Here is a 72,089-nt window from a genome sequence, read left to right as displayed (position 1 = left end):
AATAACCAAACATCCGCAAGTCACATATCAGTTAAAAAAGTCAATATATATGACAAAAGCTGTTTAAAAAGATACACTCATAGTCGTGTTATACTGATTATCTTTTAGTCATTACTGATCCCCAGGGCATAAGTGCTAGAGAACTAGGGGGGAGCAATATCATGCCCCATAGTGCTCATCTAGCAGCGCTTGTGCTCCAGGCAAAGCTGCACTTTAATCTTGTGCCGGAAATCTGGTGCATTAAGCAGAGCAAAGCATCAGGAGGTGCAGGCTGGTTTAGGAATAGGGACAGGGCCCAATAGGAGCCTGAGTCTCCTGCTGCATTCAAACATGCATGTTAGGGGACCGCAGGGGGGACACCTTCACAGGGTCGGACTGTGGGATTCAGAGACCATTGGGGCTTCTGCCTCAGGACCATTGGGGCTTCTGCCCCTGCACCCCCCAAATGGCCCCACCGCTTTCTCACCCCCACCCCCCACTGGAGACCCCAACACCTTCTGACCCTCTCCCCCGAGCGTGCCTAAATGAAACTCACCTGCATTGCGTCAGGGGAGGGAGACCAGCTAACCTGGGTGGTTCCGGTCTGGGGCATGGGGCCCACCGGGTTTTTAACCCAGTGCCCCAAAGGCCCAGTCCAATGCTGCACCTTCATGTCTCCGCAGTCCCCACTCCTGCTCCTCACGAGTAGCCGACCCAAAGCCAGTGCTGTATTAGCTGAGAAAATCATAGGTCTTGGAAATGGCCTGCAACAATTTGCACAGAGCAGAATGCAGAGTACAAAAAAGGGACAATTGCGGTTTTTTTTGCACTTAGCACACTGCATTCACCTTTGCAAAATGACCCCCTTTGTATGCTAAGGAATACATACCCTGGTTATGTATAAACATATCCAGGTACTCTCCAAACTATGCCCAATCTCTCATGTTTTGTTTAAATGATTTCCTATTCTGAAAATGCAATCTGGGCCAATAAACCTGCCACCAAAAGAACAGACTAGTTTGAGTGAGGTTTTATTTCTATTTAACGCTTTTTCTTTTACGCCTTTCCATTTTTATAAGTGTTAGACTTACTCTATGCTAGGGTATTTAACCCTTACAACCAAATACCAGCTTGAAGTGTGAGAGCTGCAAAACAAAAAAGTAGATAAAAATAATGTGAAGACAAAATAAGTTACTAATCTTAGAATTCTGCTATCTACACCATGCTAGAAGTTACACTAGGGGGCACATTTACTAATCCACGAATGTCCGAAAAGCGTCCGAATGCACTTTTTTCGTAATAATCGATTTTTTGCGATTTTTTCGTAAATTGCCACGAATTTTTGGTAGCGTTACGACTTGCGCGAATTGTCGCAACTTTTTCGTAGCCATCGCACCGAGTACGAAAGTTTCGGATTCATTCAAGCTTCAGTATCGTAACTTTCCTTGGGCCAGGTTGGAGCTGCAGAGTGCCATTGAGCCCTATGGGAGACTTTCCTTGGGCCGGGTTGGAGCTGCAGAGTGCCATTGAGCCCTATGGGAGACTTTCCTTGGGCCAGGTTGGAGCTGCAGAGTGCCATTGAGCCCTATGGGAGACTTTCCTTGGGCCAGGTTGGAGCTGCAGAGTGCCATTGAGCCCTATGGGAGACTTTCCTTGGGCCAGGTTGGAGCTGCAGAGTGCCATTGAGCCCTATGGGAGACTTTCCTTGGGCCAGGTTGGAGCTGCAGAGTGCCATTGAGCCCTATGCTATGGGAGACTTTCCTTGGGCCGGGTTGGAGCTGCAGAGTGCCATTGAGCCCTATGGGAGACTTTCCTTGGGCCGGGTTGGAGCTGCAGAGTGCCATTGAGCCCTATGGGAGACTTTCCTTGGGCCGGGTTGGAGCTGCAGAGTGCCATTGAGCCCTATGGGAGACTTTCCTTGGGCCGGGTTGGAGCTGCAGAGTGCCATTGAGCCCTATGGGAGACTTTCCTTGGGCCAGGTTGGAGCTGCAGAGTGCCATTGAGCCCTATGGGAGACTTTCCTTGGGCCGGGTTGGAGCTGCAGAGTGCCATTGAGCCCTATGGGAGACTTTCCTTGGGCCGGGTTGGAGCTGCAGAGTGCCATTGAGCCCTATGGGAGGCTTTCCTTGGGCCGGGTTGGAGCTGCAGAGTGCCATTGAGCCCTATGGGAGACTTTCCTTGGGCCAGGTTGGAGCTGCAGAGTGCCATTGAGCCCTATGGGAGACTTTCCTTGGGCCAGGTTGGAGCTGCAGAGTGCCATTGAGCCCTATGGGAGACTTTCCTTGGGCCGGGTTGGAGCTGCAGAGTGCCATTGAGTCCTATGGGAGGCTTCCAAAATCATGCAAAGTTTGAAAGTTTTGCCCGCTGTTTACGAGCGCTCAATACGAAAAAGTCGCGACAATATACGAGCAAATTGTAAAGGCTACGAAAAAGTTGCGACAATTCGCGCAAGTCGTAACGGCTACGAAAAAGTCGCACCAGCGACAAAAAAATCGCAAAAAATACAAAAAAGTCGCAAAATGTTCGTTTCCAATCCAAATTTTTCCCATTCGGATTTGTGGATTAGTAAATGTGCCCCTAGAAGTTTTAGGTCAACAACCCCTTGGTTCCTCAGTATTATTTAAAAAATAGGGGAATCCATGGCACTTTCTGATGTACTTTTTCAGTGTTTCATCCATGTAAAACAGTACAAAGGAAATGCATATGTTTAAAAACCAACCAACCGACAGACCCAGTACAAATGTTCTGTATAAACACCAATGTTACAAATAAATTACTCAATGTGCGGTTCTGGATGTGTTCCTGATGTAGTAATAGTAAAAGGCTTTACATAACACATGATATTGAGAAACATGTTACAAAATATCTGATCCCCTTCAAACCAAAGCACAAACATTCTGCGTTATTCACCAGAAACAAATTTCCCTTGCATAATGTTACCAACTGCATCAGATACTGCTCCTTCTGTCATCTGGAATGGAAATGCTGTTTTATATGTGCTCATAAATGATAGCTGATTTTTCATGACATGTCTTGCTGGTGGCAGAGCAATGACTGCTGAGAATTGTCAAGGTTCAACAGGTTAAACATACTGGTTTTAAACAGAATCTGACATCTTCAGAATCTGTCATTCAATAGGAAAAAAAAGAATAGGGTAGGTCTGACAAATGCTCCTTGCCATTGTGTCATGTTTAGAACAGCACTATTATTTTGCATTTGTTTGTGATTTTCAGAGAAAGAATGACATATGGCAATACTGTACAATAGTGATAGGAGCCAGTTTACCCAGTTGCCATCCAATCATTTCACATGGGCCAGGGAGTAGCACTTCTGCCCTGCAGCCCTCTGCTCAATCTCAGCCAGGGCAGTATCTGCAAGGGTTTTGTATGTTCTTCTCGTGCCTGCGTGGGTTTCCTCTGGGTACTCTGGTTTCCCCCCACACTCCAAAAACATACCGGCAGGTTAATTGACTTCTGACCAAACTGACCATAGTGTGTGAATATGATAGGGACCTTAGATTGTAATCTCCTCTGTGACTGTAAATGATAAATAATCTCTGTAAAGTGCTGTGGAAATGTGTCGGTGCTATATCAATAACAGGAAATAAATGAATAGTAAAAAAAGTCCCTTATACTATGTAACTGGCCAAAATCTAATTAAAAAAACATGTTTTCTTGAAGGTGCAATAAACTGAAATACAAACCTTTCCATTTAGATATAAAGCTCGCTAACAATGCCAGAATTCGAACAGATCCCACCTACAAATGTTTGTCTTGTTGTGTCCTGTCAGTATAGTGTAGCGTGTGTTATCAGCAAATGTGAACCAAGGGGTTGGTTCAACCCCAAACATGTTTATCTACCCCCTGAGATACTCATTTAAAGGGACAGTATACTCCCTTATTCATTAGTGCTTTGGAAACTTCCCATCCTTCATAAGGCCTTTCAATGATCTGTGTTAGAAAAGAGTGAAAAGATAAAGAATATTTGGCAAGACCCAAACCTCTGTTGTCTAATGAACCTTTTGGGGGTTGCTTTCCATAAGACATTTGTTTGAGGTACTTCCCAAACTGTTGGAAGGGGAGCTAAGTCCAAATGCCAGTTAGGGAAAGGTTTGGGGTGAATGCCTATAAGCTCTCTTCAATATACCTGAATAATGGCCCTGACCTGGTCTTCCAACAGTGGTTTAAACTGGATAAGTTCAATAACCACTGCCCTATTGAATAAGCAGGTAGCTAAATGGGATCTTAGGACGTTCAGCAGCATGCAACATATATTAAATAACAAAAAAAGTTATTTTAGCAGCTAAAAAAATAAAAGTTATCAATGTTCTGGTGGATCTATTAATATTTGGTACTTTTTTGTTCAATAAAGCTGTTTGGATATGCTTTCTTAAGTTTATTTGTGTGACATTATATATTCTTGTCCAAAATTGCTGTACCTTTGGGCATGTCGACTAGATATGTAGCATTTCCTGAAGCAGTCTTCGCTATATTGATTATTTATTTATGTAACCATGATGGAACCATGTACCAATGCATAAGAAACTTATAGGAAGTTTCCATAAGAGAAATATTTCTGGAACAGTGTGTGGTAGATTTCCTCTGTTATGTTAGTCTTTGTTCCATGCTATAGTATAAGAGAAGGGAGTTTTATTACCTATTTCAAGAAGTTGTTTGCATTGATAGTACCCCCTTTGAGAAAGGATATTTAATGCTAATTGATTCAAAATAAGTCAAAGTGAAAAATATTTCTATTTATAGATTGTAAAAAATGGGTCAGTTGTTGGAATATCAGAAGATTTCCTGATGTGGTGAGTTATGCTTTTCTTGAAACCAAGCCCAAGGTTTTAGGCCCGCTATGGAATAGAAATCGGGTCTGGGCCACCAGGGCCCACCGGGTTTTTTCCCGGTGTCCTGGCGGCCCAGTCTGACCCTGGTTGGCACGCTCATTAACTCAGCACATTGTTTACAGGTGATCTTTGACTCTTCTCTCCTTCTCTGACCTGACAGCTAGGATGCTTATGCATGCTCTTATCCTATCCTAATTAGACTACTGTAACCTGCTACTAGCTGGCCTCCCTAACTCCCATCTATGCCCCCCTAGAGTCTGTCTTCCATACTGCTGGGAGAATTCTCCTCCTCTGAGAGCTCAGGCCCTTCTGCTGCTAAAGTCCGTATCATGGCTTCCCATAAAAGCAAAAATAACTTAAAAAGTCCATCTCTTAACCTTCAAAGCCCTTCATTCTTCTGCTCTCACTACAACTACTACGCTCCTCTTGTGTCTCCGTACGTTCCTGGCTGACTCCTCTGCTCCTCTTAGAGCAACCGCTTAGTTGAACCCCCCCACTACCCCTGCTGTTTCCTGTCTTAAAGGGGTTGTTCGCCTTTGAGTTAATTTTTAGTATGATGTTGAAAGTGCCATTCTGAGACAATTTGCAATTGGTCTTCATTTTTTATTAGTAGTAGTTTTTTAAGTATTTAACTTTTTTGTTATGCAGTTCTCCAATTTGGAATATCAGCAGTTATCTGGTTGCTAGGGTGCAATTTTCCTTTGTAACCAGGGAGTGGTTTGAGAGATGGGCTAATATATGAATAGCAGAGGGGCTGAATAGAAAGATAAGTAATAAAAAGTAACAATAACATTGTAAACTTACACAGCAATAGTTTTTAGCTGCTGGGGTCAGTGATCCCCATTTGAAAGCTGGAAGAGGCAGAAGAAGAAGGCAAAACATTAAAAAACCATACAAAAAAAAAAGTTCTTTAACCTGCAGCACTAAATACAATTTATTATTTATATTATTTATAAAAATACATACATACATAATGTATCACACTCCAAAAACATACAGTTAGGTTAACTGAACCTTGATATAATGTAAAAGGGACCCTAGAGTGTAAGCTCCTTTGGGCTGGGAATGATGTGAATGATTTATGGAGCACGGCAGATAACAGGGGGTCATTTAATAAATAATAATAGGGATGCACCCAATCCAGGATCGATTCAGCCTATTTCAGAAATCGCGTGACTTTTCATCCCATAAACACGAAAGTCGACAATTTTAAAGTGCTCGCTGCGTGCACATTTCTCTTTGACCCTTCCGTATCCTAATTTGCACATCCAGTTCCGTGTTTGGCCGAATCTTTCAGACTCAAAAAAGTGCCTGGCTAAAGCTGTTTCTTTTTTCTCTTTCCCTTGTTCTTTAGCAAATTACTTGGGGGTTTATAATTCCGGATTGGAAATTTGTGCTCATTCCATCGCACACGCACTGCTCGGCACATTTTTATTCAGTTTTTGGATTTATTATATAATGAATATGTTGTAATTACTTATGTTATGTAATTGGGTGACTATATAATTACCTACATTGCACTGGTTTGTATGCCTGATGAAGGGGTACGCCCCCGAAACGTTGCTGCTACACTTTTAATAAACAAGCCACGCTTGCATTATACTCGTGGTGCCAGTCATCACCTTTTTTGTTCCTGTGAGGGTGCAGACCCTCTGAGTTTATGATCGGAGGAGGTATGCGTGTGCTGGTGAAAGTTTACCTTAATCGGAGATCCCCAACCTTTTTTACTCGTGAGCCACACTCAGATATATAAAGTGTTGGGGAGTCACAAAAGCATGAATAAGTTCCTTAAGGATGCAAAATAAGGACTGTGATTGGCTATTTGGTAGCCCCATGTGGACTTCTAGCTTTAGGGAGGCTCTACTTGGAGTAAAACTGTGTCTCTGTGCTTCTAACACTTGTCTAGGAGCCAGCCAGAGATTTTAAAATAGGCACCTATTTCCAACATCAAAATGGCTGGTAAGCAACATGTTGCTCATGAGCCACTGGTCAACGATCACTGGTTGGGGGCACAGACAGCTCCCACTAACATGAAAATTTAATATGTGTGTATTACCTCTTTAAATGATATGATTAAAACGCATAGTAGTGGATTCAAAAAGCTAGCTAGGAAAATTAAGTGATATAAAAGCAAACGATTGGATTCAATCCAAGTTCCAAGGATTCAGAATCATGCACGAAACAGTCGGTCATCTGGCCAAATCTTTGACCAACTCGGATGTGAATCATAGTTATTAATGTGCAGAGCAATTTCTAGTAAAAGAAACCATATTTGTGAATGTCTACAAAACTTCTCCTTTTTTATGTTAATATAAAAAAGGGAATAGGAAAGAGAAAAAGTATTTAATTTACCCTTTGCCCTGTATATTACTCAATGTTGCTGAGCAATGGGGATTACCAGAAATTCCCCTTCTTGCCTTTCTCTCACCCACTCACTTTCAGTCATGTGACAGCAAGTTTTGCAAAGGCAGATTTCAATGGCAGGTCCAATTCTCTGTCTTTATTCCAGTGGATGGTGTGGCTTCATGCCCTTTATGTTTCTTTTGTTCTTTTCAATAACCTTTTTCGTATTTGTCCTCTTAAAATAGTGCAGTAAGGTTAGAACTGGAGTCCACCAGTGACCACTAGTGAACCTAACAATACTGGTATTCCATAGTAAAAGATGCAACCTTCATAGGTAACTGCATAGTGTAGCTATGAGCTTTTTTTGTTTTGATCAGTCTACTACCAATTAGAAGAGGCGCAGCTCCCACTAATATAAATGGATTGGACAAAACAGATATTTTTTTACAGAATAACCAATGTCAATATTTTTTTTTACAAACTTTAATTAGGTGATAGATAGACTGAGACTGAGACCACGAAGTACAAAGACAGACTCAGGACTAATCACAGCTTTATGTGGTTGCTTCTCCCTCTAAATTGTAAGCTCTTATGAGCAAGATGCTCCAATCCTATATTTATTCTATATCCTGCATTTGTTAAATTATTAACACTGTCACTGTGTAATTTGCTGGCTTTATATACTGTAAATAGATGATGATGATGATGATGATGATGATGATGATTATGATGATGAAATGTGTACACAGTACAGATTTGGTGCAGTACTTTCGGTGCAAGCTATTGCTCCTACCTACACTCGACTGTTGAAATCCCAAAAATTGCGACAGGCATGGACTGGGATTCAGAATAGACCCTGGCACTTCAACTACACAGAGGCCCAAACAGTGTCCCATCGGCCACTCAATAGTGACTGTCTATGGCATCTTACATCAGCCCCTCTGGCATTTGCCAGAATCCACAGATTGCCAGTCTGTGCCTGATTGCCACCATGTTTAGGCTTGCAGTAGCTCCAGGGTTCCACACCAACCACAGACATGCTTGAATGTTATTCAGCAGAAGAGGCAAGACGGACACAATGGCACTTGGTGCACCTATGCATAAAGGGGCCCCGGAATTAAACGAGGCAGGAGTTAGGGCACGGGGCCATGATAAGGCTAGGAAAAGGCCCAGGGAGATATGTGTTTAAGGGGCAAAGCATTGTGGGAATTGTAGTCCCCAAGGGGATTGGATGAGAGGCGGAAGGAAGAGGCAAAAAGGGGTCTGCGCAAGCCAAAGGAACCATTTTGGTTTAGCAGCTCCCACCCTCCCTCCCTTAGTTAAAAAGGGGGGATAAGGGTTATAGGGAATAGACGCCTAGAAGGGTCTTAGTCGCAGCCGGGGTGGACTTAGCTCAAGGTTCAGGGCAGAAGGTTAGACGGAGGCTAGGGAGTACAGCCATAGGTTGGTGGGAAATGGGGGCTGTGGTGGCTAGAGAAAGGGGGTTCCTAACCTCAGGAAAATGATTACGGTGGGGGGGCAGAGACAGCTTCCACAAAGCAGCCTTCAATGAGACTGTTTTGTTATGTTATTTATTTACATTAATATGTTATTGTTTAACAAATTTATAATGTTGTAAATAAACAGGCTGCAGCCTTTTCTATCCACAAGAGGTTGTCGTGTGTATATTTTGTTAGGGGGGGTGAGGTAAGCGAGAGGGTGAGGGGTAGTTTGGGAGGGCCACAAAATAGACGCTGCACTTATCAGTGCAAGGAGCAAGGTTGGTGCAAGAACCTTTACTGAATAATGTCAAGTGCAAAGGTTTTGTCCATCTGTTATCCCCATATTTTGCAACAGTGGGTACATTAGTTATTATAATACACAATTTTCATTGAGTCATGTGGCACAAACAACATCACTTTATACTGATATATAAAAGTCACAATACAAGGCTGATTAGTAATGAATTCACATGCAGTGTCACTCGCACACCTTTGAAGGCATGGATTATTTCTATTTCATAAACATTCTGAAACTTTAGCCTTATGCAGTGATTTCAATATATAAAATATGGCATTTCTACCAATGTTTGTTTTTACGGTTCTCCTTTAAGGCATTACTAGAATGTCATCACCTGGCAGGGCATTCCCCAACTCACCACCTAACCATGAAGAATCACCTTCACTGCTTCATTTGAAAAGTCAGTTTTGCAAGTCTAAAGCCGTCTTTTCCTGGAGCCGCGAACTAACTAACTTTCTTTCGTAAAATGCAAAGGTTATAGCAATACCTGAGAATTCCACACTTTTTTTTTATTTTGGAAAAAAATTGCAATATTGTTGGGGATAAACCAAAACAAAAGGTAGAAACTGGAAAGAACAGGAAAGAGTTAATGCTGTGTGCTCCAGGAAAAGGGAAGGGCCCAACCAGCCTAGAGGTGGCCATACACGTAGCAATTCTGATCTTTTGTGCGACTATTGGTTGCACAAAAGGTCTGAATCATCAGATATGGATGTAAAAACAATAAAAATTCTACCTTCTTTTGCCGATTTAGTCCTGAACGTAGATTTTGCTCGGGCGCCTTCACTGTGGGATATGACTTGAGGGAAGTTCAGGATATGTTGGAAAAGTGTGAAATTTTGCACCTGTTTTTTGCTGTGTACCTCATGCTCTGCATTAGACTTAGGGAATCAGATGATAAAAAATGATCAAATGTCCTAAAAAGAGAAACTCCATGCAGGCTTGGAATGTAGACTGGTATCTGGTTGTGAAGGTTTTATTATCCTAGCAGGCAGGATACAGTTTTGAAATCTAAAAATGGAAGATATGTAGCAGAGGACCAAAAAAAGAAAAACAAACAATAAAAAACACAAATAATAAAAGCAAAACCTGTTTTCCAATTGCTACGGTCAGTGACCTGTGTCAATGACAACCAGGGGATGTACTGTGTATATATATATATATATATATATATATATATATATACACACATGCACATTTATAAACGGCACTCACGTCATAAAGTCCATCCATGAAACCTTTATTGATACTCCACATAGATATGGAGTTTCAATAAAGGTTTCATGGATGGACTTTATGCCGTGAGTGCCGTTTATAAATGTGCATATGAGAATTGATGTGCACCCGGCTTTAAATTTGTGCTTTGGTGAGTGCTGATAACTGGACTTTATCTATCTATCTATCTATCTATCTATATATATATATATATACACAGGTATAAGATCTTTTATCTGGAAACCCAGCATCCAGAAAGCTCAAAATTATGGAAAGGTTGTCTCCCATAGACTCCATTATAATCAAATAATTCACATTTTTAACAAAAATTATCGCCTTTATCTCTGTAATAATAAAACAGTACTTAATCTAAGATATAATTAATCCTTATTGAAGGCAAAACAATTGGGTTTATTTAATGTTTAAATTATTTTTTAGTGGACAATGTATGGTGATGCAAATTACGGAATAATCCCCCTTATCCAGAAAACCCCCAGGTCCCAAGCATTATGGATAACAGGTCCCATACCTATATATATATATATAGACAAATACTCCATTGAGGATGAAATCACACTTTTCATGGGTCTTTTAAGATTTATTTTGTATGATAATTATTTCCAATTATTTCCAATTTTCAGATAACTATTATATACAGTTGCAGGGTACCGCTATGGGCTCCAAATTTTGCGCCCTCTTATGTGAATGCATATATGTGTTTGAGGACAGACACGTTTATCCTAATGTACTTTTCACCAGACATTGTTTGGCCTGGTGGAGGTACATCGATGACTTGTTTGTCCTATGGGTGGGTGGGGGGGGAGCGACATGGAGTCCTTGTTACAAATAGTTCACACTCTTAATGAGTGCAATAAGCTCATAAAGTTTACTTTACAAGCTTGTCAGAGTGAAGTGACATTCCTGGATGTCCTTGTAATTAACGATAATGGGAGACTAACGACTGACATTTATATGAAAGAAACTGATCGTAATTTGTTACTACTTTTCTCTAGTTACCATCCTGAGCATGTTAAGAAATCTATTCCACGCAGTCAGTTTGCACGCGTTGGTAGGATTGTCTGTGATGGTGGCTTACAGGAAAGGAGATGTAACGAATTCCAAAAACGATTGGAATTGGGGGGTTACCCGTCTAAATTGTGCACTGATGAAAAAGGGAAAATACTTGAGAGACAAAAAGGTCACACTACAATATATAATAAGAAATGTATTGATGCTAGACTGGCCTATGTTTCTAATTACAACGGAGCTAGTCAGGTTATAGTTCGATCTATTAGGAAACATTGGCATTTAATCAAGAGGGCATATCCACAAATTCCTGAATTCCAATCCATTCCATTTGTTTCATATAAAAGACCTTGCACATTAAGAAATAAATTGTTGCGAGCGGCTGTTCCACCATCTAAACAAGTGAGGTTCGCATTGTTGTTACCCCCGAAACTGGGCATGTCCAAATGTGGATCCTGTACCCAATGTAAATTTGTAAAAGTGTCAAACATTGTAGTTAACGAAGTTAATGTCGATTTACGTAGACATTTCACATGCAACATGGACTTTTGTGTTTATCTCCTACAGTGCCCTTGTGGCTTTTGGTATGTGGGGGGAGAGAACACAAAAAGTCAGTGATCGCATTTCACAACACAGATCCAATATATAATGTAAATACACCACTTTACCGGTACCAAGACATTATTCCGAGTGTAGACACAATGATGTACGATTTGTAGTTTTGGAACAGGTGAGGAATTCGGCTTTGGGGGAGATTGTGTTAATAGACTTAAAAGTAGGGAAGTATGCTGGATTCAAAAATTGAGGACTTTGCAATCTATTGGACTTAACAAAGATCAAAATATAAATAAAATTTGGTTTTTTTTTAATTTATTTTTTGATATATGGAATTCTAAATAGGTGCAATATGTATTTTTCAACTACACTGTGATTTTCGACGTACTGTGTATGTGCTAGGAAGGTCCTCACAAATGTGTCTTGTTCCATAGACCGTAATGGTTTTAATTTTTCTGCCTTATTAGATAGGGTTTGTGACGAGATCATGTGATCTATGATGTTCTATTAAAACCCAGGTGGGTTATTTAGGGACTTTATGCTTGACAAAGGGAGTGGGTGCTGTTTGTGATAACCATCTGGGAGCTGTATGTCACATTACAGAGCAATGCAAAGGGCGATGGGAGTACTATGTTCAGTCAACTGCATATATATATATAGATATATATATATATATATCTTGCATCAGGAGAGAGCCGGCACTCACGTCAATCGGGTCACAATAGCCTGGGTGCAGGTCCAAGTGAAGAATTAGATACAGCAGTGAAGAGATCCGCACTCACAGGTCTTATAGAATGAATCTGGTGTTTATTGAGAAGACTACTCTAGAAGAAGACTAGTCTTCTCAAAAAACACCAGATTTATTCTATAAGACCTGTGAGTGCGGATCTCTTCCCTGCTGTATATATATATCTTTATATTTTTTACCCACAGGCTGCTGCTGCACAATGCAGGCTGCATTACTCATACACTGATTAGTAGAAGAGGGGATGGACGAGGAGGAGAAATGTAAACACTCATACATCCCTATCACTTATTCTGCATCCAGAACCTCTGAATGAATAGCACATATACAGCCTCACAATTTGGAGCCATAGATCTGAACTTACAATTTAATATATAAAATGAGGGCTCCATTCCCATCTGATGGAAAACATCTAGTCCCCCAACCATGGGATCATGCATGGATGGCATCTCCAATAATACCAGACTGGATTCGGCACACTTCTGCAGAACAGTGAGTACAAACTAATAGAAAAGACTGGGCTGGGTTATCTCAAGCATTTTCTGGAGATGGAGCACACAAAAGATCCACCACACGAGGGAACACATGAGCTAAGAGTTGTGAGTAACAGCATTTGCTCCTGCTTACTGTTTTGTTTTATCTTTCCTATTTTTTTTTCTCAAAGTTTTTTTATTTTCCAAAGAAAAGGCAAACATAAAATTGCTAATGTTACACTGATTGTGACAATAGATAACTACTTTAAAGGGGTAGATTGTCTTCCAATTAACTTAGTATGTAATAGAATAAGCAATTCTTAGCAACTTTTCAATTGGTCTTATAGGTATTTGTCTTCCTCTTCCAGCTTTTAAATGACTATTGCTCTGTGAGCCTACAATTGTATTATATTCTACTACTTATCATTCTATTCGTATCCCAATGTCTCACTTATACCACTGCTTGGTTGCTAGGGTAATTTGAATCCTAGCAACTAGATAGCTGCTAAAATTCCAACTGGAGAGCTGTTAAAAAGATAAATAGTTCAAAAACCATAAATAATAGACATTTAAGAGCAATAGCAAATTGTCTCAGAATAACTCTCTCTCTACATCATACTAAACCTTTGTATATTATATTGAAGGTGAAAAACCCCCTTAAGGCAGAAATGTGTTTCCTAACATTCTCTTAATATTTTCAGGTCAGTGTGTGTGTGTTTTGGCAATACTAGCACTGCTGTACACAATTAATCTGTGTGGGATGTGTGACAGCTGAAAGTTTATATTTACATTAAGTTTTTATAAATTTCTTCATTAATGGAACAAAAGCTGGTTTTCCCCTATCTTTAAGCCGTTTTGTTTGTACTGTGGGATTTGCGATCTGAAGGCGAAAGGGCTAGTCTCTACAAGTCTGCATGCAATTTCAAAAACAGTAACAAAAAAGGGCCCTAAGACCTAGGGGTTCCTATAGGCACCAAAAATATTAACAGACTTAAAAAGATGTGAAGGTGACAATAGCAAAGGCAGATGATTAGAGAAACCCTGTCTTTGGGATTGAAAAATGTAAAGATCCTTCTACCAGTTTTTCGCCGGCGCCCATGGCATTACATGTCAAACTGTCAGTAAAGCAAATACCCGTGACTCAGCAAAGCAAAAACCTGTGGCACAGCCAATACAATGTAATGGTAACCTTGTTGGAATTTGGATTAAATGTGAGACCTTCTCCATGGACAGGAAATCCCTTCCTACGCTTGAAGGAAACACCCATAATCCTTGGCACCATGAATTGATGTTAGATATTTAAACAATGGCTTATTTGCACAGGGAAAATATGAGGAATTATGAAACACATGGATAGATGAAGATAGGTGACATTCGTCAAAAAGTAAAAAGAACATTCTGCAAAGAATACTAAAATCAATGCACTGGTAGATGTTTATGGCCAGCCCTTGTGAAAAGACAACAATATTCAGGACCACAGGGGCACAGATCCGTAGGGGAAGAGAAAAACAACCCTACTTTAAACAAGTAAACATGGATTTGTGCATATATATATATGGCGGATTGATTGAATTTCTCTCTGATGAAATTAGGGACTGATACCCAAAGTCTCCAACATGTCTGCCCCAGCCGACTGTAAACAATAGGCAAATAATCCAGTTACCCTGGCACCTATACGTCTCCCCACCCCTGCATAATAACAATAGGAACTTGCTGAGAGGCTGGGCCAACAGGGACATAAAAAGAGCCCCAAAGAGAGCTTGGAAGTCAGTCTTCAGAGAGAGGGAAGAACTGCATATTGGATCAATGACTTCACTACCCTTCGGCCATTATTCACTTGGAGTTTTATTTGGACTGTGTATAGACTTTTGTGGGACTTCAGAACTATGTTTTGTTATCCATAGAGGGATTTGTCGTTGGTTTGTACAAAATAAAAGGTAAACTACCACGTGATTTTCTCTTCAGTATTCGGCCATGCTTTTGTTACAACAGCCCCAGCGCTGTTCTTCTGTATTGTTTATGTTGTTTCTTAGCTCAGTCCAATGGGTAAAACAACTGTTTATGGTGGGCACCTTACGTCTCTCTCTCTCTCTCGCTCTCTCTCTCTATTTATATATACACTGTATATAAAATAGGTAAATTATACAGTGAGTTATTGCCACTTTAAGCTATATAAATGCAACCCTGGGTTTGATTTGGGTTGTTGATTGCATTTGTTACTAAAGAGGTCATTTACAAAAGACACGCATAAAAGCTATGCAAGCGGACAGGCGCAAATACACTTAATACTTGTGCCTAGTTCAAGTGCAAGACACAAAAGTGAAGTCGTGTACTTACAATAATGCCTGCCCTAAGCAGTCGAAGCAGCAACTGAGTGTTTTGCTTCCTGTGGTGCTACCGTGACATTGTATATTTGGCATGTGAGTCAGAAGCCTATTGGCCTGTGTACTGTGTAATGGTAAACAAGAAACTGGTTATAATGATAAGAAAAATATTCTAAATGTATATATAAATTGTGTGTATTGAGAGGGTAAATATTATCCATTAAGCATGGACTGGGTGCACGTAGTGCTGATGGCTAGGAGCTGAACTTTGCTTGCTTATGCAAAGGGATTTATGACTTTCTTATCTGAATTAACCCTGAATAAATATAAGTGCCCTTTTTACTGGCTTGACGGTCCTTTTCATAATCACAGACCGACTATTATTGAATTGAGTCCAAGGAATGATGCAATATAATAAAAAGCACAAACGTTTGCCTGGGCCTAGTAATCGTCAGCAACATCAACAGAGCTGGGCTGAGTATCATTTGTGGCCCCAAGGTGATTCCACTGGGGGGAGGCGTAAGCGTTTATGCTTCTACAGAAACACAGAAGTATCTCAGGCCGGTGCCAGTTTCAGCGAACAGGATCCCTGTGTCTCAGATAAGTGATTATTATCACTTGGAACTGCCTAACATTTGGGACCCCTCAGAGATTATACCTTTCAGCACCAACTAATACAGAGGGCTCATTTACCATTGCATCTGCAGTGTATGAAGTGAAATCTTCCAACACAAAGTGCCATGTTTTTTACCCACAATACAGCATTTTTTTCCCCAGAATTCCAGTGCCATTGCAGCCACCTGGGGAGTTGCACCTGATTCTATTGCAGCCGATACATCAAAATTACACATTTGTGCTTGGACTTCTACACGAATCAGACACAATTGCACTGAAAATAAGCACCGAATGCTACTATTATGGAAATGCAAGTTGTGCATGTTGATACACAAAAGAAGTTGTTCACCTTTTAGTATGATGTAGAGAGTGATCCGAGACAATTTGCAATTGGTCTTCATTTTTTATAATTTTAGTTTTTTAATGATATCAATAATTGTTGATATTCAGCAACTCTCTCAGTTTGGAGTTATAACAGCTATCTGGTTACTAGGGTCCAAATTACCTTAGCAACCAGGGAGTGGCTTGAATGAGAAACTGATGCATGAATAGGAGAGGGACTGAATAGAAAAATAAGTAATATAAAGTAACAATAGCAATAAAACTGTAGCCTCACAGAGCAATAGCTTTTGGCTGCTGGGGTCAGTGACCCCCATTTGAAAGTTACAACGAGTTTAAAGGCAAATACTTAAAAAATCTATAAGAAATAGATAATGAAGACCAACTGAAAAGTTGCTTAGAACAGTTCAAACTATAACATACTAAAAGTTAAATTAAAGGTGTAAAACCCCAGTCGTTAGGCTAAAGTCCCATGGAGTGAGTTAGTCGCCCACAATAGATCTTTGCTTATTACTGCAGACAACTTTGCACGACTTCAGAAAGTGATGTGTAGGCCCTTCCACCGGTAACTCCTATTATTGCCAGTGGAAAGGCATTTTGAAGCGCTTAGCCGCCCATGGTAGCAGAGATCTATCGCAAGACGACTTGCTCCGTGGGACATTAGCCTAATGACTGGGGTTTTACAAGCTTCTAACTTTGGGGAAACCTGTTCTAACCCAACTGCACTTGAATCGTGCAAAAAATCAAGGAAGCAACAACAGCCCACAGGGTTTTAGAAGACACTCAGGCTCATTTATGAAGTAAAGGGCATGTATTAACATTGAGATTCTATTCAGCGCTGCCCACAATTGTACCTTGCACTCCCCCCTTAATGGAACAGATACAAGTGCTCTGTGTATGAGCCCTGAGGTGTGCCATTTTGCACATTTTGAACATTTCATTAGTCTCTACCAATAGCAAGTAAACCTGTGGAGCACAGACATTGTGTATTAAACTGTATGTCTGAACTTAATCATAGTTTGTCTTTTGGAGGATGGTTTGGTTGATTAATAAAATACCAAGAACAACACGTCTGTATCTATTTTTAGTGGAGGGCAAAATGGAACTTGTATAAATTTTGGTGAGCAAAGGGTGTCTTTATGTTTGGAGGTGGATTGCCGCCTTTTTCTAAAAAAAAAAAAACAACAACACGGGCCTTCCCCTATCTTTATCTTTCTTCCCTAATTACATTGGCAACAAGAATCATTTTTTACTGCACAGGTTGGTAAAATGCCAACCAGCTTGGAAACCTCTGACGTAAAGCACCTAATACCATGAATGTTTTGCTCTAGAGTTGGCACTTGGCACTGCCTGCATACATCTACACAGATTTGGACTTTGAGATTTCTTAAGAAAATCCCTAATAAATAGGGGCTTCAAGGTCTTTGGTACAAGGCTTCACAAGTTAGCCCATGCCTCTAGTAATATGCAATGAAAATGCCAGGTTTTCTCTGGTTGTTGAGTGTAACATGGAGAACTATTCTTTTATATTGCTTGTTAAAAGTGAGATTATTATTTCCACCCTCCTCCATAGTTTCATTCTCCTTTGTACTTTAAGAAGCAACACAAGGTTTCAGTTACTTCATCCAGAACCGAATAAAGGTTTCGTCTTCATTTCATGAGAAAACACAAAAGTACAGACATGTATTTCCTGTTTCTCTTTTAGCATCTAACTTTAGTATCCTTTGCTTGCTGACTTATGTAGCATGACATTTCCATCTGTAGGAGGTCACATGAACAATCGGTAGATTCCCTAATACTTTCTGATTTACAGATTAAGGGGCAGGTTGAAAAAATTAAAAATAAACAAAACTGTTAGAAACCCCAAGGATAATGGCACAGATGGAGATTACTCGCCAGTGATAAATCTACTCTACAGCGGGTGATTAATCTCCTACACATGCTTTTCCATCGGCAATAATGTAAATTGCCATTGCTTAGGTTTTCTGAAATTGTAGTATATTTTCCCACCTGCGATTCTGGGCAAGCATTTTCAGATTAGTCATCCACGGTAGAGCAGATTCATTGCAAGCAACTAATCTCTATATTAGTGATCCCCAACCAGTGGCTTGAGAGCAACATGTTGCTCCCCAACCCCTTGGATGTTGCTCCCAGTGGCCTCAAAGCAAATGCTTAGTTTTGAGTTCCTGGTAAGGAGGCAAGTTTTGGTTGCATAAAAACCAAGTATAATGCAAAACAGAGCCTTCTATAGGCTGCCAGTCCACATAGGGGCTATTAAGTAGCCAATTATTGCTCTTATTGGCCCCCCCCAGGAACCTATTTCATGATTGTGTTGCTCCCCAACACTTTTTCCATTTAAATGTGGCTCACGGGTATAAAAGGTTGGGGGACACGCACCCTTGGCAAGCAAAAAACTGGCGAGGTTCAATAGAAGTCAATTACAATTGTCTCTAATAAGTATTTATGTCACGATCTCCCTGAGGAGACGCCATGGAGTACCAGGAAGTTGGGAGCCTGAAGACTGGGTAACCCAGAGTGTAACCATATACCACAGAACTGGTGTCAGAGGCCATGATGATAATGAAGAACTTTAATACTAGTGACGTAACAGTGCACACAATGGATAAACACACTGCATATATAACACGGCAGGCAGGGGCAGAATCCAAAACAGGCAAAAGGTCAGGGCAAGCGGCAGTCAAGCGAAGTCAAGGACAGGCCAAGGTCAAAACCGGGAAATCAAGGCAGAACTAGGTAGGGCACAGGAACAAGGCAGAAGGCAGGATCAGGACACGGAACTGGAGCTTGGAACCAGCGAGAACAAGAATAGACACAGGAACAGGGAACACAGAGGCAGGGTCACGAGAAACAATTAATGACCAAGCAAGGGGCAATGGTCAGGGAAAGGCTTATAAAGGGTGAAGATTAGGAGATGGGAAACACATGAGGTTAATGAGGTGGGCGGAGGAAAGGGAGCGGACAGAAAGTAGGAGACAAGAGAAGAAACAGACAGAGCCCAAAATGCCTCCAGTGGCTATAGAGGCAAATGCATGCCGCCAGGAACACCCCAAGTGGGGTTCAAATCCCGGCTGATCCTAACAATTTATTTACTTACCCAGTTATTAAAAAATTATTTTTTTACCTCATTGAAAATGAAAGGAACAATGTTATTGTTGCCAGTGTGCAAAGTACGTAGGAATATTGTCACATTTTTTTCTTAAATAAGCATTCGAGAAGAAAAGTCACGGCAGTTTTGTTGCGGTTTTTCACATACAGTATGCATTTTTTCCATGAACTCAAATTTTAATAAATCTGCTCATAAGTGTCTTGCTCCTTCCTACCAGGCAATCTGAATCTGACAATGTTTGTAAAGTTATATATAATATATATATATTGCAGTACAGGTATGGGATCCATTATCCGGAAACCCGTTATCTAGAAAGCTCTGAATTACAGAAAGCCTGTCTCCCATAGATTTTAATCAAATAATTCAGAATTTTAAAATTGATTTCCTTTTTCTCTGTAATAATAAAACAGTACCTTGTAATTGATCCCAATTAAGATATAATTAATCCTTATTGGATACAAAACAATCCTATTGGGGTTAATTCAAGTTCTATTGATTTTTTAGTAGACTATAGTTATGGAGATCCAAATTACAGAAAGACCCCTTATCCCGAATACCCTTGGTCCTGAGCATTCTGGCTAACGGGTCCCATACCTGTATTGTATACATGCTGCTGTACAATTTTACAGTGAATTAAAGGTATTGTATACAGTGTAATAGCTGTTTTTACTATTGAGGACCCTCACTTTCCTAGCACACTCTTATCAAGCTAAAGGAACAAAACTTTCTTAGGGGCAGATTTACTAATTGTATTTTTTCCAGGATTCATGTTGTTGCATTAAAAGTTATTTTTTGTGTAAAGAATAAACCAAATTTTTTGCCATTTATTATGCGTCAAAACCACTAAAAACACTAAGAATACACCATCTAAAAGCTGTCAAGGTCACGTAGAAGTCGATGGGAGTTGTCCTAGGCGAATTGTAATAATATTGATTCAATTTGTGGTTTTAAAGGTGCACGAAAATTCTTAGGAAAACGAAAAATTTGAGGTTTTTATTTTCTTTTCGTTCCGCATTTTAATTTATTTGTGCTTTTCATATTCAAGTCTTTTAATAAATGACTAGACATTTGTGGTTTTCACGGAAATGAGTTTATTTGTGGTTTTAAAAACCATTTATGTTGGTAAATGAACCTCTTAGACTTTATACCTCATGGCAGAACATTCTTAGTGGTGCTAAGGGGTGGTTCACCTTCAGTGTAATTTTAAGTATGTTATAGAATGGCCTATTCTCAGCAAATTTTTAGTTGGTCTTCATTTTTTTATAGTTTTTTTTAAAAACTATTGCTCTGTGAGGCTACAATTTCATTGGTATTATTACTTTTTATTACTTATCTTTCAATCTACAATGCAGCATTTTTCCCCCTAGAATTCCAGGATTGTTTCAGATGCCAAAAAGCAATTGTGGCATTTATATTCACACAGCTGAACAAAAGGAGTCTAGTAGATAACATTTCTTTTGATGCATCTGTGCTGCACCTATTGACGCAGGGTTCTGTGGGAACCCCAGGGCTACTGCCTCATTCAGGTGGAGTTGCCAGTAGCTCCCCTGAGTCAACAGGTGCAGCAGTGTTTGATTTAGAACAGGGGGTGGGAAGAAAATTCATATTAATGCGAACACCATTAATAAATGGGTTTTTCATGCAATTGAGGCAAGAGAAATGTTAAAATCACATCAAATAACCACAGCGTGGCTGTTCTTTAGCTAGAAGAGTTCCTGTTGTAATGATTGATATCTTATTTAAAAAATAACCAAGTCCCTTTCTACACAGAAGAGTTTAAAAAAAAATAAAAAAGTAATCAATAACTGACTGCAAAAATCCAGAGTTTGGAAAGTGCAAATGCAGAAACACTTGGCTGGGGGTATGGAGTTTATCAAAGGACATAGACATTGTTAGGCACCAACTATTGTCTATGAACCCATGTGTTCATTAGGCAATGAAGATTGGAACAATTGAAAGCAGGGAAAAGAGAGGTAATTTTCCGAGTCCTTCATGACAAAATCTGTAGGAAATAACCCTTTTTCTAAGTTTTCTGTATTTTCTCCCAAGACTTGAAGCTCTGCTTTGAGCTCATTAGATGAGGCAGAGACCCTTTATTTTGTAAAGGTTCAAACAAAACACAAACTCGATTAGGCATTACTATAACATTATAGCATGGGTCCCGCGACCAGACATTATCCAATCAGAGACAGCATTTTAAAGAAATATTCACACATAATTACAAACACACTAGATTATAGTGACTATAAAGACTATTTAACAGCTTCTTTCCAAGAGCAATCAGACAAATTGCAAGCAAGCCCAGGCGACAGGATATATATACAGTAATCACTATCCTCATATTTGCTCATTGGAGAAGGAAAGGCTAAGTCACTTGGGGGTGCCAAAATGTTAGGCACCCCCCCAGTGACTTAGCCTTTCCTTCTCCTTTAACCCTCTGTACTGTTCACATATTCTGATACATATCTGTGCTCACTGTACTCTAGTATTATTAACGTATAAATGTGCTCTGTATCTTTGTAGCACACACAGGACTTTACCATTATATTTGTAATTACTGTATGTGTCATAGTGTAATTGTGTAATACATGGTATAATTAAAATGTGTCTTACTGCCCTATGCTGCACAATAATTCCTATGTACTTTTTAGGGTACTTTTTAGTAGGGTACATGTATCATAAATTGATCATGGCTGCCTATGTGTTTATTAAAGAGGCTTATATGGAAGGGTCTGCCTTAGGACAAGCTTCCAACCAAGGTGCCCATACTTGATCAAACTTTAGGGACAGTGCCCAGAGTGGAACGTTAGTTTTATTAACCAATTCCACCCATATTTTTATCTACTGTGGGAGATAATGGAATCTTAATAGCCACTGACTTTTTGGCATAGACCATTAATGCTTTCAATGGGGATCTGGTTTTATCTCACTGAGCCAGGTTAGTGACCATTTATTTTAAGTGGAAATATACTGTGTTTAGTTCTGAGAGTAGCAATATTATTAAAGTTTCTTCCACTTTACATCCAAGTCCATACAAAGCCCGTGAGTCACAATCAAGCTCCTATAATCCTTATGACATTGCCTAAACTTGTGCCGTAAACTTTTTCCTTCCTGTAAGAAATCCTTTGATTTTTCAGACATGTCTAACAATCCTCCAATCAGTTAGTCTTATTAGATGGACATAATTGCTCTTAAATAGTTTTTTGTGTATAGTTTCTTAGAATATTTTGCATCAACAGAATGATTAAACAATATACTGAGAAATTTAATTTACAGATGTATGTAGCATGGAGAGCAGATGTTATATGTGGTACTATTTAATGTGGCTGCTTTGGCATTTTCCTCTTTGGGATATATGCAGCTCTAGGGACTAGATTATTGGCTAGAACAAAAATACAAATAGAAATGAATTCATAAAGGCTTTGGAAAATGGAAAATAACCTTTATAGGTTGTAATACTTGTTCCAACAAGCTTTGAATCATGAAAGCAGGTTCAGAATGCGGTCTCTGCATGTTCCACACGTTGAAACAGCTCCATAGACGTACTGTACATAAGGTATCATAAAGGGACAGGAAAAGGAAAGGTCTAATATTCAGTCATTCCCTCGGATGCCAAGTATTTGTTGAATATGGTAGTCTTTGGAACAAATGATGTTGCTGCAAACTTATGTTCAATAAAACATTTCTTGGTACCATTAAAAGATTACTTTTATTATACTAGGTTATAAGGAAATACCCATAGTGAAGCAAATGGTTATAAATAAATGTGATGAAATAATGATGTAGTATTATTCTAAAATTACTGCTTCTAAATAAACTTCTCTTGGGGGGCAGTAGTAAGGTGTTTATACCTTTTGTCAAACCACCCACTTCCAGTAAAAGTGATAGGTGCCACACTCTCTTTCCAGTGTATTCTGTCCAAACCCCTCCTCCTTTTGGCTCTAGCCACGCCTCTTATGAAGTCATCTGGTCTGTGCCCCACTCTCCCCTTATGCGTCCAGTCCCATGGATAAGCGCAGGCTGACAATATGCCAGTATGCTTAAAAAACTCTTCCCATTCTGTCTGCACATAGAAGCACTGAATCTGCCTGGGTGCAGGCACACGTAGCCGATATCCACCAACAAATGTCAAATCTTAAAGGCACAATGAGAAAATTTTGTGTATGAGCATATTGTCAGTCTGTGCTAATCCAAAGGCTGGCAATACATCTGTGTGACCTTACTCTTAGGGGCACATTTACTAATCCACGAACGTCCGAAAAGCGTCCGAATGCGTTTTTTTCGTAATGATCGGTATTTTGCGGCTTTTTCACGAATTGTCGCAAATTTTTCGAGCGCTCAATACGAAAAAGTCGCGACAATTCGCGAAAGTCATAATGGCTATGCAAAAGTCGCGACAATTCACGAAAGTGATAATGGCTATGAAAAAGTCGAGCCAATTCGCGCAAGTCGTAACGGCTACGAAAAAGTCGCGACGGTGACGAAAAAATCGCAAAAAATACGAAAAAGACGCAAAATGTTCGTTTACAATCCGAATTTTTCCCATTCGGGATTCGGATTCGTGGATTAGTAAATGAGCCCCTTAGCGTAAAACACTGTTCTATAAATAATATAATCTTGAGTAAATGGGCTGTGTTATTATATCTAGATAAGCCAAAAAACCTTATGTGAGAACCAGTGTAGCCCAAAGCATATCACGCTTCATTTTAGAACTGGTGGATTTCTGGTAATGTAATAAAAAGTGCTGTCTGATACTAGTGTATTAACCCATAGCAAGCAGGTTGCATTTACTATACAGGAATCTGATTGGTACAGATTGGTACTTTGAATCAGTAACCACAAGATTTTTACCTTCTTATACTACTTCTCTGTTAACAAGCATTGTGCAAATGTACAGCCATGACCACATGGATGGATGACCAACATTCAACTCATAACAGTGATAGTAAATACTGTATATATTGTGACATGCTGTCTGCCTGTACACGTAATTTTTGGGGGGAATTAGCTATGGTAGGCAGGTAGGCAGAGGATCTGGAGAATAGAGACAGGGGCACCACATGTGACATCATCCTTTTCTCTCAAAAACATAACTTTATTTGGGGCACATTCTTCCCAACATAAACATAACAGTCAGTTCATAAACAGTTCATAATATGGTTATGATTTGTCTCTGCTTCAGGGCTCTCACCTTCCAGGGTAACTCTCAAACTCTGGAACCTTTTCCTGGGGCTTCTCCACTGACCCCAATGACCATCACATATCCACGGTGACTCGAACACTCGGGCTACTCTCTCAGCCCTGCTGTCTCTCCCCTCCTGGGATACCAGCTTACCAACTTCTGGCACACTTAGGCTTCTCACTAAGCCTTGCTGACTCTTCTCAGCACTCATACACTTGGTCACTACTCCCTTTGCTCCTTGCAGTGGCAGGCAGCACCCCAGCCCCTCTGGGAGTCAAAATATGTAAATACTTATAAACAGGACCAGCACACCATTTCACAGCAATTCTTCTATTTATTCATGCGTAGGAACGCACGGTGAATGAATAAAAAGAAGAATTGCAGTGAAATGATGTGCTGGTCCTATTTATACTGTATATAGACCAATAATTATGCTCCTAAGACCGCATATAGACAGATAAAACAATGTGCACGAAACCCTTATGATACATTTCTGTTGTGAATAACGATGGACAATGACAGTCCAAATATAACTTTGACAACGGTCTCATGGAACAGGCGCAGTCAGGCACATTATAATCATTTAAGGGATACGGTCAGGATTTTGATGGGGTACTTTTTTTTTTCTACATTACACTGTCTACATAGCAAATTATTTACTCTACCAATTCCAACTTTATTCTTGAACCAACAAATGTATTTTTAGCTGTAACATTGGTGTGTAGGCGCCATCTCAGTGCATTGTGCCTGAGTCTGAGCTTTCAGAAGGAGCCAGCGCTACACATTGGAACTGCTTTCAGGTAACCTATTGTTTCTCCTACTCCCATGTAACTGGAGGAGTCCCAAGCCAGACTTGGATTTCTTACTATTAAGGGCTATTCTGATATCTACTGGGAGCTGCTGTCTTAAATTATCCTTTATATATTAAATATAAAAACATCTGTTTGTGTTTTTGAAAAAATTATTTCAATGCAGGATTCTGCTGGAGAAGCTCTAGGCACAGGTTACATTGCAGATAACAGATAAGTTCTGTAGAATACAATAGTATTTTATCTGTTATCTGCTATATGCCTGTGCCTTTTCTCCTTTGAATGTCTGCCTCCATGGCTACATAGCAGCTTATTTATATAAATTATAGTAGACTTTCTGAAGTAAACACACAACTTTTACCAGTGCAGGGCAGCAGCACATTATATTTTAGTTACTTTTATACACTTTCATTTTTTGGTGTTACTGTTCCTTTAACACATGCCTTTTTTAAACAAAGCATGTTTTCCCATTACACGGTATTCCTTTAAGGGAGACAACTGCACATACTGTATCTGAAGTGAGGACAGACATATGGGGTCATGTACTTTACCCTGTGATGCAAGTGCTATAGGGCTAAGGGGCACAAAAATAAACCCCGTAGGATCATTTTTACTAACATTGGATATATTTATAGCAACCAATAAGAGCTTTGCTTTTGTTTTCTAATTGCTGATTGGTTGCTATGGGCAACATCTCTGGTGATATTTATCTCCAGTGTTAGTAAAGACACCCCTTTTTGCTCATTGAATCTGCTAAAGGGCTGCATTGCTCCTCATGCTGAATAGAAAATCCAGAGCGAGGAGCAGAGTGTCAGGAAGTGCGGGTAAGTCCTGGGGACAGGTAGGGGCACAAATAGGTGCATCCACACTCCTACCCCTCACCAATAATGTGCTAACACAATCATCACTGTGTTGTCTTTAGGATCAATGTTTTGTTGGTTTCATATTGACATCTAGAATTTGCTGATATTTAGTGGAATCCAGTTTTTTCCTTCTATTTGTGCAATGTCTCCTGTGCCACTAGCTGCCATATAATGAATTAATCGATGCATAATGAATCCATTCATCAAAAGCTGCTGTTTTTCTCTTCTTCAAACCTTGGTGACTGTAGCCAAAGCTGTACATTTCTTAGTCATCATTCCTATTGCCTAGGTGGTGTTTTGCATACTTCACCCATTGACATTTGTGATGAGGGTGCAGGTGAGGCTTCCTCCTGATGAGGCTTACATACAGATAATGTTTGTGCAAGCAATATATCCTGCAGGCATATTTTGAAAGACCTGTTGCCAAATGCTGTCTCTGGGCCTGAAAACCTAAATAGCATGCTGCACCTCTGAAAAAGAAGTAAGGTTGTCTCTGAGGCAAATTGGAGAGGCTTTAGATGGGATGGAATATAAATTAACAACTGACACCTACAGACAAAAAAAAAAAGTGTAATGTTAAAATTGCAGGCATAATTGCCTTGGCAAAGGGGTAGAAATGCCCAATACTGCAGACTGGAGATTAATCCCAGGGAAGGAAGAAGCAGCAAGAAAGAAATGCAGCAAGAATGCACTCTAAGCATAAGCAAAGGGAGTCAGGCAGCAGGGGGAGCTGCAATAGCTAATAAGCAAGTGCTCGTATAAACACTCAAACCAAGCGTTTATGAAGAGATTCCTGCAAGTGTGAGCCGAGCCCCTCGCAAAGTTCTTTTTGCAGGGCTGGCACAATGTAGGTATGACACTACTTACGGTATAAAATACTTGGGTGACACCCTTTTATGTTGCAGAAAGTTTTCAGTTCAGAGGGTTTTCTGGGAACAGGAAAATGATGATGGAATTCCCTGACAAAAGATATTGTGATACTCGGGTCAGCTAATGCTCTCTCGGAAGGCTTAGACATCCCTTAGGATAAATAAAATATCCCAAATTATTATAAATTACAAAGACCGGTAGAACTCCCATTAACTGAACAACTCACACTAAAGATTGTTTCCAAGAAAGTGGTAGATGAAGTTAGGGCTAAGGATACCAAAGAAGAGGCCAACACTGCTATTAGTTACCAAAGCTGCTCCAGGCATGAATTCCAGTCCAATGGGGACACAGCTTATCTTGTAAATGGGAAATTACTGTAGGATGAAAGGAAATACTATTAGCAGTGGGGTAGATAACATAGATGGGAATGACATGTAAGGTTGCTTGAAGGGAAAGTACTAGGATTCGGGAAAGTGCTCTATCCATAGAAAGGGAATGCTTAGAGCAAAATATAATGAGAAATGGAGGTTAAACATTTAAAAAGATGGGTTTGAATTGCAGAGATTAGCAACATAAACCATATACAGGTATGGGACAAGTTATCCAGAATGCTCAGGACCTGGGGCTTTCCGGATAAGGGATCTTTCCATAATTTGGATCTCCATACCTCCATAGTATCTCCATACTATAAAATCATTTAAACATGATTAAAACCCAATAGGATTGGTTTTCTCCAATAAGTATTAATTATATCTTAGTTGGGATCAAGTACAAGGTTCTGTTTTATTATCATAGAGAAAAAGGAAATCATTTTTAAAAATTAGAATTATTTGCTTATAATGGAGTCTATGGGAGATGGCCTCTCCGTAATTTGGAACTTTCTGGATAAGGGATCCTATACTAGCACTAATGCAAACATTAAAGGCTTCAAGTGTATGCAAATTTCTTCCAAGGACTTCTTCCTAACCAGCATATATCTATATAAAGGAAAAGTGAAATTCATAGCATGCCAGCTTTTGGCTATTTATATATATAGATATTTATCTCATAGACTGACTGCACCACACCTTGATAAAGGAGGCCCGTTGTTTGAGCTGCTTGGATGGTGCACAAAGCACATAAATGCCCACAGTTTCACCTAGATAAAAATATTGTACCATATGAACTAACACGTTGTGTACCTACTTCAACAAAGCCACTACTGTGAATAATGTGCAAAGCTATTGATTCAACACATGGCTCTGACCGAAAAAAAAAAGCCTGCAACATGCCCATATGATACCCACATTGTAATTTTGGTGGCAGTATGAATGTATATCTTGTGTATAGCAGTACCTGCTAGCAGGGGCGGGCCAAGCCGACCGGGCGCCCTAGGCAACCTGGTCGGCAAACTCCGCCCACCTCCCCGCCCCCCCGAAAGGCACATGCGCGCCAAAGCACAGGAGGAGGTGCAGGAGGGGTGGTGCCATTAGATCGCTCATTGCCTCCGCCGCTAATGACAAGCGGCGGAGGCATTGACAAAGTAGCACTAGGGGTAGGCAGGAGAGGCTCCTGTCTGGCGCCCCCCAATTGTTGCGCCCTAGGCAGCTGCCTCTTCTGCCTACCCCTAGTTCCGGCCCTGCCTACTAGGTTACTTGTTACTAACTAAGCTGTATGAATCCATATTGGTGGTAAAACAATCTTATTAAGTTCATTTAATGTTTAAATGATTTTAGCAGACTTGAGGTATGGAGATCCAAATTATGGAAATACACCTTATGCTCAAGCCTCCGGTCCCAAGCATTCCAGATAACAGATACCTGTAGAAAATTTTAAGTAGCCATTGTTTTCAAGCTTAAATGCTGCGTGTGTACACATAAACACATATACACAATAGTGACAAACTATGGTAGTTTTCCTGTGACAAATCGGAAATGGGAAAACCATTGTTGACGTGACTTGTACATTTGCTTCGTCGCGGAAAGGAAAGATTGACTGCAGAGCTACAAATAAACTTGCAATGGAAAAAAAACCTAATGAGAAAGGTTTTTGTACCTATCACCAGCACCTTGATCATTGCACAGCTCCTTACAATGGTCAGCCACATCCTGTTGCACGCCCACTAGCTGTAAACAAAGACTCATACTTTTGCTTTTATGTGAACATTAGATCAAATTCAGTTGCATAGGTGTAACTTTTGGTATAACTTCAGATTATGTTGTTTCTTATTTTTAGAATTCAAGAAGATAATGAGAAGCTACAGTATTCAGTACAACTCGGTAAGAATAAACATTAAGGTACATAAAATATTTATGACAATCAAGATCCACTTTTTAATACTTGTTTTAAAAATCTCCATCCCTACAACTCAGTTCTGACTGGTGCTTCCAATTGCCTAAGGGTTAAACTTGGGTTAAACTTGTACAGGGAATACCTGTAATATTGGTATTCCCTGCAGGCCCCAGAGGTAACAGGTCTAGGTTTAGTTACGCCCCCTGCCCCCTACAGCAGTTATGTCACCAGTTAAACATATATCACAATTGTGTCACAAACATCAAACACTTATTTGGTAATCTGGAGGTGGTCATTTATAAGGATCATAGATAGAAGTGCTAGAGCACTAAGGGGTACTCATTCAATAAGCACATATGTTTGGGGCACTGCTGCGTTCTCATACTGGGGCCTTTGTAAATGGCCCCCTGTAAATTATTCAATGGACCCAACAAGTTTATACCAGGATCCAAAGTATGACTTCTTGCTTTCCCTATCTGTATTATAACCAGAATAAAACATTGCTTCTTCTTTTGCCAAATATACAATTTCTTTCCCAGCCAGCTTCTAAATCTGTTATACATTTCCTTATGAAATACTGTAATCTTACGTACTTACTGATCTTGGAGCTTCTCATATTTCCTTCTGTGGGCCAAATAGTTACTGAAACTTTTGCATTCTGCCCAAACTCTGAACCTGCCTCTTTACGTTCTTTTCCTTTGTTGATTACCATCAAACAACAGAAATAATAAGCAAATGTTACTATTTCTCAGCACTCACCATAATGTAAGAATTAAACGCAACTTTTTATGCAGTTTTATGACGCTTATCTGTGGGTTGTCAGGAAGTCATGGGAACCCACCGTGGAATACGTAAGAAAGTTACTGCTCAATATATTGCATAAGTTGTATGTGTTCATCCAGCACCTACCAAATAATCTATTTATTAGCAACAGATGCCTCATTTTAACACAAACAGGGTTTTTATTCTCTAGTCCTTAAAAGGTGATGGCACATTAGACTCTTCGTCACCCATAGAAAATTGTGTTCCCTGTGGGCAACAAAGTGTCCTTTACATAGCAGTGAATGTGATTAGCCCTGGGTAAAATATACGCACCTTATACTTACGCCAAAATGCCTTCATGGCTAAATGATTTAAATGTTATACCCACTGTGATCAGGGGCTTTTTAGGGCTCAGCGCTGCCCTGAAGCAGCCAAGTCAATGTAACCCCCATGTTTCCCACGTTGGTGCGGATTGAGGGGGGGATGAATCAATAGTGCACAAGTGCTTCTCTGCTTGGTTGCACCCCCTACTACTTTTGCCAATTCCTGCTTTAAACCTTAGCTTTGCTGCTCCTTTGCAATGCCCTCCCTATCCCTGCCCCATAGAAGTTCTTCTTTCCTCTTTTCTCCTCTGCGTTTGAATGTGTATGTTGTTGTTCGAATTAACAGATTTGTGTTGAAATTGGTCATATTTAATCAAATTTATTTATATTACATATCATATGACACTAATAGGATTGGCCACTCGTCTGTTTGTCCAATTGTATGTAGTGTTTGAGAGAAGATGGCCAGCCTGAATATTTCCTGCATCTTCTTTAAAAGGGTAAAAATAAGTTTACTAAGTCATAAGCACAACTACCTTTCCCCTTACATAAACCCTAACCCCCCTTCCCCAGGTACTCTTATAACACCTCTACCTTCTGCACTAGGCCCTCTAACCCTTCCTACTACACCATGCCCACTATCACTCCTCTTCCAACCCTGCCAAAGCCACAAGCTCCCCCTCTAACTGACCACACATCCATCCTAGCAACATCCATACCTCCAACCTGCACAAGTTGCGCACAAGAAAAAATGCAACAGCTCTCCTTCACAGGTAACCTAAGAAAGCACTCCACAAAATGTTTTCTAAAGTGCATGCTTCCGTTCTTTTCTCAATTTTGCTAGCTACTGGGCACAAACAGAAGCACAGTTTTTATATGGCTTTATACTTGAAATAATTTAGCTCTTTGTGGTTGTTTCAAAAACCACTAAGCAAATGCCAGATTACATTACACAACTTTATACAGTAAATATGCCGGAATTTGTATTGCCGATTCTTTTAGCCCAAATCATTGCTGTTAGATCATATCTGCTTTATCCAAAGGTTTAAAAGGAAAACAATAACAAGTCCCAATGTGGTTCTGAATGGAACACTTTTGTGTTGAAATGTTCTCCTACAGGCACCAATATCTAAATACCTCAATAATTCTAGAATACTCCTTAGTAATAGGAGTTTTTCTCTTTCAGTAGTAATTTCTTTTGGAATTTGTGGTTTTAATATGTTTGTTCTGTTTGGTAAGAATTGCCCACATCAGAGTTCTGACATATAGGTGAACTTCTGTTGCTATGAAAGCCACCATTACACTTAAAACTCTCATCTAATGTATAGGAACCAGAGAGAGAGAGAGAGAATTCAATGTCAAAGTCTCGAACAGCATTTCTGCTCTATGGAGAAAAGGTTTTTCTTGTGTAATAGGGGTTTAAACTTCTCTAAAAGCCCTAGTTTGTGGCATATTAACCTTCAGGATGTTTATTTCATACAGCCTGTGTTGATGCAGGAAATAAAAGATTAATGAAAGATTTAATGTCTGGCAAGTCATGGAAAACTGGCTATCACTACTGTTACTAATGGTACAGCCTCTTTTCATCCCAAAAGTGCATATTTTGGAGCTTAGAATTTCTTGTTCCTGTACCATTGGTGGTTTTTATGATACAAATTAGAGGGCATCACGGGTGGGTTTTGGGCATTTCTCTGCTATTACCCTTATTCCATGGATATGTATAACATATAATATAAAGGGAAAAAATCCTATGGATAAAAATCCCAGGTTGCCTTAACATAGTAAAATAGTAACTAAGATTGAAAAAAGACACGCATCCATAGAGTTCAATCTTTTTGCTTCAATGAAACCATCCTAATTGCTAGTTGATCCAGTGGAAGGTGAACAATGCCAACTTCAGCCTCTCAGATTTGTCCTAATAGGGAAAAAAAAATCCCTCCTGGTTCCAGATTCTTTCTTGCTTCATCGTAAAAAGCATTTACATTTGTTTGACATGATTTGTCGTGCATAAAGCAATTTTGATTACTACATATAAAGTCTCTCTACAAAATATATTATTTGAATATGTAATCCCTTAACAAACTTTTAAACTTGCCCACAAGTGTCAGACTTCCAGGCCCACTTTTAAATACTGAAATGACATCAGCTTTCCTCCAATCCCCAGGTACCATACCACATGAAAATAAGTCTGAAAAATTGGAAAAAGTGGCCTGGCTAAAACTGAGCTAAACTTTCTAAATACCCAAGGGTGTATTCCAACTCCCCCTAGGATCTTTTTCATGTGTGTCACTGACCTGATTGAGCAGGGCCCCCTGTGCCGCTACAGAATGGGTCCTGAATCTCTGATTCTATTGTCGACATTGAATAAATGAACCGATTTAAGCACAATTGGGTTTTCAGAGTCCCTAAAACCAAATTATTTTTGAGGGGGGGCATTTGATAGTAGTTACTCCACTGTTTTTGAGAATACTTACATAGCTCAGCATCAAAACTGTAGTTTTCCTTCCTCTGCCTTTGCATTTTCATTAGGTTTCTAAAAGCCCTAACCTTCCCTTCCCCTTACATTACCCCTAGCCCCTACCCAAGTCTGCTTACAACACCTCTACCCTCTGTATTAGGCCCCCTAATCCTCCCCACTACACCATGCCTACTACCAACCCTGGCAAAGCCACAACCCCACATACACCAACCCCTCACCCAATATTCACTCTATCTGACCCCACATCCATCCTAATACCATCCATACCTTAAACCTACAATACATAAAACCAACCAAAGTTTTAATCTTTGAGCAGCTGGCAAATATTAGGTGACCCCCAGTAATTACACATTTGCAGTAGAGAGAAAAAGCTGGCTTTTTGCTAAGGTTCAGATTTTCAATCTACTGCGCATGCAAACCCGCGAAGAAGCAGGAAGGGGATGACTCCTCGCAAGTACCCCAGGCCGGTGCAGTTTTCTGCTTGGCCCACGGTATCAAGCAAGTGATTTGCCACCTCGAGTGATTAACCTTTTCTTCATTCACTAAACAAAGCTTGGCCTGGTTCTTTGGTTCCCTTGCAAGTGGAAGTGCATTTAATTAGATATAGTGAGGTGTTTCTTCATATTAGTTGATCTTACTGTATAAATAAATATTCTGAAACCACATAATAATGACACATACAACAGCTTTGGGTTTAATCTGTGAAATCACAGCTTTATTGATAACAAAAAATGATAGGTCCACAATTGGGGTTCCCTACCATCTACGGCTCCCAAATAGATTGCTGATGGCAATGCCAGCCTAAAGGCTAAGCTTAGCATAGGGAAAAGTGTGTTACATTCCCTTCCTTGGGAGCCGCAGTGGGTAGTCAGCCCCCACTATGAACCCTCACTTGGCTTTTTGATTCTGAGGAAGGCAAAAACCTCTGGAAGCTTGGGCCAATCTGCTTCATTAGAGGGAAAATTCCTTCCTGACTCCTTAACGGCAATCGGATCTCTCCCAGAATCAATGCGCCAATGTGGTAGGCTGTGATGGTGATAGTGAAGGTTGAAGGGTGAAGTTCAGTGTTGTGGGTTGGAGGCAGGGGGCGAATGATATGGGCTTAAAACAGGGGGCTGTGATATGGGCTTAAAACAGGGGGCTATGATATGGGCTAGAGCGGTGCTACTGTATGTACAGAAAAATGTTGGGGTGGGTCAGATACTGTGGGTTGGACTCAAGGGGGTGATGTTAGGGGCTTGAGGAAGGGGCCCGATGTGGGGGCCTGAGGAAAGGGCTGATGTTTTGGCCTGAGGAAAGGGCCTGATGTTGGGGGCCTGAGGAAAGGGCCCGATGTTGGGGGCCTGAGGAAAGGGCCCGATGTTGGGGGCCTGAGGAAAGGGCCCGATGTTGTGGGCCGGTGGAAAAGGCCGATGTTGTGGGCCGGTGGAAAGGGACCGATATTGTGGGCCGGTGGAAAGGGCCGATGTTGTGGGCCGGTGGAAAGAGCCCGATGTTGTGGGCCAGTGGAAAGGGCCGGTGGAAAGGGCCGATGTTGTGGGCCGGTGGAAAGGGCCCGATATTGTGGGCCGGTGGAAAGGGCCCGATGTTGTGGGCCGGTGGAAAGGGCCCGATATTGTGGGCCGGTGGAAAGGGCCGATGTTGTGGGCCGGTGGAAAGGGCCCGATATTGTGGGCCGGTGGAAAGGGCCCGATGTTGTGGGCCGATGTTGTGGGCCGGTGGAAAGGGCCGATGTTGTGGGCCGGTGAAAAGGGCTCGATGTTGTGGGCCGGTGGAAAGGACCGTTGTTGTGGGCCGGTGGAAAGGGCCCGATGTTGTGGGCCGGTGGAAAGGGCCCGATGTTGTGGGCCGGTGGAAAGGGCCCGATGTTGTGGGCCAGTGGAAAGGGCCCGATGTTGTGGGCTGGAGGAAAGGGCCGATGTTTTGGGCCTGAGGAAAGGGCCGATGTTGTGGGCCGGAGGAATGGGCCCGATGTTGTGGGCCGGTGAAAAGGGCTCGATGTTGTGGGCCGGTGGAAAGGGCCGATGTTGTGGGCCGGTGGAAAGGGCCGATGTTGGGGGCCGGGTGGAAAGGGCCGATGTTGTGGGCCGGTGGAAAGGGCCGATGTTGGGGGCCTGAGGAAAGGGCCGATGTTTTGGGCCGGTGAAAAGGGCTCGATGTTGTGGGCCGGAGGAAAGGGCCGATGTTGTGGGCCGGTGGAAAGGGCCGATGTTGTGGGCCGGTGGAAAGGGCCGATGTTGTGGGCCGGTGGAAAGGGCCGATGTTGTGGGCCCGTGGAAAGGGCCGATGTTGTGGGCCGGTGGAAAGGGCTGATGTTGTGGGCCCGTGGAAAGGGCCGATGTTGTGGGCCGGCGGAAAGGGCCCGATGTTGTGGGCCGGTGGAAAGGGCCGATGTTGTGGGCCGGTGGAAAGGGCCGATGTTGGGGGCCGGTGGAAAGGGCCGATGTTGTGGGCCGGTGGAAAGGGCCGATGTTGGGGGCCTGAGGAAAGGGCCGATGTTTTGGGCCGGTGAAAAGGGCTCGATGTTGTGGGCCGGAGGAAAGGGCCGATGTTGTGGGCCGGTGGAAAGGGCCGATGTTGTGGGCCGGTGGAAAGGGCCGATGTTGTGGGCCGGTGGAAAGGGCCGATGTTGTGGGCCCGTGGAAAGGGCCGATGTTGTGGGCCGGTGGAAAGGGCTGATGTTGTGGGCCCGTGGAAAGGGCCGATGTTGTGGGCCGGCGGAAAGGGCCCGATGTTGTGGGCCGGTGAAAAGGGCTCAATGTTGTGGGCCGGTGGAAAGGGCCGATGTTGTGGGCCGGTGGAAAGGGCCGATGTTGTGGGCCGGTGGAAAGGGCCGATGTTGTGGGCCGGTGGAAAGGGCCGATGTTGGGGGCCTGAGGAAAGGACCGATGTTGTGGGCCGGCGGAAAGGGCCCGAATTTTGGGCCGGTGAAAAGGGCTGCGATGCTGTGGGCCGGTGGAAAGGTCGCGATGTTTGTGGGCCGGTGGAAAAGGGCTCGATGTTGTGGGCCGGTGGAAAGGGCCGATGTTGTGGGCGGTGGGAAAGGGCTCTATGTTGTGGGCGTGGAAAGGGCGGATGTTGGGGGCTGAGGAAAGGGCCGATGGTTGTGGCCGGCAGAACAGGGCCCGATGTTGTGGGCCCGGTGAAAAGGGTCGATGTTGTGGGCTGGAGGAAAGGGCGGAATGTTGGGGGCCGGTGGAAAGGGCCGATGTTGGGGGACGGTGGAAGGGCCGATGTTAGTGCCGGTGGAAGGGCCGTGTTTGTGGGCCGGTGGGAAAGGGCGATGTTGTGGGCTGGAGAAAGGGCCAAATGTTGTGGGCCTGAGGAAGGGCCGATCGTTGTGGGCGGTGAAAAGGGGCTAATGTTGTGGGCCGGTGGAAAGGGCCGATGTTGTGGGCTGGTGGAAAGGGCCCGATGTTGTGGGCTGGTGGAAAGGGCCGATGTTGTGGGCTGGTGGAAAGGGCCGATGTTGTGGGCCGGTGAAAAGGGCCAATGTTGTGGGCCGGTGGAAAGGGCCCGATGTTGTGGGCCGGTGGAAAGGGCCGATGTTGTGGGCCGGTGGAAAGGGCCGATGTTGTGGGCCGGTGGAAAGGGCCGATGTTGTGGGCCGGTGGAAAGGGCCGATGTTGTGGGCCGGTGAAAAGGGCCGATGTTGTGGGCTGGAAGAAAGGGCCGATGTTGTGGGCCTGAGGAAAGGGCCGATGTTGTGGGCCGGTGAAAAGGGCCCGATGTTGTGGGCCGGTGGAAAGGGCTGATGTTGTGGGCCGGTGGAAAGGGCCGATGTTGTGGGCCGGAGGAAAGGGCCGATGTTGTGGGCCGGAGGAAAGGGCCGATGTTGTGGGCCGGAAGAAAGGGCCGATGTTGTGGGCCGGAGGAAAGGGTCGATGTTGTGGGCCGGTGAAAAGGGCCCGATGTTGTGGGCCGGTGAAAAGGGCCGATGTTGTGGGCCGGAGGAAAGGGCCGATGTTGTGGGCCGGAGGAAAGGGCCGATGTTGTGGGCCGGAGGAAAGTGCCGATGTTGTGGGCCGGAGGAAAGGGTCGATGTTGTGGGCCGGTGAAAAGGGCCCGATGTTGTGGGCCGGTGGAAAGGGCCGATGTTGTGGGCCGGAGGAAAGGGCCGATGTTGTGGGCCGGAGGAAAGGGCCGATGTTGTGGGCTGGAGGAAAGGGCCGATGTTGTGGGCCGGAGGAAAGGGCCGATGTTGTGGGCCGGAAGAAAGGGCCGATGTTGTGGGCCGGAGGAAAGTGCCGATGTTGTGGGCCGGAGGAAAGGGCCGATGTTGTGGGCCTGAGGAAAGGGCCGATGTTGTGGGCCGGAGGAAAGGGCTGATGTTGTTGGCCTGAGGAAAGGGCCGATGTTGTGGGCCGGTGGAAAGGGCCGATGTTGTTGGCCGGTGGAAAGGGCCGATGTTGTGGGCTGGAGGAAAGGGCCGATGTTGTGGGCCGGAGGAAAGGGCCGATGTTGTGGGCCGGAGGAAAGGGCCGATGTTGTGGGCCGGAAGAAAGGGCCCGATGTTGTGGGCCGGAGGAAAGTGCCGATGTTGTGGGCCGGAAGAAAGGGCCGATGTTGTGGGCCGGAGGAAAGGGCCGATGTTGTGGGCCGGAGGAAAGGGCCGATGTTGTGGGCTGGAAGAAAGGGCCGATGTTGTGGGCCGGAAGAAAGGGCCGATGTTGTGGGCCGGAGGAAAGGGCCCGATGTTGTGGGCCGGAGGAAAGGGCCGATGTTGTGGGCTGGAAGAAAGGGCCGATGTTGTGGGCCGGAGGAAAGGGCCCGATGTTGTGGGCCGGAGGAAAGGGCCGATGTTGTGGGCCGGTGGAAAGGGCCGATGTTGTGGGCCGGTGGAAAGGGCCCTTTCCTCCGGCCCACAACATCGGCCCTTTCCACCGGCCCACAACATCGGCCCCTTTCCACCGGCCAACAACATCGGGCCCTTTCCACCGGCCCACAACATCGGGCCCTTTCCACCGGCCCACAACATCGGCCCTTTCCTCAGGCCCACAACATCGGCCCTTTCCTCAGGCCCACAACATCGGCCCTTTCCACCGGCCCACAACATCGGCCCTTTCCACCGGCCCACAATATCGGCCCTTTCCACCGGCCCACAACATCGGCCCTTTTCACCGGCCCACAACATCGGCCCTTTCCACCGGCCCACAACATCGGGCCCTTTCCTCCGGCCCACAACATCGGCCCATTCCTCCGGCCGACAACATCGGCCCTTTCCTCCGGCCCACAACATCGGCCCTTTCCTCCGGCCCATAACATCGGCCCTTTCCTCCAGCCCACAACATCGGCCCTTTCCACCGGCCCACAACATCGGGCCCTTTCCTCCGGCCCACAACATCGGCCCATTCCTCCGGCCGACAACATCGGCCCTTTCCTCCGGCCCACAACATCGGCCCTTTCCTCCGGCCCACAACATCGGCCCTTTCCACCGGCTCACAACATCTGCCCTTTCCACTGGCCCACAACATCGGCCCTTTCCTCCGGCCCACAACATCGGCCCTTTCCTCAGGCCCACAACATCGGCCCTTTCCTCCGGCCCACAACATCGGCCCTTTCCACCGGCCCACAACATCGGCCCTTTCCACCGGCCCACAACATCGGCCCTTTCCACCGGCCCACAACATCTGCCCTTTCCACCGGCCCACAACATCGGCCCTTTCCACTGGCCCACAACATCGGCCCTTTCCTCAGGCCCTCAACATCGGCCCTTTCTTCCAGCCCACAACATCGGGCCCTTTTCACCGGCCCACAACATTGTTGTGGGCTGGAGGAAAGGGCCGATGTTGTGGGCCGGAGGAAAGGGCTGATGTTGTGGGCTGGTGGAAAGGGCCCGATGTTGTGGGCTGGTGGAAAGGGCCCGATGTTGTGGGCTGGTGAAAAGGGCCCGATGTTGTAGACCGGTTAAAAGGGCCAATGTTGTGGACCGGTGGAAAGGGCCCGATGTTGTGGGCCGGAGGAAAGGGCCGATGTTGTGGGCTGGAAGAAAGGGCCGATGTTGTGGGCCGGAGGAAAGGGTCGATGTTGTGGGCCGGTGAAAAGGGCCCGATGTTGTGGGCCGGTGAAAAGGGCCGATGTTGTGGGCCGGAAGAAAAGGGCCGATGTTGTGGGCCGGAGGAAAGGGCCGATGTTGTGGGCCGGAGGAAAGTGCCGATGTTGTGGGCCGGAGGAAAGGGTCGATGTTGTGGGCCGGTGAAAAGGGCCCGATGTTGTGGGCCGGTGGAAAGGGCCGATGTTGTGGGCCGGAGGAAAGTGCCGATGTTGTGGGCCGGAGGAAAGGGCCGATGTTGTGGGCCGGAAGAAAGGGCCGATGGTGTGGGCCGGAGGAAAGTGCCGATGTTGTGGGCCGGAGGAAAGGGCCGATGTTGTGGGCTGGAAGAAAGGGCCGATGTTGTGGGCCGGAGGAAAGGGCCGATGTTGTGGGCCGGAAGAAAGTGCCGATGTTGTGGGCCGGAGGAAAGGGCCGATGTTGTGGGCTGGAAGAAAGGGCCGACGTTGGGGGCCTGAGGAAAGGGCCGATGTTGTGGGCCGGAGGAAAGGGCCCGATGTTGTGGGCCGGTGAAAAGGGCCCGATGTTGTGAGCCGGTGAAAAGGGCTCAATGTTGTGGGCCGGTGGAAAGGGCCTGATGTTGTGGGCCAGTGAAAAGGGCCAATGTTGTGGGCCGGAGGAAAGGGCCGATGTTGTGGGCCGGAGGAAAGGGCCGATGTTGTGGGCCGGAGGAAAGGGCCGATGTTGTGGGCCCTAGGAAAGGGCCGATGTTGTGGGCCAGTGAAAAGGGCCAATGTTGTGGGCCGGAGGAAAGGGCCGATGTTGTGGGCCGGAGGAAAGGGCCGATGTTGTGGGCCTGAGGAAAGGGCCGATGTTTTGGGCCGGTGGAAAGGGCCGATGTTGTGGGCCGGAGGAAAGGGCCGATGTTGTGGGCCTGGGGAAAGGGCCGATGTTGTGGGCCGGAGGAAAGGGCTGATGTTGTTGGCCTGAGGAAAGGGCCGATGTTGTGCGCCGGAGGAACGGGCCCGATGTTGTGGGCCGGTGGAAAGCGCCGATGTTGTTGGCCGGTGGAAAGGGCCGATGTTGTGGGCTGGAGGAAAGGGCCGATGTTGTGGGCCTGAGGAAAGTGCCGATGTTGTGGGCCGGAGGAAAGGGCCGATGTTGTGGGCCGGAAGAAAGGGCCCGATGTTGTGGGTCGGAGGAAAGTGCCGATGTTGTGGGCCGGAAGAAAGGGCCGATGTTGTGGGCCGGAGGAAAGGGCCGATGTTGTGGGCTGGAAGAAAGGCCCGATGTTGTGGGCTGGAAGAAAGGGCCGATGTTGTGGGCCGGAGGAAAGGGCCCGATGTTGTGGGCCGGAGGAAAGGGCCGATGTTGTGGGCTGGAAGAAAGGGCCGATGTTGTGGGCCGGAGGAAAGGGCCCGATGTTGTGGGCTGGAGGAAAGTGCCGATGTTGTGGGCTGGAAGAAAGGGCCGATGTTGTGGGCCGGAGGAAAGGGCCCGATGTTGTGGGCCGGAGGAAAGGGCCCGATGTTGTGGGCCGGTGGAAAGGGCCAATGTTGTGGGCTGGAGGAAAGGGCCGATGTTGTGGGCCAGAGGAAAGGGCCGATGTTGTGGGCCGGAGGAAAGGGCCCGATGTTGTGGGCCGGTGGAAAGGGCCGATGTTATGGGCTGGAGGAAAGGGCCGATGTTGTGGGCCGGAGGAAAGGGCCCGATGTTGTGGGCCGGTGGAAAGGGCCCGATGTTGTGGGCCGGTGGAAAGGGCCGATGTTGTGGGCTGGAAGAAAAGGCCGATGTTGTGGGCCTGAGGAAAGGGCCGATGTTGTGGGCCGGAGGAAAGGGCCGATGTTGTGGGCCGGAGGAAAGGGCCCGATGTTGTGGGCCGGTGGAAAGGGCCCGATGTTGTGGGCCGGTGGAAAGGGCCGATGTTGTGGGCTGGAGGAAAGGGCCAGATGTTGTGGGCCGGAGGAAAGGGCCCGATGTTGTGGGCCGGTGGAAAGGGCCGATGTTGTGGCCCTGAGGAAGGGGCCTGATGTGGGCCGGAAGAAAGGGCCGATGTTGTGGGCCTGAGAAAAGGGCCGATGTTGTGGGCCTGAGCAAAGGGCCGATGTTGTTGGCCTCAGCAAAGGGCCGATGTTGTTGGCCTGAGGAAGGGGCCTGATGTGGGCCGGAAGAAAGGGCCGATGTTGTGGGCCGGTGGAAAGGGCCAATGTTGTGGGCTGGAGGAAAGGGCCGATGTTGTGGGCCAGAGGAAAGGGCCGATGTTGTGGGCCGGAGGAAAGGGCCCGATGTTGTGGGCCGGTGGAAAGGGCCGATGTTGTGGGCTGGAGGAAAGGGCCGATGTTGTGGGCCGGAGGAAAGGGCCCGATGTTGTGGGCCGGTGGAAAGGGCCCGATGTTGTGGGCCGGTGGAAAGGGCCGATGTTGTGGGCTGGAAGAAAAGGCCGATGTTGTGGGCCGGAGGAAAGGGCCCGATGTTGTGGGCCGGTGGAAAGGGCCCGATGTTGTGGGCCGGTGGAAAGGGCCGATGTTGTGGGCTGGAGGAAAGGGCCAGATGTTGTGGGCCGGAGGAAAGGGCCCGATGTTGTGGGCCGGTGGAAAGGGCCGATGTTGTGGGCCTGAGGAAAGGGCCCGATGTTGTGGGCCGGTGAAAAGGGCCCGATGTTGTGGGCCGGTGGAAAGGGCCCGATGTTGTGGGCCGGTGGAAAGGGCCCGATGTTGTGGGCCGGTGGAAAGGGCCGATGTTGTGGGCCGGAGGAAAGGGCCCGATGTTGTGGGCCGGAGGAAAGGGCCGATGTTGTGGTCCTGAGGAAAGGGCCCGATGTTGTGGGCCTGAGGAAAGGGCCCGATGTTGTGGGCCGGAGGAAAGGGCCGATGTTGTGGGCCGGAGGAAAGGGCCGATGATGTGGGCCTGAGGAAAGGGCCGATGTTGTGGGCCTGAGGAAGGGGCCTGATGTGGGCCGGATGAAAGGGCCGATGTTGTGGGCCTGAGGAAAGGGCCCGATGTTGTGGGCCTGAGGAAAGGGCCGATGTTGTGGGCCTGAGGAAGGGGCCCGATGTTGTGGGCCTGAGGAAAGGGCCGATGTTGTGGGCCTGAGGAAAGGGCCGATGTTGTGGGCCTGAGGAAGGGGCCCGATGTTGTGGGCCGGTGGAAAGGGCCGATGTCGTGGGCCTGAGGAAAGGGCCGATGTCGTGGGCCTGAGAAAAGGGCCGATGTTGTGGGCAGGAGGAAAGGGCCGATGTTGGGGGCCTGAGGAAGGGGCCCGATGTTGTGGGCCTGAGGAAAGGGCCGATGTTATGGGCCTGAGGAAAGGGCCGATGTCGTGGGCCTGAGAAAAGGGCCGATGTTGTGGGCCGGAGGAAAGGGCCGATGTTGGGGGCCGGAGGAAAGGGCCGATGTTGTGGGCCTGAGGAAAGGGCCGATGTTGTGGGCCTGAGGAAAGGGCCGATGTCGTGGCCCTGAGGAAGGGGCCTGATGTGGGCCGGAAGAAAGGGCCGATGTTGTGGGCCTGAGAAAAAGGCCGATGTTGTGGGCCGGAGGAAAGGGCCGATGTTGTGGGTCTGAGGAAAGGCCCGATGTTGTGGGCCTGAGGAAAGGGCCGATGTTGTGGGCCTGAGGAAAGGGCCGATGTCGTGGCCCTGAGGAAGGGGCCTGATGTGGGCCGGAAGAAAGGGCCGATGTCGTGGGCCTGAGAAAAGGGCCGATGTTGTGGGCCGGAGGAAAGGGCCGATGTTGGGGGCCGGAGGAAAGGGCCGATGTCGTGGGCCTGAGAAAAGGGCCGATGTTGTGGGCCGGAGGAAAGGGCCGATGTTGGGGGCCGGAGGAAAGGGCCGATGTTGTGGGCCTGAGGAAAGGGCCGATGTTGTGGGCCTGAGGAAAGGGCCGATGTCGTGGCCCTGAGGAAGGGGCCTGATGTGGGCCGGAAGAAAGGGCCGATGTTGTGGGCCGGAGGAAAGGGCCGATGTTGTGGGCCTGAGGAAAGGCCCGATGTTGTGGGCCTGAGGAAAGGGCTGATGTTGTGGCCCTGAGGAAGGGGCCTGATGTGGGCCGGAAGAAAGGGCCGATGTTGTGGGCCTGAGAAAAGGGCCGATGTTGTGGGCCTGAGCAAAGGGCCGATGTTGTTGGCCTGAGCAAAGGGCCGATGTTGTTGGCCTGAGGAAGGGGCCTGATGTGGGCCGGAAGAAAGGGCCGATGTTGTGGGCCGGAGGAAAGGGCCGATGTTGTGGGCCTGAGGAAAGGCCCGATGTTGTGGGCCTGAGGAAAGGGCTGATGTTGTGGCCCTGAGGAAGGGGCCTGATGTGGGCCGGAAGAAAGGGCCGATGTTGTGGGCCTGAGAAAAGGGCCGATGTTGTGGGCCTGAGCAAAGGGCCGATGTTGTTGGCCTGAGGAAGGGGCCTGATGTGGGCCGGAAGAAAGGGCCGATGTTGTGGGCCTGAGGAAAGGGCCGATGTTGTGGGCCGGAGGAAAGGGCCGATGTTGGGGGCCGGAGGAAGGGGCCTGATGTTGTGGGCCTGAGGAAAGGGCGATGTTGTGGGCCTGAGGAAAGGGTCGATGTTGTGGGCCTGAGGAAAGGGCCGATGTTGTGGGCCTGAGGAAAGGGTCGATGTTGGGGGCCGGAGGAAAGGGCTTATGCTGTGGGCCTGAGGAAAGGGTCGATGTTGTGGGCCTGAGGAAAGGGCCGATGTTGTGGGCCTGAGGAAAGGGTCGATGTTGGGGGCCGGAGGAAAGGGCTGATGTTGTGGGCAGATGTTTATGCTTACCAGCTGGAGTTCACGTATGAGAATTCCTGGAGAACCATTGGATCATCTGGTGGAACTTCGCTCTTGGGGTCCTCCAAGAATGGCAGTGGCCCTGTATATGTTGCCTTCAAATCCTCTGGTGAAAACTGTAGGATAGAGAAAGAATTAAATACATTTATCTGTTTCTTGTATAATAACATCTGTTTATATGGGATCTTACATTATTTAGCAGCTGCATTTCCTGAATGTAAATATAAAGGAAAAACTGAATTTGGCTTACAGAATATTGCAGCTTGGGAAAACATTAGCTGCCCCCTATAAAAGCTGTAGGATAGACTCCCACGGAGTATGCCTTGTTCTAACTACTGAATGGCAGTAATGTAGTAATTAAAGCCTTAGGGTAAGGGACAGAGAGTAAAGGCTCTGGGAGTTTGGGATCTGTAGGAGCGGGAGCTGCAGTCTTGTACTTACTCCTTCCGGCTTAAAAGGCGAAGGCACCTTCAGGCTCTCCAGTTCTGCCCACTTGATGGATCTGAAGAAGGGGTGGCTCCTAATGTCTCCTGTTGTGCCGAGACGCTTCTCCGGATCCTTCTCTAGCAGCTAAAGGCCCAGACAACAGTTGCATATTAGGGAAATCAGACAACATACATGGCAGTACATCACAAAGGCCCACAAAAGGGTTAATTCTCTCCTATGTACTATACTGATATTGCTTTAAAAACAATTCAAGTTCTATTAAAGCTTATTTTATTTTTAAAAATAAGCATTTGGGCTGTTTAACCCATTATGTGTTGGCTAACCCAAAATCAATGGAGACATAAGTCATGTTTGCTCTTTTGCATTTGGTCAGGTAATAAAGCTACAGCCTTACAGTTACCTTGCTGTGGGGCCATTAATATCCAAGACAGCAAATAAACATTCACTCCAGTTCCCACTCTGAATGCCCCATATCAAGAATATTTTGGCTTTCCTATAAACATCGCTGTATCTGTGCTTATACCCACCTCGTTCAGGAGTCTCCTGGCGTCTCTGCTAAGCCCTTTTTCATAGCGGGGCTTGGTACTGGTCACTAAATATGCCAGATAGTTCATGCCAGATAGATCATCGAATGGTAATTGACCAGTAGCCATCAGGCACAGGATGATCCCGAATGCCCACCAGTCAACTCCTGCATCGTATGGATCCCTCATAAACAGCTAGAAAAGCAAGAGCAAATCATTTACTAAATTGGAACATGTTCCTACTTCATCTTACAATTAACCATTTCCATGCCATCTTTAGATTCATGGCTGTGAACAGCAGTCTTGATGTTATCCGTATTGCGCATTTTAGTTACAGTTAATAAGTAATACAAATGAACTGACTCCCAGCAGTATTCATAGTGCACTTTTCAAATCCCACCTGCTCCTGCTCAATTCTAAACCTGTTTCAGAAGAAACTGTCTGTGAGATTGATTTTTACCCTTATGTTCCAGTTCTCCCAGGAATAAATACACTTTAGATGTAACGGCAAGAGTCACCCATCCCCTATACTAAGCTAAGGTGGAAAGGTTTAGTGCTGTTCCCTTAGGCAATGCTAGTGACTGTGGGTTGTTACTTTGGGCTAAAGCTAGAGAATGTGCCCCCCTTAGGTGAGGATAGGGGGAATTAAATAAAGGCACACAGGGTGGATTTCAGGGTGGGTTCTTCAGTCGGTGCAATAGCACCTGAAATCAGGCCCTGACACCTGCCATTGAGTTGCATGGGATATGCCATAAAGCAGCCTAGTGCACATTTTTTAGGCGGAAGTGCTAGTGCTTAGGCATATCCCAGTTAGTGTTATGACCGTAAGGAGGTAAGAAATTGACTAATTGGAGGCTATTGGCCACTGCACTTTAGCAATTTAGTGGCTACACGCAGTTTTGAATATAATTAGTAGAACTATACAGTTATGAATATAATATCTATAAAATGTATACCATATACCCATATACACTGCAAGGCAAATGTCAATAAAACCATTTATTGCTCATATTGGCCTCCTACATACACCCCTGAGGCTGTAAGTTGCTTTGGTGGCTCTCAGGGGTAGGTCAGGGCACATCTCACTATTCCCATTAATAACTGTGTAAGAACTGAATTTCTCACCTCTGGAGCCCGGTATTTAAAGTTTCCAACGACGGCCTTCAGCTTCATTCCCTTGGAAACATCCTCTGCTACCAGTCCAAAGTCCACGATCTTGATGTGGCCATCTTTGCTTATTAAAATGTTATCAGGCTTTAAATCCCTGGAAGAGAATAGTTACTAATATTGTTATCTAATATAGGGTAGGAAAGTAAAGGGTGAGAGGGAAGGGAGTACAGGAAGAGGAAAGGCAACACAAAATGAGGAGTAAGAGAATATTATATACAGGGCTCTCTTGATCCAACACAAAAATGTGTATTTGTGTGTCTGTTTTTATGGTATCACCAACAACCCCTTCACTACTATGATGCTTTTCAGATTCATTGCACAATATTTATTTACTGTATATACTTTATCTCTCCTCTATCTGTCTCTATATTTCCTATAAACTCCCCTTTTCCTAAGTGCACTCCCTCCACTCCATGCATTATTACTCCCCAATAAGGAATATTCACATTATCCAAGATCTTGCACCCCACATTTTAGTCTTTCCTTCATTATGGTTTAGCATCTCTCTGGATATAAGTGACTTATTTAAGCGGATGTTCTGATGCATTTGTTCATGTTAGCTCACCATTATTGCATAAGATAATGTACCAGAGCAGTTTGCATCCAATGTGCATTATGTTTTGTTTTATGCAGCTGTAGCGGGATGTGAATAAAGGGGCACAAGACTTACATATCACTATATTATACAGTGCAGGGGGAAGCAGACACACAGCGGGATTTACTTACTCTGGGGTCAGAGCAGAGATAGAGCAATATTACTTACCGATGTACAATCCCTCTGCTGTGAAGGAACTGGAGGCCTACTACCAGTTCTGCTGAAAAAAAGCTGTAAAAAATATGAACATATGTATTAACCATCATATTTACCTTTACTACAACGGTTCATTTATTAAAGACCCCCCCAAGGTGATACACATACCCAGATGACTGTGCAGTTTGGTCAAAATGAGCCCAATTACCTGATGAAATCTGGGTACATGTGGCCAACTTTAAACTCTAGACAGAATTGTAACAGACACTATCTGACGACAAGTTCCTTTCTAAACTGACAGCATTACTTTTTTATTTTATAAAAATGTTTTTACCAGTCCAAAAGCTTTAGCAGAAGTTAACTTAAGTCCCTGTTTGTGGTACAAAAACCATTTGTATTCCCTCTATTACAAATAGACACCTGTCTGGATTTAGTAAAGTTGAAGGGGCCCAAACACTAACTGGATGGGGTTGTGTATCTCTGCTATTGAATAACACACATCCAGGGTCTTATTTATCAGACAAATTCTGCCCAGTTTATTTAACCCATAGCAGCCAACCTCTGAACTGGCAAAATGCCCATAATTGTTAAATAAGCTCCACAGTCCTTTGCAGACTGCACTGAATCATGCTCTCCATATTGACTCCTATATTAGTATTTAATTAATACAGTGGTGGAGGCAGTTTAATCTGGATTTGCATGCTATTCTGCTGGACTCAAAGTAGATATTTTGGAACTAGCCATTAGGGTGAACTTAATGCACCTTTCAGCCTTGTGCAACTGTAACCTGACTGATATCGGTCTCTGAACCATCTCCCTCTATTGCAGTTTGTATGTTACTTACATTACCGTCTCCATCCCGAGTTTCTCCTTACTGTGTATCAGATCCCAAAGGCTGGTCTTGCTCTCACACTCCATCACCAGATAGGCATGCAGCTGGTTACATAGATAAATGAAAAGAGCATAAAAATGAGTAATGTTGAGTCCTGTAAGATCATTATTCTATTCAGTCTCATTGTTAGATGAACAACAGCACCATAGGTATAGAAGTAGCAGCACCCCATTACTGCATAAAAATGCACAGGGATTTGCTGGGCTGGGACACACGTACAAGTGTGATTGGCTATAGTAGCAGAATAAGGTATGTCCCACTAAACAAAGTTAAACAAAGGCATAGTAACATTGGCACTATATTGTACCTGTGATTGAAAGGCTGCAAGCCCCTTGCAGAGAAAGGGACACTCTCCGGTGATTTTGAGTGTTTGAGCTTCTGCCTTTATCCGCTTTTGGTCATAAGGGTTGTCTTTCTTCTTAATGATCTTCAAAGCAACATGCTTCGTTGTCTTGGTTAATGATGCCAACATTACCTGAGAAAGGCAGAAGGAAGAGAGAAGTGATTAGAAGGTCCAGTTGGAAACACTGGGATCCCAGGAAATGGTTTGGGGAGCACTTGAAGAATGGGTTATCCCTGAAAAGTTCATTGGAATGGAAAGCAATAAGTGACTGTCAGTAGTAATGCGAGTAGCAATTGAAATACCATGAATCAGACACAGGAGCCCATTGCTGTCAGACACAAGGAAGCATCGTACACCTGCTATTGGTGCAAGTAGGGGGGCCGAATAGAGGCTACCCATATTCCACACCCAACCTACCCTGCGTGAATACAGAGCTGCTCTGGAGACCAAAACCTGTGCCTACAGTGTAGGCCTGCGCCACTTTTTTGCACTTAGTAAATGAGCCCCATGAAATCAAACAAGGCTTTACTGTACATATAGGAAGCTAACACAAAACAAGGGGTTACAGTAGCTGGGATCTTGTCTTTGCAAAAAAAACAGGCCAAAATGAAATAGCAACCCTGGGAAGCTGATCACTTACCTTGCCGAAAGATCCAGCCCCAAGTTCCATGTGGAAACTGTAGTTCGAAATGACACAAGGATTGGGTCTTTCAGCTTCAACACGTTGCTTCTTCAGATCCCGTTCTTCCTCTGGGAAAGAGAAATTTGATTAATATACCATATTGCTGGGATACACTGGATATCTGAACTTTCCGGCCTTTACCTAGAATTAATATTACCCAGCTTTATACTGAATTTCCAAGAATTTGCAATGAGTTTAGATACCTTAGATGCAGGAAAATGATTTAATTACATATTGCAAAGTTATCTGGACAAATCCTAAATTTACAGATTTTGATTGATTGCCATGGGTTACTGCCCAGGTGTAAATTTGCCCAGTGTTAATAAATAAGTGTCATTTAAAAAGAAAGTTTATCTGTTTGTTGGTCTATGTGTAATTTATGTGTTTGGACACAGTAAGACCAAATGCAACAAAACATATTAAGTACCATCCTCCCTCATCCATGTGGACAACAAAAAGGATTTTTGGGATAAAAAAAAAACATTGGCACCCAGAGTCACGTGTTATTTTGTGTTATTATGTTACTTGTGATATGTTATCCATATTATGTTCCACCCACCTTGTGAAATCTGAGGAATAAAATACCAATTAATCCTACAATGGGATATTTAATGGACAAATGTTACAGTTATTTTATGTTCAGCCTGCTTCTCCTTACCTTCTGCTGGTTCCCCATCATTGCTGCAGCTTCTCTCTCTTTTCTTGCTTTTGTCTTCCTCTATCACAGACTGGCTCTTTATTTGGCCGATATCTTCCTCTGTTCCGATGTTCTGCCCAATTCTTAATCTTTTAGAGCTAGATTCTGTCTCACTGCTCTCTTCATCAACTTCTCTTTTCCTCTTCTCCAGGTTGATATGAGGACTTCTGGCAAATTCCTCCTTTTCACTTACAGAAGTGCTCTCTTCTTTCTCCTGCTGAGATCCTTTATCCATAGATGGTAAAATGATCTCAAAAAAACTCAAAAATTCAAAAAAATCTTGCTTCTCTCTAGGGAGACGCTTGGCAGCACTTCAGTCTCTGAAGCTACTCTGTCTAGAGTGACACATTTCCAACTGCCAAAACCCAACTGTCACTGTACATGACAATATGCTATACTAACTTGGTGCAATATCCACTTGACCCCATTTAAATGGACATTATCACATACGTCTTTCATCTGAAACATTTTAGTGGGGCTTTTCTTATAAGAACAATTAATAATGCACAATATTTAATAACCATTTTCCTTCAAAACATTAACTAGAAGAAGATGCCCCTTGGTGCCTATTGTCAGCTGCATGGGGTCAATAAGTAAAGACTAAATCTGGCTGCATTTGAGCCAAGGTAAGATGTGCTTGTCAGATCATTCCATGTGATAATCTGCTGAATATTAAAGCAATATGGCCACGCAATTGGATGGCAGACCATACTGATCCAGAAAACTAAGCAGAAAAGTTAACCTATGGATTTGCACATCAATCAAACTGTGAAAAAAATCCCTGTATGTTTGGCAACTTGCTTAACTGGACTGGGTAATTTCCAATGGCTATTTCACCAACGCTGCACATAAAGGGTAACCCTAACATGCAGTCATGCTGGTAGATCCACTGGAGACCAAATGCGATTTCCCTAAGACACCATTTAGTGTGAGACTACAAGCCCTACACTAATTGGCACATCAACTTTATACCTTTTTAAAGTAAAGTGTTTAATTAGACAACAAGACACTGAAAATAATTTTAATTATTACTATTACAATAAATAAAGTACCATTCCAAATGTTCCTGTCAGTGTTATGTACTTGTCTGTTAGTTTAAAGTTGCCAAAGGAGTACATACAGTATCTGTAAAATGCCGGAATTAAAGCCTCCTAATACTGCTCAGCATTATGCTTTGTGTCTTTGAATGACTATAATTTATTATGCTGTGTAAAACGAAATTTGCCGAAAAAGCAGTGTATAAAGCTGTGTAAAATAAATGGCAAATTTTGCTACCAAACAGCAGATTTGATGCAGTTATTTTACGGAAGTGTGGCAAATTTTTCTGGTGCTTTTTACATGGAATAATAAATGGACCCCTAAGCAGCGGATTTATGATTGCTTGACCCTAAAGAGTCATTGTATCTGACCCCTGTTTATTTCTTAAACAACTGTATTCTACACTGATCTGTTATTGCTTTGTAAAAGAATGAAAATTGAATAGCTGCCTCCCCAAAAAGCCTTTCCACTGGCAATATGGGGAATCTCCGGTGGGAAGACATATTTATGAAGTTTCCCTTTATTACCAGTTGAAATGCTTTTTCGGGAGATTATTATGCATCCAACAGTATCATAGCTTGTGCTGTTAAGTGTAATTCTGAACACATTTTGTGTTTTTGTTTTGAATGGATACCATGTATCACTCAAAGATCAGATGACATTTCCAAATGGGTCATTTATCGATCTTTGGGCAAAGTGCAAATGCAAAAATAATCAGACACTAAGGTAGACAATAGAATGGTGTGCAAAATGTTGAACTTCAGGACTGGATGTAGGAGTAGGGGGTAGTAGGGGTAGTATGGGGAGGCATTTACCTAGGATGCAAAAAAAGTAGTGTGCTTGACACAAACCTCATGTAACTACATACCCCTAGATCAGCTATAATTCCACATCCCTGACTGGCTGAGGGAGCAGAGATGTTACAAGTGGGTGGGGGGGGGGCATTTCTGCTTGTCAACTTTCCTTGTCAACTAGCTCCCCCCACTCATCACCTTACTTTGTGGAGGGTAAGGGGTGCTCATGGGCTGCGGCTTTCCTAGGGCTTCCCCCTTTTGTATATTATAAAAGATATTGTAAATGTTCTGTTATGCACAAAAAAGCACAGACTGTATGCTGCTGGAAGTGTACCTAGTATCAGACCCACTATCTTTGATGCAGATCCTGTACGAATATATATAATTTAAATGAAGCAGATTTTATTCTAAGGGGCTGATGTATCAAAAATTCGAGATACTAGAAAAAACGTGGCGAAAAATGCAAATACTTGAATATTTAAATACTCTCAAAAACCATGAATAGTTGGTATTTATTAAGGGTGAAGACATACAGGGCGACTAGTAGCAGCTACTGTACTTGTTGTGGCTACTAAAAAAGACAATGCTGATTATTTACTGATAATTGTCCCTACTTGTGTTTTAGCAGAGGCAATTCTCAGTATTGTCTATGGGAGGGTATTTTCTAGAATTTAGTAGCCTTGAAAAAGTAGCTGCTACTAGTAGCCCAGTGTGTCTTACCCCTAAAGGAAAAAATCCACAAGAAAAAAACTCAGTAAGTAAAAGCTGGCGAGGCTCAACAGAAGTCAATTGGAATTGTCTTGACAACTTTATTTCATTTTCAATTTATTTATTTTATTTATTAAGACATTCTAGTTCTTTAGCCTCATTAAAAAATGAATGGTACAATGAGGTTCTCACCACCGTACAACTTTTTTTTTTCTGAGACGAAATGCATATAGGAATATTCTGTCGCAGTTTTTAAAATAAGCCAGCATTCAAGGAGAAATAAATATGAATATGAAGATGAATATGCCCATAAGTTAATGCTCAAAAAGTCATTATATATTAAAGAAAGAACATGAAAATGAAAAGGTTTTGTAAGTAGGTTTTTTTTGCGACAAAACACAGCCAGGACTATTCAGAGTCTGACTTCTTTTTTTTTTTAATACAGTACAGGTATGGGATCCTCTATACGGAAAGCCGTTATCCAGAAAGTTCTAAACAGAAAGGCCATCTCTATTATAATCAAATAATTCAAATTTTTAAATATGAGTTTCTCTGTAATAATAAAACAGTACCTTGTACTTGATCCCCACTAAGATATAATTACCCCTTATTGGGGGCAGAACAGCCCTATTGGGTTTATTTAATGGTTAAATGATTCCCTTTTCTCTGTAATAATAAAACAGTACCTGTACTTGATCCCCACTAAGATATAATTACCCCTTATTGGGGGCAGAACAGCCCTATTGGGTTTATTTAATGGTTAAATGATTCCCTTTTCTCTGTAATAATAAAACAGTACCTGTACTTGATCCCAACTAAGATATAATTACCCCTTATTGGGGGCAGAACAGTCCTATTGGGTTTATTTCATGGTTAAATGATTCCCTTTTCTCTGTAATAATAAAACAGTACCTGTACTTGATCCCAACTAAGATATAATTACCCCTTATTGGGGGCAGAACAGCCCTATTGGGTTTATTTCATGGTTAAATGATTCCCTTTTCTCTGTAATAATAAAACAGTACCTGTACTTGATCCCAACTAGGATATAATTAATCTTTATTGGAGGAAAAACATTAGGTTTATTTAATGTTTAAATGATTTTTTAGCAGATGGAAAATATGGTGATCCAAAAGGAAAGATACGCTATCCGGAAAACCCCAGGTCCATTTCCCAGTTCCCTTTTCTCTGTAATAATAAAACAGTACCTTGTACTTGATCCCATCTAGGATATAATGAATCCCATTAGGTTTATTTAATGTTTAAATGGCGAGCCAACAGGAAATATCCGCTATCTGGAAAACCCCAAGTCCCGAGCATTCTGTATAACAGGTCCCATCTCAAACCTGTCCTTGAGATAGTTGTCACTATTTTTTTTACATAATAACATTTTTTGCTTAATCTGCCTGAGGTGTGTGTGTATATATATAATCCACAGTGGTCACAGACACATAACAAATCCAAGTTAAGAAATTCTCCTCTTGAAATATGCCATATATTGGTTTATTGGTTTTATTTCCTTGGGGTAACAATCATGTATTTTTGCTAAATTAGCAATCATGTTGTGTTTGAGGAAGCCCTATTTAAATGTTATCTATATGCCACCTCATTCTAGTTTTGATCTTCCTGTTTGCCAGTAGTCCACAAGGGCAGGTTATTAAGCATATGATGTTATTGAATAAAAAGTAATTTCTTGTTGTTTTTCCTGTACCCTGCGTTTGTGGAATCCCCCTGGCCTTGGCAAGTTGGATATTTATAGCATTATATCTAGACTGGAGAAATTAGGTTTAAGGGGGAATATGAACACTACACTTAATCATAACTCAGTCTAAAAGTACTGGAGGAATAAAATAGGATTTCTTCTTATCCATACTTCCCCATGGAGAAGAGATGCAATGCCAAAGGATTTCATGCTTTAATACTTATGAATTCAAAAGAATAAATACGTTTAAATTTTAGGATATACTGTAGGTAAAATATGGTTATATGCATTTTATTACATATACTTAATGATACACTATTGTCTAATCCAGCTTATCAGTTGGCAAAACATACAGTATAAGTCATGAGAATGATTCAGAATGGATAAGGTTGGATATATACAGTGGCTTGCAAAAGTATTCGGCCCCCTTGAACTTTTCCACATTTTGTCACATTACAGCCACAAACATGAATCAATTTTATTGGAATTCCACGTGAAAGACCAATACAAAATGGTGTACACGTGAGAAGTGGAACGAAAATCATACATGATTCCAAACATTTTTTACAAATAAATAACTGCAAAGTGGGGTGTGCGTAATTATTCAGCCCCCTTTGGTCTGAGTGCAGTCAGTTGCCCATAGACATTGCCTGATGAGTGCTAATGACTAAATAGAGTGCACCTGTGTGTAATCTAATGTCAGTACAAATACAGCTGCTCTGTGATGGCCTCAGAGGTTGTCTAAGAGAATATTGGGAGCAACAACACCATGAAGTCCAAAGAACACACCAGACAGGTCAGGGATACAGTTATTGAGAAATTTAAAGCAGGCTTAGGCTACAAAAAGATTTCCAAAGCCTTGAACATCCCACGGAGCACTGTTCCACCGATCATTCAGAAATGGAAGGAGTATGGCACAACTGTAAACCTACCAAGACAAGGCCGTCCACCTAAACTCACAGGCCGAACAAGGAGAGCGCTGATCAGAAATGCAGCCAAGAGGCCCATGGTGACTCTGGGGGAGCTGCAGAGATCTACAGCTCAGGTGGGGGAATCTGTCCATAGGACAACTATTAGTCGTGCACTGCACAAAGTTGGCCTTTATGGAAGAGTGGCAAGAAGAAAGAAGAAAGCCATTGTTAACAGAAAACCATAAGAAGTCCCGTTTGCAGTTTGCCCCAAGCCATGTGGGGGACACAGCAAACATGTGGAAGAAGGTGCTCTGGTCAGATGAGACCAAAATGGAACTTTTTGGCCAAAATGCAAAACGCTATGTGTGGCGGAAAACTAACACTGCACATCACTCTGAACACACCATCCCTACTGTCAAATATGGGGGTGGCAGCATCATGCTCTGGGGGTGCTTCTCTTCAGCAGGGACAGGGAAGCTGGTCAGAGTTGATGGGAAGATGGATGGAGCCAAATACAGGGCAATCTTGGAAGAAAACCTCTTGGAGTCTGCAAAAGACTTGAGACTGGGGCGGAGGTCCAGCAGGACAACGACCCTAAACATAAAGCCAGGGCAACAATGGAATGGTTTAAAACAAAACATATCCATGTGTTAGAATGGCCCAGTCAAAGTCCAGATCTAAATCCAATGGAGAATCTGTGGCAAGATCTGAAAACTGCTGCTCACAAACGCTGTCCATCTAATCTGACTGAGCTGGAGCTGTTTTGCAAAGAAGAATGGGCAAGGATTTCAGTCTGTAGATGTGCAAAGCTGGTAGAGACATACCCTAAAAGCCTGGCAGCTGGAATTGCAGCAAAAGGTGGTTCTACAAAGTATTGACTCTGGGGGCTGAGTAATTATGCACACCCCACTTTGCAGTTATTTATTTGTAAAAAATGTTTGGAATCATGTATGATTTTTGTTCCACTTCTCACGTGTACACCACTTTGTATTGGTCTTTCACGTGGAATTCCAATAAAATTGATTCATGTTTGTGGCTGTAATGTGACAAAATGGGGAAAAGTTCAAGGGGGCCGAATACTTTTGCAAGCCACTGTATATATTCAATGTATCATGTGCTGAGAATGGCCAGCGCTGGATTTCTGATGAAGGTGCCCATAGGCCGTCCCAATTCACTGCCCCCCCCCAACCAGGATCCTGCGCTCCCCTAAATTTATGCCGCCCTAGGCCTGGGCCTTTGTGGCCTCACCACAGATCTGAGCCTGAGAATGGCAGAAGGCAGACTTCGGAGTCTGATAAAGACACAACACTATTGAATTTTTCTATATAAGAAACTTGGCTACTTTTATTTGTTTGTTTACATAATATGTATTAGTCTGAGGTTCATTCTCCAATCTCTCAATGACTTTTATAAATCTTGCCATTCTGCATATATTATAGATACATGCAGTAATATATTCCCTTTTCCAACTGACTACCAAAATACATAAGGTTTATCTTCAACTGTATTGTGCAAAAAATGAATTTTTTTTTTTAAAATCCTTGTGATGGACTGATATGAAATACATGTTTAATGAACAGACATAGGATATATAAACATGAATTTATCTGAGTTCAATTATATTGCAAAGAATGAATTAGGACAAAAATAACGTGACAATACTTTTTGTAGTTAAGCTAATATTCACATGCTATAAAAGTGCTCAGTCGCTGAAGAGAAGGCCAGATGAAGGAGATTGAGGCATTTATGAATGCAGTGCCCTGTGCAAAGTACAATTTTTCAGACACAAAAAGCAAATGCAGTGTTTATTTCCAGAATTCCAGTATAAATGTGGCTATGTGGGGAGCTGCACCCACTGCAATAGCACAGTTGTGGCTTTCAGCATACTGTGTCACTTCCATTTTATGGCATTAAAATGGCATTAGAATGTGATTCTTTTGGAGTACATCCGCTGTGCCCAGTGATGCAAGCCTCTGGGGAAATCACCACCACATTCAGGGTGGAGGTAGATCCGGTGTTGCCCAGTGTCAATAGGCTCAGGTATGCACAATTCTGCAGAAGAGGAGTGATATGCTGTTGCCTGGCACAACTACACTGCTTTTATGAATGACCCTTTCAGTTTGAGCTGCCCAACTCCTTGGTGGAATATATAAATTGAAATATAATATATATGAAATCATTCCTGTGCTCCTAAAAATTGTTCCTACTGTACTAGTACTTGCTGAATTAGCCCTTTATTAGGAAAATGATCAAGGCACTCTTTTATCTGGAAGCGTCTCATGTTGATGTATTCCAGCATAGCTGATATTCCTTCTTCCAATCATGTGGGAATTGTTTTTGCTATAGAATTGCTCATACTAGTGTCCAGTATTTGCTTCCTCCATATCCATCTAGTACTTCATGAGCAAGATTAAACAATTTTATTTTAATCTTTGTGCTTTCATGGGCTTTGGCAACAATAAACTGCTATGCTCAATAACATTTTGTGACTATGAGCAGTGGTGTGACTGGGGAATTACGGCCCTGATGTAAGTTTTGCAACCCACTATTCTGTTTAAAATTGCTGCAGACACAAAATAATCTGTTCAATCATTCTACCCCCCGTGTCACCAGTATTTGCCCCATATTTCCCTAGGGCCTTTATCCCACTTATATAATTATATATTTTAATGGGGAAAAGGAATTTGTTGTACCCACGGACCCCAGCTACACCCCCTATACTGTTATTGAAACAGTAAGCATGTCACTTTGGGCCCGATTCACTAAAGTGCGCTAAAACGTGCGCTATTTATAGCGTGCGGTAAAAATTTTATCGCGTCTTAATTTTCGCAACTTTTTGCACGATTCACTATAAGCATACTTGCGCTATTTTACTCGCGGTATTTCATGCGATATTTTTGACGCGATAAATAGCGTGCGCTGTATTTTTCGCATGCACGCTATTTATCGCATGCGCTAATTGTCGCAACATTACGTACGCGACAATCGGCAGCATAAAACTGGCAACATTTTGCCCTGGGAGAGCACAGAGTGCTAGAGAGGTGCTGTATAAATGTTTATTTGCAAAAAAAACCCCAAAAAAACAATAAAAATATAAGTAAGAAAAAAAAGAAGTGCTAGAGTTATCACACTCGGCAGAAAATACGCTACGTAATATTTAACGCAAGTTGTTGCCCGCGACTATTATTTTTTGAAGCCTCTGTCAATTTTTGGATGTGCTGGGAATTTTCGCGAATTTTATGCGTTTTGCCATTGGCGGGTTGTTTTGCGAAACGCATGAAAAAATTTGCTGCGGAAAAATTCGCCGCACGTCCAAAAATTCACTGCTAATCCATGCCTGGCGAAACATTTCATCACTTGTAGCGGCATATAAATAGTCGCGCAAATGAACGCACGCCATGTTAGCCATACAAGCCAATACTTTCGTAAAATTACTGTATTAAAAATGACCATTTCCCTGCAAACTGGCGACTGCGTCACTCTAGGGGAAACACAGACTTGAATAAATAGCACTGCAAAGTCCATATTTTATTGGCAAAAGCTCATTTACTGTACTTTTCTATAATTATTATACCTAGTAATGTATTTTGTGCGACTAAAGATTTACTGCTATTGTACTGTATATTTTGGCGACAACATATTCACCGCTATTATACTGTTTATTTTGGTGACAACATATTCACCGCTATTATACTGTATATTTTGGCGACAACATATTCACCGCTATTATACTGTTTATTTTGGTGACAACATATTCACCGCTATAGTACTGTATATTTTGGCGACTAAATTTTTACCACTATTTACTGTACTTTTTAATTTTTCGCCTGCCTGTAGGAAGTGTTAATTATCGCATAGACCAATGCGATATTTAGCACGCCTAAGTTATAGTGAATCATGCGATCGTATACTTTCTAGCGCGGAAATTAACGCATGCGTTAAAACTAGCGCGAAAAATACCGCATGTGAAAATGGCGACTTAACGCACGCGATAATACTATGGTGAATCGCGCGCTAATTATCGCGACTTATTTAACGCAAAAAAGCATGCGATAATTTTTATCACACTTTAGTGAATCAGGCCCTTTGTATTTGTTCGAAACTACCATCAGATTTTATTTGAAACTTGATTTCACTACAAAAGCCTCATGGCTGGGTTGATGAATTATCCTAACACAAACTCACTTGGTAATTTAAAATAAAGCAAGTTTTGCTCTCAGTTAAGGGAGATTTCCCTGACGTGTCCTTTTATCTTTATGTGCGTAAGTAAACTGTTTTTTTTTTTAAAGCACCATCAGCAATAAAAAATGAAAAGCACGGATTCCAAGATAAGCACATTCTGCATTAACATTTGAAAAGGAATAAAAGAATAAAAGAATATAAACTCAGCCACACATGCCCCAGCCCACCTATAACCCCTGCTAATGCCCCATAATAAGTAGTTTTAGGATATAGTAATGTCAGGGTATTTTGACTACCAATGTTCTCAGCAGTCCATGCCATAGGTATATAGATGACAAATTATTATTATGGTGAAAAACAGACCAATTGAGTAATTTCCTTCTTTTTGATGACAATGCCTTCCATTCCACACTTTTCGGATTCATTTTCTTATTATGTATTTAAAGAGCAAAGGTAAATAGGTGAATATAGCAGCATTCAGGAACTGATAACAACGTGACATTTCAGGAATACGGAATTTACTGTGTAAGTTTAATTTACTTTTATTCTGGCAGAATAAAGGTGTATAGTTTAATCAAACAGCGTCAAATAAAAAAACAATAACAGCGTGACCAGGAAAGCAGTTTTTACCCTGTCGGTAGGTTTATCCCTTAGTATTGATTCCTATGGACGTCTACAGAGTCGTATCATTTAGTTGCGGTGACTGTGTAAACAAGAACAACTGAATCAATTTTATAGTCATAAGCAAAACGACACACATTCAGGGAAGTAATCACCATTACAGCCCTTTGGGCATATAATTCAAGAGAGGATTTAGAAAGGAAGTGTAGGGCACTGGTATTAAATCTTTACACCACTTAACAATAGATCCAACAGGGCTCGGTAGTAAATATCTCAATTAAACCAAGTAGTAAACTGTGGTGTTCATACAAAGCATTAGGGCTCTGGCACACGGGGAGATTAGTCGCCCGCGACAAATCTCCCTGTTCACGGGCGACTAATCTCCCCGAGTTGCCATCAGTTGCCTTCACACTGGCGACAATGTAAGTCGCCGGTGGGATGGCACACGCGGCGGCATGATTTCGGCAAATTGCCGAAAATGCCTCACGAGGCAACTTTGGCGATTTGCCGAAATCGCCTCCGCAGCGTGTGCCATCCCACCGGCGACTTACATTGTCGCTGGTGGGATGGCAATTCGGGGAGATTAGTCACCCGCGAACAGGGAGATTTGTCGCGGGCGACTAATCTCCCCGTGTGCCAGAGCCCTTATACTGCTCAGTTATGTAGCCAGTACACAATTGGAACACAAGTTGTCATGTTTTTTACCCACAATGCAGCAGTATTTCCCTGTATTTCCAGTGTACTTGCAGCTGTACCACTTTTCTTGCACAGTTTACCAACGTACATGATAATTTGCATCCACATTTGTAAAATTCATACTTTTTTTATTGCAGCAATGTGCATGCAACTGTTTCAGTTCTCATGATGCACATGAAATGCCCTTAACGTATGATTCATTATGTGCATTGTGTGCACTGACACAAGTACCTTTATGAATAAAGTGTGCATACAGTCAGTAAAAGAACTCTTGAATGTGAATAAAATAACATTTACAATAACAAAACAAGTCACAAAGGTTGCACCAGGTTAAGGAACCCAGACCAACAACCAATCAGGTGACAAATAAATGGCACATGCTGATTAGTTGCTACTAGTAACAAGACCTAATCTAAACATTCTGACTTATTACACTATCTGAGATTGGTAACTTCTGTTACACAGCTTGTGTGTATATATACAGTTAGTCTATAAATATAATTATAATAACTTAGTGAATACCAATACATGTTAAATCTCGTTAGAAGGTCACCCCTTTACTTTTAATTCTCTCTCTCTATTTGTCTTGCAGAAATGTTAAAATGAGAAGGTATAATTAAACGTCCCTCTTGTAATGTAATAAAAGGTGCAAAGTTTCCCAGGTTTAGAAACCCAAAGCAACCAATCAAATAGATAGCACGAGTGGACAGATGTTTAGAAAGGAAACCCCAGATTGGTTGCTAGGGTGGGCAAGGACATATTTTCTATAAAGGGCTTGTACCTAGGGAAGCCACTTCGGGGGAAGGCACTCAGGTGCCTTTTTTCTGAAAAAACTTATAGAGGAGCAGTTCAATGTAAAAATTAAACTGGGTGGATAGACTGCACAAAATAAAAAATGTTTTCAATATAGTTAGTTAGGCAAAAATGAAGTCTATTAAAGCTGGAGTGAACCAATGTCTAACATAATAGCCAGAACACTTCTTCCTCCTTTCAGGGTTGGACTGGGCCGCCAGGACACCGGGAAAAATCCCGGTGGGCCAGACCCAACTCTTGCCAGCACTCCCCTGCCTGACTGTTCCTCCCCTGACACGTTAAATTTACACGCTCGGGGGAGGACGTCAGGTGGGGGGCCCTGTGAGGAAGGTTAGGGGGGCCCCTGTGAGGGGGGTCAGCAGGGCCCTTGGCGCAGGAGCCCCAGTGGGCCCTTCACCAGTCCGACCCTGCCTCCTTTACAGCTCTCTAAGCTGTTAGCAGTCAGTAGCAAATCAGTGACTTTGGGGGGGGGGGTCATATGGGACATAACTGTTCAGTTAATTAGCTTTTCAATCTAAACTGCGTTTTTACAAACTAACTGAACAGTTATGTCCCACGTGGCCCCACCAAAAGTTACTGACAAACTAAGAAGTTAGAGAGATGAAAGCAAGAAGTAGAGTTCTGGCTATTATGTTAGACATCTGCTCACTCCAGCCTTTATAGATTACATTTTTGCCTAACTATATTGCATATATTTTTTATTTTGTGCAGGCTATCCATTTTACCCAGTTTACACTGATCTTACTCTTTCTCATCCAATAGGGCATTCATGCACCAATCAGATTGTGGTGAGGGGAGGCATGCCTGGGGGGCGCAGAAGCAGATGGAAATATGGCACTGGACCCGTACTTATTCTTATAATCCTAAAGTAAGTACAATTCTGCTGGCAAATTTTAGGGGGCTGTTATATATAAAGTCACATGCATATCAATACACATTATATTGAAGGGGGTGGTTTTAAGAACACATTTATTTAGAGAAGCTTACCCTAATCTAGTTTAGCAATGACCCTGTGCCCCACCTCTCACAACTCTGGTCATGCCCATTCCCACACCTTGTGTCTCAACCCTTTCTCCTTGTAGATTGTAAGCTCTTTTGGGCAGGGCCCTCTTCACCTCTTGTATCGGTTATTGGTTGCTTTATATGTTACTCTGTATGTCCAATGTATGAAACCCACTTATTGTACAGCGCTGCGGAATATGTTGGCGCTTTATAAATAAATGTTAATAATAATAATAATAAGAAAATAAACGCCCATTGTGAATTTGCCTCCCTGGAGTACCATTATACTGAGCTTATGTGCAACTATGTGTGATACTATCAAACCTGACTGAATGGAAGGGTGAGTCTGTTGTCCCATTACACAGGTGTGTCTGTAAGTAACCAACAAAGTGCAAAGTTCGACAGGATTTCCTCTGTGTGTGAAGGTGTGTGTAAAGCCTATATATTCCTGGCCAGCAGTGTGCACATAGCAGCATATTTACTGGTAGAAAAGCTGGTGCAGGATATTACTTTGTTTGTCTGCAAAAGATTTTCTCTATCCCAAGTTCTGAAGCTGTATCATAAATCAAACTAGTCACTGTGCTTAACTTCTAAATTAAGGTTGAGATATTTCAAAATATCACAGGAAGCATAGAATTATTAGCCTCTGGATATAACTTGAATGTTATGTTTACATAAAGAAAGAAATATATCATTGTAAGATACTTAACGGGAAAATATACCTCCCCCCATTTTGATATTAGCTGGTTTGTGTAAAAAAAAGTGCATAAATACTATCTGGACTTCTAGAAATAAATATACAAGTTCTATAGTTTATACAGATGTTTCCCCTTTTTGGCTACATTGGCTATAGAGCATGTTGTACACTAACACAACAGATGGGCCTTCACTGTGTGGAAGGATCAAGGGAGGAGGGGTAGTGCACCTACAACTCACTTATGCTGTGTTTAGAAATAATAAAGAAAGAATGCCAGAAGGTTCTTGTGGCACTCAAACAGAACTGAATTTGTCCAAGAAAATGATCCCCAGGGTTAGCAATACTCACAATACTGAAGTAAAGCAAATGGATTGGCAGGTTCAAAGGAGCGCAAGCGTAATAATAATGCACCAATGTGGAGAGTAGTGGTTAAGCAATTCTTTATCCTTAGGGTTTCTGCCTTATTGGAATGGATCCCAAACAGTACACATGGATCAGGGAGAAGGCTATACCTGATACCTTTTGTCACTACTGCGGTTCCTTCTCTCAGGCCAGTAAAGGAGACTACCCCCAGCTATCTCTCCTAGTGGGAGCCAGAAAGATGTTCTTGCTAACGAAAGTTAACTATCTGACTTAGTCAGAAAGCTTAGTTAGTCTTGCACTTAGTAATCCTCATTAACAGGGTCCCTGCTCCCTGACTTCACCAAACGTAATGGTCCCTATAGGGCAAGATGCTTTACTGGGGCCTTGTGATCCCATACTCAGAGGAACATCCACCTGGTTCAACATATGCAGGCCAAAGAGGAAAATCCACCTCCTGCTAAACACAGTGTACAGGAAGTGGTCAGACCTATGGGCCAATAAAGTACTAAATGTAAATAGGAAAAATAGATACATGGGCTTCTGCCCAGTAACAATGGAAATAAGGAAGGTAGGGTTTAAAGCTACCCCTCCCCCCACATCCTTTAATGCAGTAGCTTACATATATGGCACCTGGCCCTGCCACAAAAAAATCTTAGGAGGGGCCCGGCGTGCATAGAAACCCATACCTGCCCCAGCCTACTTCCTACCCACCTGCTCATTCTTGTCTTACCTGAGAGCCAGCAGAGATTTCTACAACCATAGAGGGAGCAGACTGCCTAAAGAAGAAGTAGGCCCCCCTGTGCCTGAGGGGTCTGCTTCTTCTACGCCACTGCTGTAATGACAACAAAGGTTTTCATTCATCCAGGTCATGGTCAGGCCCAGATTTGTGGCGAGGCCACAAAGGCCCGGGCCTAGGGCGGCAGACTTCTCGGTGCAGGGCGGGGCGCGAATAGGGGGTGGCTTAGGGGCACCCAGATTTGAAATCCAGTGCTGGTCATGGTATATCTAGTATAAGTAAATCTAAAGCAACTGGACTTGTAAAGTAAGTGTGGGTACAGACTATGAACCCCTTTGATAATAACAATGCTGGGAACATTCTGGATCCTATTAATTATTGCAGTTTTTAAAGTGCCAATTCTTTTATTAAACAGTACTAATATATGGTTATTACTCAGCAGTATTTGTGTGTATTTATAAAAATGGGGAGCAGGTGGGGGAATTGCAGGTTCAGGTCCTGATGTTTGGCATGTAGTAGGTCCTGCTGACAATGCTTACTCTTTCCCTCTGATACAGGAAAGGTCTGGTTCAGAAGATCCAGCATTTTTATTCCACGTATATTTCAGCAGGAGGCAGTAGATTGCCTAATGCCCTTGCTCTCATTAACCACTTTATATCAAGATTTCCATTTAACACTTTTGGACGCTGGTACTATTCTTGTCCAACCATCCATGGCCCTTTGCTTTTTAATGTGTTTATTATTTTTGCTGACGATACTAAATTGTGCAAAACTATACAGCGTGATGCGTGATGTTGGCATTTTGGTAGAAATATCATAAAAGTGAGTCATGTGCTAAAAAGTAGTGTGTTAAAGGAATCTTTAATTGAGAAGGATTGGGGGATTTTTCTGGATCACAAGCTGTATAACGTAAGCAGCGACTGCAAAATCAAATAAAGTTTGCCTTGCATATAAAAAGGGCATTAAAGTGGAACCGTCACCCAGACATGAAAAGCTGTATAATAAAAGTCCTTTCCAAATTAAACATGAAACCAGGCGGGGCAGACAATTACTTTCCATTCAGCACTCACATTCTCCCTACCTTCTCACCATCTAATTGTGTAGTCAGTGCATGGGCAAGGGCATCAGGTCCCCCATACATAAGATTTTGGGGTGATACAAAGCTTGCCTTAATAACAGTTCCCATAAAATGGCAGCTGCCTGCTGGCTGTGATTGTCCCCAAGGCTGAAGGATATCATTTATATAGTATGTGAAGTTCATTTTCCTTAACAAACACACTAGAAAAGAATTTGGAATTATTTCTTTGGGTGACAGGTCCCCTTTAAAGCAAATGTAAGCCCTACATTTCCTACCATGTATATAAGTTGAGCACATTTTCCCCACCCAAATGACATAATTTGTACTGCATATATCCCCTCCATCCACCAGTGCCATCACCATCACATTTTCCTAATACAAACAGCAGCTTTCACCCGGCGGCCATTTTCCCTCTGACATCATCAGTGACATTTACATCTCCATATATGCACTGTAAAGCTCATGCAATCAGAAATGCAGGCTTAGACAGGCAGAACTTACTTTGATAAAAAGTCATGCTTGGATTGTGCCCGGTAACAATTACACTGAGCTCAGGACAGGAGGTTAGGAGAGAAAAAAAAATCATTTCTCCAGCAGAGTGTACACCTAGAGCAGAGTTTCTATGGAAACCACCATTGCCATATCTTTACTGGCTGCTAGACTGGAGGGTGCATTTGGTAACCTGAGAAGAACTGAGCATGCTTGGTACCCAAAGTAAATTCAAATTCAAAGTGAATTCCTCAGAGAGGGAGCCGAGTGGATTAGAGGAGGAGAAGAAATCCCAAGTGATTAAGGGGATGCTGTAGCCTTACTATTAACCTACAGTATAAACAACATGAGGGGCAGGTATATAAAGATTTCAAAGAGGCTGTTAAATATTTTGTGGGGGGTAAACATGACCTTTAACTTAAAAGGGATGAAAGCATAATTCTGCCTCTTTATAGGTCCCTAGCAATGCATCGCCTTGAGTATGCAGTGTAGTTTTAGGCTCCAGTTCTTAAAGGGCACCTATAATGCCAAAATTGCTTCAGAGGTGCGGGCTAATAGAGCCTGTACTTCAGGTGGGGGAAACAATAGATTTAAAAAAAAAAAAAAAAAAAAAAAACAGTCCCCATCGGACTGGTGCTAAGTCCATTGCCAGTAAATATAAACACATGACACTATTTGTTTTATTCACATAAATTTATTTAAGAACTCGAAAACAGTTCTTAATCCAATACATTTTCATTGATTGATAAAATCACAACATACAACTTCATGTGTGAGTAGGCAGTACAATATGCATTGGAGATTTAGCAATGTTTTAATATAAAACACAGTATAAATAAATGCAATACAAATACACATTATGGCCAAAAAAAGAATCCCAAATAAATTTAATGTTAGAATGGAGTATAGCTCCCTGGTACAGTATGGCATTACAGATATGGGATCCATGGGATCCATTTTTGGAAACCAGTTATTCTGAATGCTCTGAATTATGGAAAGGCCATCTCCCATAGAGTCCATTTTAAAAAGAATTCTATTATTTAATTGTTTTTTAGGAAAAAAAAATCTGACAGTTAGTAAATGTCCCCTTTGCGTGTTTTTTCCAAATTCAAACTCGAGTGCTAGCTTAGCTATTAAAAAAAATTGAATATATAAAACTCAATTGAATTAAACCATAAAAAAAACTTGAATGTACATAATTTGTATCCATCATTTTCAATGGGACTACAAACTCGCAGAAAAACGTGAATTGAAAAACTGCATACATTTTTTCCCTTTGACTTCTACGTGAAGTTTTACATTTCAGTATCTTGGGTTTTGGAAACCATAATTCGAATTTGGGAGTTCTTGCATAAAAAAAATCAAATCGAAAAAAAAATCAAATGTGACTGTTAGTAAATCACCCCACGTAAAGTATGGACATCCAAATTACGGAGATATCCCTTATCTGGAATACCACAGGTCCCAAGCATTCTGAATAACAGGTCCCCTACCTGTACTGCTACATCGATTGTATTGAAGAAACCTGAACAGTTAAAGAAAAAGAATTAATGACAAATTAGTAGGGATACACCGAATCTATGTTTCGGTTTGGTATCTGCCCGTTTTCAGCAGGGTTCGGCTTCACCAAATCCACGGTCCTGGCCGAACCGAATCCTAATTAGCGTATGCTAGTTAGGATTTGGAAGAGTTAAATGTCCACATTAACACGCGGCGACATTTAGCCCTTCCAGATCCTATCGCTTGGGATGGATTTGGGGGTTCGGCCAAACCCGAAAACTGGGTTTGGTGCAACCCTACAAATTAGCAGCCCCAGCTATACACTGAAAAGATTTTATGATTTTTTCTTTTTGTTATTTGCTTGAAAATAAAATTAGAACTGATTTTCACAATTTAAGAGATAATGTAAGAAAATGCATTATAGGCAACAGGTCTAGTAACTCCAATGATGGTCCAGTAACAACCAATGATGTTTGTTTTTACCAGGTGACCCAAAAAAAAAGTCCCCCGCCTCTGTTAAGGGATGGTTTCTCCACTTTGACATGAATGGCCTCTTTTACACCTCTTTCAAACCAGCGGTCTTCTTTGTCCAAAATTTGGACATTGCTATTTTCAAAGGAGTGTCCCTTGTCTTTTAGGTGTAGAAAGACAGCAGAGTCCTGGCGGGGGACTTCGACACCATCTGTCTGCTACATACAATGCTGTTCTAACATCTGTACCCCGGCAGTTTCAGAACTCTTCACACATCCATTCATGCAACTCTAACAAGTAACACCTGTTTGAAGAGTTGCATGATACTTTGGTAATCCTTTCAAAGTAACTCCACAGCATTCACACCTCTGTGAGTTTCAGATGTCACCTTTCTGAAGAGTTACATAGTGCCATTGTGATTGGATTAGTGGAAGAGTATATATGCTGAGGACTTCCCATACCAGTCAGTTGAACTGAAGAAGCTGCTCGGATGAGTAGTGAAACGTCTTCAATGATTACTAAACAAGTCCAGTTGCTTCAAATTTATTTATACTAGATATACCATGACCTGGATGAATGAAAATCTTCATAGACATATTAATAAAACTGTGCTGTCACAGATTTACCATCAAGCCACTGTGTGTGTGTGTCTTTATTCTGGGTATTGTGTCATTTTGAAGGAATAACATATAGTAGGTTAGAGAGAATGGATCAAATGAAGAAACACTGAATGGTTCAGTACCTGCGAGTGACAGGTGCCCTCCTCCTGTGGGTATTGGCTGCTCTACCAAGCATTCTCACACTGGCCTAACAGGCTGAAGATTCTGTTTATAATGGTTATTCTTGGCATCCTCCACCATTCCCCATCATGGCATGAAGGCTGTATGCTTAGTGCACCCACTTGGATATATATCTGCATTCAAAAAGCTGGGGGTGAAAGAAAAAAATAATTAATCAAACTGAAACCAGGATTTAATGTGATACGGACACACTTGAATTTATCACAGTTATGGCATATCCTTATAAAAGGGAACACAAAACAAAACAATGTTTTGACTGCATTTCAGTTTAATTAGGAATAGATTCTATTCTCCCTTTCATAGTCTGGGTTATCAGGTGCCCCCTCATAGGGAAAGTAATGCAGATGCAGTTGATATTCATTGGGTAGATGAGAAGATGTGGGTTTTTCATTAACCAGGTAAGGAAATCTTCTTGGGATTTGTGAAATGCTTCCATGTCTTTAGCAGGTGGGAATGCTCATGTCTTTAGCAGGTGCCCATTGTACTGCCTGTAACTTCTCCCCTATCCTATCCTGGCAGTTTTGCAGTCCAAGCCTGCCTAGGTCAGTCCAGGACTGTCCTCTCACAGAGTGGGATGTCACATCAATATAATGAGAAATCTAATTATAGTGGCATAACTATCGGAGGGTACAGAAGCAGGGTATAGCACAGGTTTTGCAATCCCTGGCACTATATATTGGAAAGAATGGCTCCATCTATACTCATCTGGTATCTCTATGCTTAGCTCTACGGGTGTAAGTCACTGAGCCAGAAAATCCCAGCAGCACTGCATACATAAATAATACAGATTTCGATCCCTGTCAATCAAGCAATCAACAAAATAATTCCATTTACAGTCAAATAACAGTAGACCTGGGGTCTTAAAGGCATGTATGGCCCAATATTGAAAATCTATGGCTAAATACACCCATATATCTCAGCAGGTCTCTGTTATACCAAAAACACATTCTGTCACTATTAAATACCTTGGCCACAAGCAAATTGAACTATACACAGACCTGGGGCATAACTTTGGGGGGCAAGAATCCCAACCCCTGCCACACCAACAAAATCATGGGCAACCCACTACCTGCCAATGTCAAGTGATTCCTAAAGTGTAAAGTGTCTGTTAACTATGGAAAGGGTGACAATACAAAAACAGAACAAAGGGCACAGTAGAAAAAGCGTAAGATGATTGCTGTGGCAGAAAAAGTCAGTCTCCAGTGTTTCCAGTACCAGTTCTTGTGCCTTTAAGGTCAACAGAACAAGAAATTACTGTATTTGGTAATTTTGTGAAGGCGTAGCAGACTATGGGGTGCGGAAACAAAACTGCTGTTGTAACCCATAGCAACCAATGAGCAATTAGCTAAGATAAGTCATCCTCTTATCTACAAGAGCTGAAATGTATGACTCTTGGATAGAGAATCTGAATGATTTCTAGCTATGCCCATACATATCCTGGCCAAGGTCCATTATGTACCATTCACAACCGTTGCTTAACTAACAAGCTCTGCTACAATTCAACATCATGTATTTGATCCCCCATTCAAAAATCTACATGGGGCCTAGTGTGCACTCAGCACCTGGAGTTTGTTTCACCTCCTTACTAGGCTTTATCAATGGCCTAACTGACCTTCTAGCTGAGCTCCCCCTGCTGCTGCAAGTCCCCACAGCCCTTAAAGTTTGGGAACCAAAGGTTTATTGTGGCAGGGACATTACTGTGTTTTCATTTTAATACTGTGGCACATTTTGCAGCTGTGTACATGAATAGCATACAACACTTGGCAACATGACGTGGTATCAGCTGGGGGGGGTTATACACAGAGGATTCAACAGTTCCCCATAGGGAGATTAATCACCAGTCGTTAAATCTCCACTACTGCGGGCGACCAAAATGCCTTCCCATGTTCAATAAAGTGAATACCAGTGGGAAGGCATATGCAGAACTTTGTTTTCCAGTGACGCCCAAAGTTATACATTTCTTTCTCCTTTAAAAACCTGACTCTGATTATTGCCCCCTTACTGTCTACAACATGCCCATGATTTTCTCTGCAGCCTTTCCCTTACCCCTTTGGTTGATAACAGACAGGGAAGACCCACTGCGGGTGACTCACCTCCCGAAAATGCTTTTCCAGTGTCAATAATGTAGATCGACCAGGGGAAAACCATGCAAGTTGTTTTGTCTTTCCCAATTTGCTGAAATTTGCCTGTGGCGACTACGGAAAACGAAACAATGTGTATGTCTTGCATTCCGCAATTTACATTATTGCCAAAAAATTTGAGAGATTTGTCACCTGCGGTAGCGAAGATTCGAGCAAAGGCTACAAATCTCCCCATCGGCCATCACCCTTAGGAGTGTTCTTACTGCAACTTTGCAACTGTGGTCAGCAGAGCTAGGATTCTGTGTCTCACAGTCTTTCACCTGATTGCTGAAGGCCAAGGGTCTAACTCTAATCCAGGCCCCCTGCCACCCACACCAGAAACCTCCAATCAGCACTGGTGTGCTCTGTGGTAGGGGGGGTCTCAGTTTCTCCTTAGCCCCCTCACACTGTGCTGCTTCCCCTGTAGTCACTTCTTACACGGCTCTTAGGCAGAGTTTTTCACAGGCCCCCTACACAACAGCATGCCTTCCACATCTTCTTTTGTCTTAAGCCAGCTCCATTTCTCCCCCACAAAGTTAAAAAACAATTCTAAAGTAACAACATGACAATATTTACATTGCAGCACTGCCAATAATCTGCAACCTGATCTGTTTCCCACGGCATGCTTTTCATTCAATTTACAGTCACGTCTTCACTTATGTAATGTCTTCTCATAGCCACTAGGTGGCAGATTTAACTATCCAGGTACTAAGTGACTGGGCAACCAAGGTAAAACTCCTTATGGTGCAAAATCTCCCTCCGAACAGACATTGTATTCCCACATATTACCTTCAGAACATTAAGCAACTTGACTGCTTAATGTTCTGAAGGTAATATGTGGGAATACTATGTCTTCATAAACATTAAATTCCCCCAAAACATTTTCTGAATAGCAGAAATGCTGTAAGTAACTAAAGGGATTTAACAAATATGGAGCAGTTTGCTTTTATATTCTACCTGCTAAAACAAGATGTTCCATATACAGTGGTGTGAAAAACTATTTGCCCCCTTCCTGATTTCTTATTCTTTTGCATGTTTGTCACACTTAAATGTTTCTGCTCATCAAAAACCGTTAACTATTAGTCAAAGATAACATAATTGAACACAAAATGCAGTTTTTAAATGAAGGTTTACGTTATTAAGGGAGAAAAAAAACTCCAAATCTACATGGCCCTGTGTGAAAAAGTGATTGCCCCCCTTGTTAAAAAATAACTTAACTGTGGTTTATCACACCTGAGTTCAATTTCTGTAGTCACCCCCAGGCCTGATTACTGCCACACCTGTTTCAATCAAGAAATCACTTAAATAGGAGCTACCTGACACAGAGAAGTAGACCAAAAGCACCTCAAAAGCTAGACATCATGCCAAGATCCAAAGAAATTCAGGAACAAATGAGAACAAAAGTAACTGAGATCTATCAGTCTGGTAAAGGTTATAAAGCCATTTCTAAAGCTTTGGGACTCCAGCGAACCACAGTGAGAGCCATTATCCACAAATGGCAAAAACATGGAACAGTGGTGAACCTTCCCAGGAGTGGCCGGCCAACCAAAATTACCCCAAGAGCGCAGAGACAACTCATCCGAGAGGCCACAAAAGACCCCAGGACAACATAAAAAGAACTGCAGGCCTCACTTGCCTCAATTAAGGTGAGTGTTCACGACTCCACCATAAGAAAGAGACTGGGCAAAAACGGCCTGCATGGCAGATTTCCAAGGCGCAAACCACTTTTAAGCAAAAAGAACATTATGGCTCATCTCAATTTTGCTAAAAAACATCTCAATGATTGCCAATACCTTGTGGACTGACGAGACAAAAGTTGAACTTTTTGGAAGGTGCGTGTCCCGTTACATCTGGCGTAAAAGTAACACAGCATTTCAGAAAAAGAACATCATACCAACAGTAAAATATGGTGGTGGTCTGGGGTTGTTTTGCTGCTTCAGGACCTGGAAGGCTTGCTGTGATAGATGGAACCATGAATTCTACTGTCTACCAAAAAATCCTGAAGGAGAATGTCCGGCCATCTGTTTGTCAACTCAAGCTGAAGCGATCTTGGGTGCTGCAGCAGGACAATGACCCAAAACACACCAGCAAATCCACCTCTGAATGGCTGAAGAAAAACAAAATGAAGACTTTGGAGTGGCCTAGTCAAAGTCCTGACCTGAATCCTATTGAGATGTTG

The 72,089-nt window shown here is 43.1% G+C and overlaps 1 protein-coding gene and 1 long non-coding RNA gene across 2 annotated transcripts; one reads left to right on the top strand and one right to left on the bottom strand.

Annotated features, from left to right (window-relative positions):
- The first annotated feature begins 12,698 nt into the window (after positions 1–12,698).
- LOC116406686 lies at positions 12,699–61,676 on the top strand. The gene is made up of 3 exons (XR_004219751.1): positions 12,699–12,980; positions 29,305–29,348; positions 61,417–61,676. It is a non-coding gene; the product is annotated as an uncharacterized LOC116406686 (long non-coding RNA).
- Positions 43,571–51,569, bottom strand: LOC105946896 (protein kinase C theta type-like). Its single transcript, XM_031891323.1, has 8 exons — positions 48,451–51,569; positions 47,775–47,942; positions 47,420–47,511; positions 46,588–46,650; positions 45,780–45,918; positions 44,658–44,849; positions 44,125–44,253; positions 43,571–43,799 (listed from the first exon to the last, which is right to left on the bottom strand). The coding sequence occupies exons 1-8, from the start codon at positions 48,478–48,480 to the stop codon at positions 43,671–43,673; spliced, it is 942 nt and encodes a 313-aa protein (XP_031747183.1). The 5' UTR covers positions 48,481–51,569; the 3' UTR covers positions 43,571–43,670.
- Positions 61,677–72,089: the final 10,413 nt, after the last annotated feature.

Source organism: Xenopus tropicalis, chromosome 8, assembly GCF_000004195.4.
Source record: "Xenopus tropicalis strain Nigerian chromosome 8, UCB_Xtro_10.0, whole genome shotgun sequence".
Lineage (NCBI taxonomy): Eukaryota > Metazoa > Chordata > Amphibia > Anura > Pipidae > Xenopus > Xenopus tropicalis.
This window is presented reverse-complemented; position numbering and strand designations above follow the sequence as displayed.

Bases quoted from the DNA above. Each gene is read 5' to 3' on its own strand.
- LOC105946896 (XM_031891323.1), bottom strand. From the start codon at position 48,480: ATGGAACTTGGGGCTGGATCTTTCGGCAAG. The intron at 47,512-47,774 runs GTACAATATAGT...CTATGTAACCAG, and splicing joins TTGCAGCCTTTCAATCACAG to CTGCATGCCTATCTGGTGAT. The intron at 44,254-44,657 runs GTGGGTATAAGC...CTGGGCCTTTAG, and splicing joins CCAGGAGACTCCTGAACGAG to CTGCTAGAGAAGGATCCGGA.